The sequence below is a fragment of the Convolutriloba macropyga genome, chromosome 13, assembly GCF_964194025.1.
Source record: "Convolutriloba macropyga chromosome 13, txConMacr16.3, whole genome shotgun sequence".
Classification (NCBI taxonomy): Eukaryota; Metazoa; Xenacoelomorpha; order Acoela; family Convolutidae; genus Convolutriloba; species Convolutriloba macropyga.
In genome coordinates this window covers 13,014,315-13,086,030 of record NC_134480.1, presented here as the reverse complement: position 1 = coordinate 13,086,030, position 71,716 = coordinate 13,014,315, and the positions used below count along the sequence as shown (strand labels likewise).

Here is a 71,716-nt window from a genome sequence, read left to right as displayed (position 1 = left end):
TTTGCGGCTTCAGCAATTTTGCATCAGATTCTTTAAGATGGTTTGCGGCACAACGTGTTGTTGATACAGAATATTCGACAAACCTATATGAGGATAACAAGAAGCTGGAAAAACTACCAAAAATCAGTCGAAACTCAATTTAAATAAAATTTACTGACATAAAGCGCTTATTGAAGCACAATTCTTGAGCTGTAAATTACCTGTTATTGTGTCTTATTTCTGTAAATCTCAGTGATTGTGCAGCTTAACTAACTTTGTTTTGTTGAAAAGGAGAATTAATTTTGATATTCGCAATCTTTCTTTCATGTTGAATGGATATAGTTTGCTCAGACATTTGTTATGATCAGTTAAACAATGTTGTTTGAATGAAGAGATCGAGAACAAAAACTTCTTTTAACAAATCTGGTCAAATTTCTCTTTGCTGGAGACTTTGCCATAGGTATCATAACTCACTTGTTGTCGCAGTTACATCTTGCAAAATTTGCGTTTTCTATTGAGCGAACTGATGCGTATCATGGCATCAATTGCATCATGATTTTTGTTCCGTCCCCACTTTCAGTGGAGGAACTATATGCTGAACTGGGTTTTTTTTGTTTAGTCAGTTTCGGCCGATCGATATATTTATCATAGAGCGTTTTGAGTGGTACCACTTGAAGTTTTTTAGAGTCCATCCATTATCTGCTTTGATAAGTACTTGTGTTTTCTCACGTTGAGCGGACCAGAGGAATATCATTGTAGACGTCCATGTGGAGACATTGCTGACCTCGAATTCGCTGCTGAGTTTTATCACCTCATGGCGGCGTTCTATTATATCGACCGATATGAGGTCCGTTTTTGTCCAAAATCCAAGCATACACCAGTCATGACCGCTCATTCGGATTGAGGGTATTTGTTTACATTTAATGATAAATTGGGGGTCGTGGGAAAATCTGATTCCGTTACTTTCATCCCAGTAGGACCAATGAATGATATCGAATTGTCTGAAATCATATTTTTCCGCTTTTCCCTCGTTGTCGTGAATTGGTGGTGCGAAATAGGGCCAGAGAAAGTGCGTGTAAGAAGGGTAGTCAACAGATTTTAAGGTCAGTGCTGGTCGACCTAAGCCAAAGACGAATGCTTGCTTGTCTTTTGTCAAAATCAAAACTTCTGGAATTTGAGCTTTTTTTTGTTATGTATAGATTTTGTCAATCGGCAGCTTGAACTCTATCTGAGTAGCTCTTTCGGTCAGTATGACTTGCGCGAGGGAATTTTTTCTGACTTTTTCAGCTTTTAACAGACCCTCTCCAACAGAAATTTTAAACAGATGATAATCATCGTCACTGCATATATAATGCGTCGCGGTCTCGTATACCTTCTTAGTCGTAATATTTTGTATAATTGATGCTCCGAACTCTTTAAAATATGTTTGTACTTCCTCTGCTTTGCATGATTTGATTCCTGGTGCGTCATTTATCAACCCTGTGATTGGTTTCCGAGTTTTTGTAACCATCGCTTTCACTGATGAGAAATCTCTTACTAAATGTGCACTTGTGCATGAGAGTAGATTTCGCAATCGTTGTTGATGGTTAACTACCAGCCCAATTGCGTTAATTGTCTTCTGGTGTTCATCTTCTAACTGTTTTCCATTTCCATCCAAAGTTTTGATGCACAATTCTCTCAGCTTGTCTATTTCCTGTAAAACAGTTTCTCGGAGAGTGGCCTGGTCAATTGTATGTGTTTTAATTAAATCGTGAACGTTATCTTTCTTCCTTCTCAAAGGTTTTTCACAAGTCTCCATCTCGCCTAGCAATTGGAAAACGTCCTTCTTGACATCAGAAGCCCTCGTTTCCAGATCCTGAAATTGGTGCGAGCTATGACTCATGAGGCACTTTGAACAAAATGGAATGTCACATGTTTTGCAGTATTCGAGGATTGGTCTTTTGTGTTTATCGCAAACTAGTGGATCCTGTCTTTTTTCATTTTTAACTGGATGATTTAGCTTGATATGGCTGATAACGCATCCATCGCAAAGTAATTCGTTGGTGTCTGACTCTGAATTTTCCTCGTGGCTGTCGTGTCGCTGTCGGTCACATGTTTCGCAATAATACAGGTCATCTGTTTCGTCGTTACAAAGTGAACATAATTTAGCCTCCGGTTCAGAACTTTCGACTGAATTAATTTCGTGAACATCGCTCATTTCAATATGTATTTTTGGATTCAGATTTGTATGTTGAAGGATATAGTTTGCTCAGACATTTGTTATGATCAGTTAAACATTGTTGTTTGAATGAAGAGATCGAGAACAAAAACTTCTTTTAACAAATCTGGTCAAATTTCTCTTTGCTGTAGACTTTGCCATAGGTATTATAACTCACTTGTTCTCGCAGTTACATCTTGCAAAATTTGCGTTTTCTATTGAGCGAACTGATGCTTATCATGGCATCAATAGCATCATGATTTTTGTTCCGTCCCCACTTTCAGCGGGAGGAACTATATGCTCAACTGGGTTTTTTTGTTTAGTCAGTTTCGGCCGATCGATATATTTATCATAGAGCGTTTTGAGTGGTACCACTAGAAAGCTTGTCAATCGTCGAGTTTTGAATTAAGTTTTTTCGAACTTCGGAGTTATCGAGGTTTAAACTTTTTTTGTGAAATTTTGACAATTCAACAGGAATTATGTCTTGGGTTGCAAATAATATGAAGCCACTATGCTTTCAACGGAAAAGATTCCCACTTTCAATTAGGTCGACTTCAGGAATCCAAGATTAATAAGTTTATTTGTTATAGACAACATTTGGACAGTGATGCCGTTTCGTAGTACCCATTCTATCCCCTGTTATGGGTATCTGCTGTATCTGGAGGGGAGGCCAGAGGTGGCGTACACAGGAGACACCACCATATCCCTTTTCTACCTTCCAGAGAACCAAGACCTCCTCTACGTCAACCTACTCATCATTGAGGTGTCCGGCTGGGATCTGGACAATGATGCAGGTCTGACAGGAACCCAACTTTCTTTTATTTCAGGCAAAATGTCGATGTCAGACATATTTTATGCAATTTAACATTTTCTGTACTTTATATTTACGAAAGGTTATGCGCAAATAATCAACTCACAGCAAATATTTTCGTTAGTTGTTAGATGGCTTTTTAAAATCTGGTTACACGAATTGATCAAGATTGCTGATTGTATGGAATGTTTTTGTTAGAAGCAGTGACAACGTTTTGTTTAGTTATGATTTCTTGACGAATACACTTGTACTCAGCAATTGTTGCAAACCTTCAAATTTGTTTCATTCGGACTAAAAACTAACGCCACATTGTTACCGATCATTATTTTTTTAAAGTAAAAAGCTATCAATTGTTGGCGCTCGAAAACTGAATTGATTCTAAAGAATTTTTGTGCGTTATTTTTGTTGCTGTCGTCAGCTGACAGCTGAAAATCAACTGAAGAATAACTTGTTTTCCACTCTTGTTTTTCATCCTCTGCAATAAATTGTGATTAATTGTTCTTGAACGCAGTTCATAGCAATTATTGTAAACGTGTGTGTCTTTTTTATGCAAATTTTTCGCTTGACAATTTTGCGCTTTTCTTCTAGAACATTCTTTGACTTCTCAAGTGACTTTTTCACGCTTTCGTTCATCATTTGTGAGTGATCTCTAGTGCGCTGAAGTAAAGCTTGTTGCTAATATGAAATCGGTGCAACATAATAAAAGTAAGTGACTCGTAGCGCAGTGGTTAGTGAGGGTGGCCGTGGATCGGGAGGTCAGTGGTTTGCATCCGGGTGGGGTCGAGGTTTTTCGCACCCATAAAGAAAAATTGATATATACTAAAGACCATGAATTAAATTGCCTCGCCTGTCGTTCGAGAGCAATTCTTCCGACATTTGTCAGTTTATGTTTGGAATAGCGAACAATCCATATCCATTGTCGGCGTATGTTTGGTACCCAATCCAGGGTATCCTAAGCTCCTTAAAGTAAAGCCCTCTATCGGTGGCGAATTTTATCAATCTCTGGTACCGTTATGAATTGGTTGCAGTTCAGTAGTATAGCAACTCAAGAAAAAAAATTATCATTTTCGATTTTTAGATGCTGTCTTTTGTCAGCATCAAAAATTTGTGGTTATGTCACACATTCTGCACACACCATTTTGTGTTACATTTTTGGTTTTGCCTCTTCGCGTTTTTCTGCAACTTCAATTTATTTCTATAGTTATCTTTTGGCCAATCTGTCCGCCTGTTTTCAATTCTCACAGTTTCGAAAGTTCATGTTGTTTATTTGAAAATAAAGCCTGAAAAACTCGTCAACTGCTCAATGGGTCTTTTTCACTCCACAAATTTAATTTTCACCTATCTTTTCCAGATCTTCATTTCTTCTTCCCCGCTTACTTTTTAGAAATTAGGGATAAGTTGTGACAGACTTATCCTGTGAATCACAGATGACTTCGCCACTATAATATAGCCGAAATAGAAAAATCAAAAGATGCTAGTAATTATTTACCAAAAGGCGAACATTATGCGGTAACAACTTTTTCGTTCTATGAGAGTCAGATTTCGGGTCTTTCCCATTATAGCCCCCCCCCCCAGCTTAGTGGTCAGATAACCTAAAGCCCCCCCCCCCAATCATGGTAATTATACCATAATGGGGGGCTATAATTTCATGGGGGGCTATAATGGGAAAGACCCCAGATTTCTACGAGAACGAGTTTTAGTAATTCCATTTATACATTGCTACAAAAAATCTACGTAACTACTTGTTCTTAGGTGTAGATCAAATTTTGCTCTATACCTTGCGGAAATAAATTGTGTTTCAAACTGGAGCCAACTAACACTGGCAATTGAAATTTAACGCATTTTGCTGACATTGGAAATGGACGAGGCGAACATCTAAAAAAGAAATAATTAATTTCTCCGGTGCTAATAATTAACAAAACATTAAATAAATATATTAATATAAGGGATCCGGAGGGGACAGGCAACGGGAAGAACTGTCCGCTTATTCCTGCAATTCAATCGAACCACTTAATAAATCAACATAGTAATTAAAATAAAAAAACGTTTTTTTGGGTAATGGGTTAAGTCTAGTTTTTCTGTTAAAGTATGATGCTATACTTTTTCATCATGCCAGAATCACCAGTCACTAGTAGTACTACACTCCCGCATTGCTTTTATCGTGCCAAAATTTTTTAATTTTTTTTTAAAGTTATAGGTTTTTGCTATTTTGCACTCAAAATTCATTTTTTTAAGCAAAAATAGCCAAATCTTGCGATCTTTTGGCGCTACAGGTGTTGTTTTTGGGGAACTTCAATAGCATGCAGGAAAAGGGTAATTAAATTTTCTAGCCTAAAAGCTGAAAATATTTTTCAGTAATTCTTGGGTAACGAGTAGATAAAAATCTTATAATTCATGATCAAATACGCTAATTTCATTTGTTGTATTTCCTGTTGAGCTCTCAAAAAAGCTTTTCCTGGCAGAGTCTCTTCTTAACATAATCGACATGCGAAACAAAAGACAATTACTATCCGAACGTATGCCAAGATATCTACACACTGGCTTAGAAGAAATTGAACAGCTATTAACAATATAACTATTTCCGGAAGCACTTTCACTATTTCATTTGCACAGTTTTCGTAATATTTAAACACAATTTATTGGAATTCAGCCAATTGCTGACTTCGTTTAAATCTGATTAAGTTTCATTCTGTGTAAGTCCTATGGAGCAAATATTCGTGTCATCAGCAACGAACCTAAATTTGATAGGTTTTTGTTTTCTTATGTTTTAAATCTCTTTGCCTGGCCATTTTGGATTTTAAGCTTCGAAGCTATTAAGGTTTTCATAGGTGCAAATTCGTTTGTTATCTCCAGTAAAGAAATTTTGAGTAGCTTGAACGATTTTCGCACACTTTGCAAAGCCAAAATATGAGGCTTATCAAACTCATGATTTAAACCCTTGGTCTAAATTGATGTCAAACACTTGAAACATAACAAAGAAAACACTACAAAAAGTATTCAGTCGTTTTTTTTTGCGAGGAAGGCAATGAATAAGATGTAGGTAATATAGTTTCTGATCTTTACAGAAATGTCAACTTTTGCGAGCACCGTGCACAAACTCAAGACGGCAACGGCCAAGTTTTGTGCTTAATGTTGATCATGAATAAACATATTTTTTGGAAAATTACCACTTGAAAAGCGTCTACTGCTGCACAAAAGTGTACAAATAGAAGTACCGTTTCCTCTTCACAATGTATTGGTCATTTTATTGTATTGATGTTTTTTGATGTTTTGACATTGTATTGATGTTTTGAACGTTTTCACTTGTTTCGCTGCAAAGTTGGGATTGAGAAAACAACTTATTGCAATTGATACCTTCGTTATACTAAAGAAGCCAAGGGACCAATATTGAAAGCTTTGGCGAAACAAAAGGCAATTACTATCCGAACGTATGCCAAGATATCTACACATAGGCTTATAAGAAATTGAGCAGCTATTTACAAAATAACTATTTCCGGAAGCACTATTTCAATATTTCATTTGCGTAGTTTTCGCAGTATTTAAACACAATTTATTGGAATTCAGCCAATTGCTGACTTCGTTTAAATCTGATTGCGTTTCATTCTGTGTAAGTCCTATGGAGCAAATATTCGTGTCATCAGCAGCGAACCTAATTTTGCTAGCTTTGCAACTTGAAGGAGGATCGATTTTATAGATAATAATTAACAGTGGACCCAAGCTTCACCATAAGATTCTAATTTTTGATCTCTTGTGTCAAATACCTTTTTGAGGTCCAAAAAAACTTACGGTTGAGTCGTTTTTATTCGTTCGTATTTCTTCGGTTAGATGAATTGGAGTATCAATGGTACTATGTTTTTTCCGGAAAACAATCTGTCTGTTTGTGAATAAATTGAACTTCTCAAACTTTTAAAAATTTTGCTCCAGATTATTAATAAAGATATTGGTCTATAATTGTTTTAATCAGTCTTATCATCTTCCGTATGAAGAAGTAAAATTTTTGCTTTTTTATAATTCACCTGGGATTTTTCCCTTCTTGATTAATATATTGATTAAATACGTCAACAATTGCGCTAAAATTTGATTTGTCGTTTTCACTAACGCATTGCAACCTTCATCGTCCCAGCTGATGTTTTATTATCCAGGCTATTTATGATCTTAGTTACCTTTCTTTTATCACAGACTTTGTATTATAGTTTCTACCTGTTTTAAACGATGATGAGGAATCTTGTCTGCTACATTTTTTCCTATACCTGTAAAGAATTTTTTGAAACAATTAGCAACATTTTTTGTTTTTTTTTTACTTTTCGATTAAAGCTGAAGCAGTGTTTTGTCTTCGAATAGTTTTCTCTCTTCAATCTTCGAGCAGTTTATATGCCTGTCTTAAGTCTCCAACGCATTTACAAAAAATTTTCTGAAAGATTGCTTTTTAGATTTTTTGATGAGTAAATCTAACTTATTCCTAGGTTTCCTAAGATTGTCCAAGCAACAGAGTTTTTCTGGTGGTTTTCATTTGCGATGGGCGTCAATTTTTTGTTTTCTTATGTTTTTAATCTCGTTGCCTGGCCATTTTAGATTTTTAAGCTTCGATGCTATTAAGGTTTTCATAGGTGCAAATTCGTTTGTTATCTCGAGTAAAGAATTTTTGAATAGCTTGAACGATTTTTGCACACTTTGCAAAATCAAAATATGAGGCTTACACATAGGCTTATAAGAAATTGAACAGCTGTTGACAAAATAACTTTTTCCGGAAGCACTATTTCAATTGCACAGTTTTCGCAGTATTTTAACACAATTTATTGGAATTCAGCCAATTGCTGACTTCGTTTAAATCTGATTAAGTTTCATTCTGTGTAAGTCCTATGGAGCAAATATTCGTCTCATCAGCAACTAACCTAATTTTGCTAGGTTTTGTTTTCTTATGTTTTAAATCTCGTTGCCTGACCATTTTGGATTTTAAGTTTCGAAGCTATTAAGGTTTTCATAGGTGCAAATTCGTTTGTTGTCTCCAGTAAAGAAATATTGAGTAGCTTGAACGATTTTCGCACACTTTGCAAAGCCAAAATATGAGGCTTATCAAACTCTTGATTTAAACCCTTGGTCTAAATTGATATCAATCACTTGAAACATAACAAAGAAAACACTACAAAAAGTATTCAGTCGTTTTTTTGTGAGGAAGGTAATGAATAAGATGTAGATAATATGGTTTCTGATCTTTACAGAATTGTCAACTTTTGCGACCTCCGTGCACAAACTCATGACTGCAACGGCCCAGTTTTGTGGTTATTGTTGATCATGAATAAACATATTTTTTGGAAATTACCACTTGAAAAGCGTCTACTGCTGCACAAAAATGTACAAATAGAAGTACCGTTTTCTCTTCACAATGTATTGGTCTTTTTATTGTATTGATGTTTTTTGATGTTTTGACATTGTATTCATGTTTTGAACGTTTTCACTTGTTTCGCTGCAAAGTTGGGATTGAGAAAACAACTTATTGCAATTGATACCTTCGTTATACTAAAGAAGCCAAGGGACCAATATTGAAAGCTTTGGCGAAACAAAAGGCAATTACTATCCGAACGTATGCCAAGATATCTACACATAGGCTTATAAGAAATTGAACAGCTATTAACAAAATAACTATTTCCGGAAGCACTTTCATTTGCACAGTTTTCGCAGTATTTAAACATAATTTATTGGAATTCAGCCAATTGCTGACTTCGTTTAAATCTGATTGCGTTTCATTCTGTGTAAGTCCTATGGAGCAAATATTCGTGTCATCAGCAGCGAACCTAATTTTGCTAGCTTTGCAACTTGAAGGAGGATCGATTTTATAGATAATAATTAACAGTGGACCCAAGCTTCATCATAAGATTCTAATTTTTCACCTATTGTGTCGAATGCCTTTTTGAGGTCCAAAAAATTTACGGTTGATTCGTTTTTATTCGTTCGTATTTCTTCGGTTAGATGAATTGGAGTATCAATGGTACTATGTTTTTTCCGGAAAACAAACTGTCTGTTTGTGAATAAATTGAACTTCTCAAACTATTAAAAATTTTGCTCCAGATTATTAATAAAGACATTGGTCTATAATTGTTTTAATCAGTTTTATCATCTTCCGTATGAAGAAGTAAAATTTTTGCTTTTTTATAATTCACCTGGGATTTTTCCCTCTTGAATAATATATTGATTAAATACGTCAACAATTGCGCTAAAATTTGATTTGTCGTTTTCACTAACGCATTGCAACCTTCATCGTCCCAGCTGATGTTTTATTATCCAGACTATTTATGATCTCAGTTACCTTATTTTTATCACAGACTTTGTATTATAGTTTCTACCTGTTTTAAACAATGATGAGGAATCTTAATTCAGCTATTTCAAAAATCATACTTTGAAAACTCTTATAATTCCAAATCTTTAGCTCGTGAGGATTTTCTTGAACTGTGAATAGGTTTTTTAAATGTGAGTCTGAGTTTATTTAGTATTTACTTTAAATTACATTAGGATTTATAGATATAAATAGGAGTTGACTTGCTGCCCCCGAGTTGACTGACTACCCTTTTAGGGGAGGGGCTTTCTTTGAATTGGGGCTTTCCGCTCTCAACAGTACGTGGTCTATTCTTGCACACCTTATACCAAGTCTCTATCTGCTTTTTTCCAACAGTTTCCTTTTTTAGATGTGGAAACAACACACAAGAGTGGCCATATCCACATTCGAGATATTGTGGAGAACAAAGAGATATTCGAAAGCATCAAGAATATTGTGGCTTTTCACGTGCAACCAAAATATTCTGCTGAATTCATTCAGTCTATCGTGGAACGACTGCCTGAGGGTGTGAAAGAGAAGTTCTATGTGTGTATGAGTGCCCTCAATAATTTCTATGGCAATTGAGATGAGACCTATGTCTTCTTATATTATGCGTTTTATTGCTATTGTTATATGTGAAATTTAGCCTAATTGATCTGTATTGATTTTCGGTCTGTCTATCAGAATTATCTGAATTTGTATAATGTTGGAGAAATATAAGTAATATGTAATACTTTTTTGAGAGAAGTTTCAGAATTGGTTTCCGGTTGGTTGTTAATACCTGTTTTCTTACCCCATATTGTTTATCACCAGTTTTTTTCAAACATCTAGCATTTACACCGATTTTAATCCTTTCATATACTAGGCACTATATACATTAAAGATTGAGAATAAAGAGGGTACATGTAAAAAACTTGGGTGAAAAGTTTGCGGGGTTAAATGAATCGGTAAAAAAGTAGAACCCGAAAATTATCCCATATGTTTATTACGTTCGCTTCCGAGAAATGTTCTAGCTGAGTCGAAATAAAGTGCAAGAAAATGAAGTTCACAGATTTTGTTTATTTTATTTATTTATTGTTTTTTCTGCAGTGGTTTTGTCCGTATTGTTTATATTCAACAAAAAGGCTCGGTGAAGTAGCTGTAAACATGAAGTACCAACTTCTGAGCTGCAAACTATCAGACCGAAGAAGGATCAGTTTATAGTTTAAATTTTTGTCGTGGTCGATAACACGGGTCAAAGAATTCAATAAGTTGAATTTTAAATTAAATTTTGATCTGAAAATATACAAAAATTAGCCTGTATTTATAGTGGTTATCTATGCGAAAATATACAGAGAAAATTTAGATTAGCTAAAAATATTTTACATGATTGGCATGTGAATAGATCTTAACTCCGAATCCCGGAGGTGACTTTCTATTTTCATCAACATTTCATGAGAATCATATATGGCTTGGGTACAATCGAGTTCATTAGTTGGAGGTCAGTGGATGTTAGAATCAGGTTTCTGTTGGTGGGAGAATTTACTTCTGACATATGATTGATAGGTCAATAAGATAATGATAGCGCCAAAACAAAATTAGAATTGAGTTTAGTTTTGTAGCCATTACTTATCGACACAGCAATAAAGTTCGTCAGGTAAGTTCTTCTTTCGTTCTTTGAAACTTTAATAAAACTTCTAAGTTTCTTGATGTTTCATTGAAACCATCACATCCTCCCTCCTTTTTTAAGCAAGTTTGTGGGTATAGGTTCTCCAAATCTGTCAGGTTGTTTTCTGTTCCTGGTTGATGTTCGTGAAGGCTCTGAGGTTTCGGGTTGTTGGTGCTCTGCAGATGATGTGGCTGCAGAAGCTTCATCTTGATGTGAAGGTCCCACATCTGTGTTCTGAGGTTGTAGTTCTGATTGAGATATGGTCTCCTCCACTGCTGGCTCAGTTTTCACATTGTCCTCGTCTAGTCTCGCAATTTGGTTGTCGCTCACTAGAATAGTCCGTGCTGAGTTTTCAGGCTGTATGAAAGATGTGTTCAAGCCCTTCCTGATGATGAAGGTAGCAGGAACTGTATTTGTCTTTTCGTTGGCCTTGAATAGAATGGGTTCGCACAAGTCGAAATCTGCTATTGATGGTAGTCTCACTCTGCGTCCCAACAGGAGTTCAACTGGAGTTTTGCTCCTCGTCTTTGAAGTGTTGCGATGTGTCATCAGTGCCCTTTGCAGGAATGCTCCAAATGACACATTAAGGTTGGGACTCCACGCTTGAAGTGCCCGCTTCACTGTCTGAACTGCTCGTTCAGCTAGTCCATTAGCTCTTGGATGATAGACGGGTGATTCTATTTTCTTAATTCCCAGTGATTCACACCACTGTTTAAGGTCACCACTTACAAATTCAGGACCATTATCAGAAACTAGAGTTTTTGGTATTCCGAATCTTGCAAAGATTTGACTAAGATATATTTTAACTGTTTCTGATGTTCTATTTCCCGCGGGGAAGGCTTCTATCCAACCAGAACCCGCGTCAACAATTACTAATATATTGCCTTGGTCCTTAACATAACCCCAGTCCATGTGGAGCCGTTCCCAAACGTCGGCTTCTGGCCACGTAGAGACTGTTTTTCCCAGGCTAGGCCTGTTCAATTGACAATTCTTACATTTAATAACAAAGTGTTGAACGTCTTGGTTAATGCCAGGCCACCAAGCTATCATTCTGACTGATGCCTCAGTTGCATTCTTTCCGGGATGTGTCTCATGCGCTTTTGCCAAAACCAAGTGTCGTAGTTTGGGTGGAATGAAAGGAACAACACCTCTGAAGATGATTCCATTATGTAAAGTAAGTGCATCTTTCTGTTGTTCGAATCCTTTTTCCGCTTCTGAACATTGTTTCCAATTGCCGCTTTTGATTCGTTTCATTATGTCCTGGAAGAGTCTGTTTGTTCCAAGTTCAGTTTTGATTTCTGCTTGGGTCACCAAATCACTCTGAGCGAAGTAGATGTTATTGATTGCGAAGCACACTCGATCGTTGTCGGATTCGTCTTCGTCAAAATCCATTCTGCTCAAAGCATCTGCATGGGGTATCTGTTCCCCTGGTGTGTACTTCAACTCATAGTCGAAGCCCATTAGAGCTATTGCCCATCTTGTGATTCTCGCTGATGCTGTCTTCGGGATCTCCTCGTCTGGTGCAAAGAGATATTTGAGTGGTTTGTGGTCAGTCTGTAGGGTAAATCGTCTTCCAAGAAGGAATTGCTTCAATCTTGTGACCACAAAGACAATTGCCAGTGCTTCCCGCTCTATGTTCGAGTAGTTTTGCTCCGCTGGAGTCAATTTTCTTGATACATATATGACTGGATGTCCTTCTTGCGAAAGAACCCCGCCAATGGCTTTTTCAGAGGCGTCAGTAGTAACTGTTGCTTCTTTTTGTAGACTATATGGCTGTACTAGTGGGTTAGCACATAATTCATTTTTTATGTCTTCAAAGGCTTTTTGTTGCATTTTGCCCCATGAGAAATCGCTATTTCTCATGTTATTTAAGGGTAGCATTTTTGTTGCAAAATCAGGGATCATTCTTCCGTAAAAATTAGCTAGCCCAACAAACGATTCGAGTTGTTTATTGTTAGTTGGTGCTTTTGCATTTTTTATTTTTTCAACATGTTTGGGATCTGGTGCTATTCCCTCCTTTGAAATGGAGTATCCCAAAAAGCTAACGCTATCGACTGGTTTTGAGTTAGATTTTTTCTCATTAATAGTAAAGTGTTTCTCACGTAGTCGACTCTTGACTGCAAGCATTCTCTTGTCGAACTGCTCCTTGGTAGTTCCATACACCAATACATCGTCTTGAAAGATCACAACACCTTTGATTCCTTTGAGTGTTGATTCTATGCAATTCTGGAAGATTGAAGAAGAGTTTTTCAATCCCTGAGGTAGTCGGCACATCTTGAACAGTCCCTGAGATGTGTTGATTGTGCATATATCTTTTGCTTCTTCGTCAAGTTCAATTTGATAGTAGGCATCTGAGAGGTCAATTTTGCCAAAGTATGAGGCCCCATGTAGGTTATGGAAGATCGTTTCCATGTCTTGTATTGGGTAGTCCTCATCCATGACCTTTCCATTGATGTGCACTTTCAAGTCCACGCAAAGTCTCAGTTCTCCACTCTTCTTTCTCTGCCACACCACTGGAGATGCATTAGTGACTCCTCCTGGCTGTACCGGTTCAAGGATGCCTTGTCTGACCATTTGTTCCAGCTTCTCTGTGACCTTGTCTTGAAGAGGTAGAGGTATTTTTCTGGCTTTGCAGAACATTGGCTGTGTTCCTGGCATCAACTTCACATGAGCTTTGTAACCCTTCACAGCAGGTAGGTGCTCGGCTGTTATGTTGTTCACGACGTGCTTGGGTAGAAGGTCTCTACCAAGTAGTCCAAATTCTTTATCAGACTGCACAACTGCAAGTTGTTTTTGAGTGAGCCTGCTTCCGTTCCACTCAACGTCACAAGTAAGTGATCCCAGAAGCGTTAATTGATGACCATCATAAGCTTCGAGATGTCTTATCTTACCATCCAACTGAGGTTTACCAAGCTCAGTCCATATTTTTGATGATATCACTGTGCTATCTGCACCTGTGTCTACCTGCATTTTTACTTTGCAGTTATTTATTGAGATGTATTCCCAGGTCACAGACATGCTAAAGATTTGTTCTTTAGTATAAAACATTCCCATCTCCGATGCTGGAGATGCTTGCTCTGAAGAAACATTTTCTTCTTCGCAAAAGTTATTCTGTTTATTGTACTTACCTGAATTTGGTTGGGGTTTGCTTCTACACATTTTTGAGAAGTGTCCCACCTTTTCACAGGTGTTGCATTTCTTACTTAGCGCTGGACAAGGTCTACTAGAGTGTGGCTTACCTCCACACCTAGTGCACATGTTGTTGCTTTTATTAGTCGTAATTTTTTCATTTGGTTTTCGAAAAGTCTTTTTGAAGTTGAACTCAACTTCTTCTTTCACCGTAAAGGGCTTATTACCTGATGAAGAACTTGCAAAAGCCATTGCTTGACTTCTGAACTGTAAACTCTCGGTCATTTCAGTAACCGACATTGCTGGTTTTGCTTTAATACCATCTAGTAGTCTAAGTTTTGCTTCAGGGTCCCTCAAACCTGAGATAAACTTTATTTTTACCAACTCTTCTTCGGGGTTGGCCGCTGTTTTCAATTTTTCGAAGTCACAATAGCGTGCTTCTTCTCTAAGACGTGCTAGGAAGTCGTCGTCTGACTCCCCTACACCTTGGATTACGGACAGAAATTTAGCCCTTTCTGCCGTTACTACTCTCTCTTCAGGAGAAATATAATTTTGAATCGCCAATCTGATGTCTTTATACGGTGTGTCTATCAAATTCCTAGGACTCATTAAGCTCCTAAGTTTAATAATTGCATCTTGCCCGCACATACTAAGAAAGAGATTGGTTACCTGTAGGTCCTGTACAGTACCATCGGTGCTGACCTTGTCCTCTTTCTTCTCTGCGCGACATTTCGCCACAAAAGACATAATCCACGCAGTAGCTGATTCTGCATTCTGTAGATCCAAAATTTGTCTGTCTGTAGCTGGTCTGGACACCATTGTCGTGGTCGATAACACGGGTCAAAGAATTCAATAAGTTGAATTTTAAATTAAATTTTGATCTGAAAATATACAAAAATTAGCCTGTATTTATAGTGGTTATCTATGCGAAAATATACAGAGAAAATTTAGATTAGCTAAAAATATTTTACATGATTGGCATGTGAATAGATCTTAACTCCGAATCCCGGAGGTGACTTTCTATTTTCATCAACATTTCATGAGAATCATATATGGCTTGGGTACAATCGAGTTCATTAGTTGGAGGTCAGTGGATGTTAGAATCAGGTTTCTGTTGGTGGGAGAATTTACTTCTGACATATGATTGATAGGTCAATAAGATAATGATAGCGCCAAAACAAAATTAGAATTGAGTTTAGTTTTGTAGCCATTACTTATCGACACAGCAATAAAGTTCGTCAGGTAAGTTCTTCTTTCGTTCTTTGAAACTTTAATAAAACTTCTAAGTTTCTTGATGTTTCATTGAAAGCATGCGATTTTGTTCTAGAACATTTTCCAGATTTCATTTTTCGAGTGATTTTTTCACTCTTGATTTCTTGATTTTAGCGTAACCTTGTTAGGCTATATTGGAGAGGACCCCTAAGTTGCTCTAATTCATAAATTTAAGCCTGTTGCGAATGTGATTGTAATACACAGGACATTCCAAGGTCCCGATAGCGGAAATGTTGAAGTTTCAGTAGCATGCGTGAGGTTGCAAGTGCGAACCACTCCTTAGTCAAAAAATGTTTGCACACGTAAAATTTTACGTAGACTACCCCTCCTAATTAAATTGACCGCCTGACGTTCGAAAACAATTTGTCCGACGTTAGTGGGTTTATATTTGTTCTCAGCCATCATTTCGCACTCAGTCCTTAATTTTTCATTAATTAATTATAATGCATTTTGAGATCATTTAACAGTCCAGAAAGCAAATGAGCTAAACGTATATAATAAATGATAAACGAAATTATTGAAAACAGTTAACTAAATCTCTGTATTTTTTCGAAAGTTAAAACTGTAATAATCTTAGAAAATTGACACGGAAAAAGTCTTTGCGATCAGAAGCTTCCTGATTATTAAACGACTGGGATTAAAAAAGGTATAACTTGAATTATTTTCTGTTGCATTTCGTGGTGTTCATTTGGTTGGAAATCTCCGAACTCATTACCTTTAGAAATTTTTGTCAAAAGGATAGTGAAAAATTTTAGAAACCACATACGTCGAAAAATGGCTTTCAAAATTGAACATTTGAATGGATTTTGAATAGAAAAATAATATCAATTTTCGTTGCTTCATTGATTGATTCTTATGGTTCTGCGCATAGCGTTTTTTATTACAAAAAGCTGTCTTTTACTGATAAATTAAATTCCTGCACGAACTTGAAAGAAGAAATCGGAGCTAAAAGCCCAAGCTATTTTGTCCTGCACTTTGCACCAAAACTGCGTGCCTTAAAACACTTTTGTGGCCATCAGATGGAGATCAATTGATAGTTTTGACGAGTTCGTTTCGAGCTGCATTTCTTTAACAAGGTTATTATCAGATACTCAACGCAACTATTCATGCTCTTTTAAATTTTATGCCGACATCGCCACTGCAATTGGTTTCTAATGGCTCTCGAACGATGTTTGAAATAATTTTTGGAGTCGTACGTGTCCTATCAATGCAAAGTTTTTGCCTGACCGTTTGAGACAGGAATTCATTATGTCAAGGGTTTCTTGGTTTTGGGAGATAAGGACGCCGCCGCCCAATTTTACCCCCCCGTCCCCTTTCCCTTCTTGTAATTTGCAGCTGTTTGTAACCAAAGCCAACACCTGCTTTTTCTTCGAGTGTTCCTCCGACCACAGTCTTGAAATATCTAATCCCTGAATTAGATATTTCACGCTTGGCGGGATTTTTGATGATATCACTCATTTTTTCATGAATGCCTAATATTGTTCGGCCAGTATTGAATGATGAAAAAGTGCAATTTCACAATATTGATCGTTCCTTCTTGAAGGTGCTGGGAATGATTATTTTTTTTGACGGAGTGGAACCACAAAATGAAAAGGTTACATTAAGGTCACTCACTCAGTCTATAATTTAATTACATGTTGATTTGTGATATCAGAACATTGAATTAACTGAAATGTAATTGCTAAATGCTAAAAATTTGAAATAAATTTAGAAATTTAGGAAATACTGCTATTTAAATTAAACATCAATTATTTGGGCTTCCTTGATGACTTCTTCAACTTTTTTGTTCTCCTTATCGTCTTTTTTCTGCTCCTGGTCGGTATCATTCTGTTTATCGATAATTTCGTTGTCGTTTGTATCTAAATCTGTACTGTGTATGTTTGATGTTTTCATGCCTTCTAATTGTTCTAATAAAGGTGCATGACTTTCTACCTCCTTGTTCAAATTATCCTTCATACTTGCTAATAACTTCATTTCATCTTCGGTAATTACTTCGGACAGGTTTAAATACACATTTGGACTCGTAAGTTGCTCGGTTATTTCAACGACGTGTTTTTCGGTGTAAATTCCGAGAAAGGAGTAAAGTCGGCAGAAATATAGAATGTAGTTGAAAAATGATATGCAGCTTTTGACCAAATCGCCCAGAGAACTTTTAGCTTTTATAGGCATGCTTTCATTAAAGCACTCAAGCAGGTATCGAATCTGTTTAAACGTCTCTGTTTTGTTCAAAATATCAACACTAGTGCTTAGTTCGTTCATTTTGCATAGGGTTATTAAGACGTACAGGCTATCCCAGTAATTGCTTTCCTTACGTTCTAAACAGTCTTGAAACAGGGAAAATGTCAGCGCTTTTACAGAAGGGTCGTCGAAGACCTCAGCGTGACTCTTTAAAGATAGTCTATCTTCTTCTGATATTATACTGTAGGAATCCATGTTACAGCTACTTTCGAAAACTGTGCTTTTTACAATACGCGTATGCTGCTGAGACTTTTTCTTCGACTTCTTTTTCTGATTCGGGTTCAAGTTGCTATCTGATAGATTTGCCTCGAATAAATTGTGGGTTTCCATGGCAACCGATGTTGATGATTTCTTGTGAGGTTCCGGGGTGTCATTTCCAAGGTTACCGATGAAAACTGATGTCCGAGTTGTGATTTTGTGGAATATGCTTTTTCGTTTTTCCAGGTGAGCGGTGGGCGATGGTGTTGGGGAAGCGGATTTGCTGGAATTTTGCGGTGGAACATCGAGCCTGATATCGAGAGCAGATCGCTTGGCTGCTTTTGGTGACTTCAGATCCTAAAATATGCAATATAAAAAAAGACTAATCGTTCCGACCCTCTTGAGGGGGGAGGAACTATTTACTCAAATGGGTTTTTTTTGTTCAGTCAATTTTGGCCGATCGATATATTCACCGTAGAGAGTTCAGACTGGTATCATTAGAAAGCTTGTCCAGCGTAGAATATCGAAGTAAAAAGATTATTTCGATTTTTGTTTTTTACAGGGAGTTATCGAGGTTTAAACTTTTGAGAAAATAGATTGAATTCCGTTCATTTTATTCACATTTTGCGGAATTTTCGCCAATTTTCCACTAAAATTTCGCCAATTTTGCTAAAATTTGTTAAAATTTTATAAGAAAGTGTTTATTGATTTTATTGTTAAGGACAAAAAAATATTCTCGGCTGTTTTTATTTAATTTTGTCAAAAATTCTGTCTAAATATTTCAAAGTTCAGAGTTCTTCATCAAAAACAGCACGAAATAAGTTTCTTTAGTCCACTTTGAATAAATTTGCAGGAAGTACACACCCAAACACCACTAACACAATCTTTGTAGACTCAAAAGGGGCTATTTCTACTTTGACTTCCGTCGCGAGTGCTCCGTAACTTTAGTCGTTGATTATCAAAAACGCGGCATCAATTTTTGATTTTTTAACCAACAGAATATCTATATCTGTAACACTCGAAAAAATTAGTTTTCTTAATGGACGAACAGCATTAGCAGGGCTAGTTTTGGACTAATCTTGGTTTGTTACGATCCAAAAATAATTGGGATTGTAATCAGGGATTGTAATTGGGGTTGTAAAAAAATCGATCTTTTTTATATTTATTAAATAAAAGAAAATTTTTTACAATACGCGTATGCTGTTGAGACTTTTTCTTCGATTTCTTTCTCTGATTCGGGTTCAAGTTGCTATCTGATAGATTTGCCTCGAATAAATTGTGGGTTTCCATGGCAACCGATGTTGATGATTTCTTGTGAGGTTCCGGGGTGTCATTTCCAAGGTTACGTTCCAAAAATAATTGGGATTGTAATCAGGGATTAAGATTGGGGTTGTAAAAAAATCGATCTTTATTATATTAATTAAATAAAAGAAAATTTTGAATCAAAGCTCACTATTGATAGGTACAATTGACTTCCTAAATAGCTCCAAATTAGTTTGTCTAATTCATTACTCGATAGCTTATGGTCGTTTTGACTTAAAATTATTTGGTTTTTTAAATAAATAATGGCTTATTGAATTTTGCCTCCATTTTTATCTTAATTTGGTCAACTTGTAGATTAGTGTCAGCAATGAAAGAATGCTTCTTCTTTCTGCTGCATTCCAGTCCAATCTTTGTTGAGGTTTTACGCCTTAAGTTATGGTTTTCTTGCTTTGGTACTACTAGATTTACAATTTTCTTTTATTTTTAGGTATTTGCCCATTTTTAACTTTTCCTAAATTTGTCACTTTATCACGCTATTGACAGTTCATATATCACATTATTGGCGTTCAAAATAGAGCACAGTTGATATTTTTATTGTCCTTAAAGATATAGATTTAGGTTTTAACGGCTTCGACACTACTTTCTCCAAGATTTTAATTGAATTTTTAACTTTTTACTTTGTCTTTTTAGTCGTATGAAATTTTATGTACAAGGACACGGTTTCATTGGACTTTCATGGAAAAATAGATGAGCCGATATTCTGATATTAGTAGATAGCTGATTGCTTTCATGACTTTGAAAACAATTTTTTTCCAAAATAGAAAAACGCGTTTTAACTTCACAATTTTGATTCTTTGGTTTTCTGTTTGTTAACTAGTCTCGTTCTACAGGCCAAATATGACATTATTGTTGCCCAGGAAAGCTGCCAAAAGGGATTGGGGGAGCAGCTGGGTGGGCATTTCAGGTTTGAGGTTTTGAAGGTACTCTATTCAAACACAGTTAAGCCCCGGTTGAAGGAATTAATGGCGCTGTTTTTGTCGACACATATGATGAAAGTGATGCATCAAGTTTTTTGGATGTTTTATTGTTTTTGTTTGTTCAATTGTTTCAACTGGGAAAATCGAATATTAAATTAATATTGAACTACAATTAAATTTTCTTAAAAAATTTTATATATGATTTATTGAATATGATTAAATATAAAATAAGTGAACAATATTGAATATCTCCGGGTCCTCTCCTTCGATTTTTTGTTTTTTTTTCAGTGTCTTTCAAGGAAAATTTCTCAGTATCGACATTTTTTAACGATTAGTTTTGTAATACTTTTCTCTTATTTCAGATCTTGAAAAAGTCTTACAATGCTTTTTACCATTTTTCATGTAGATGTTATTATCCAGTAATTAAGAAAAGAACAAGTCATCGTCAATCTTTCATGATGTTTTGAATGAAGAAACAACCTGTGAACGTTTTTGTTGTTCTTTTGCCTGAATTTTATTCGCTGCCATTAATTGAAATACTCTTTTGTTGCGATTAATTATTGTTTAAAAGTTCTTATTCGCCCTCCTTTTAATTACTTAAAATTTTGAAAAACTTTGCTCAACTGAATCACATCCCAACAACAAGCCCAAATACTATTATTTCAGAGCATCATTACGTATACAGATTCTAGTCTATACCATCCAGCATGTAATTTGCTCCGCCTTCTATTTTATATTTTCCTTTTAGGCTGTTTCCAGTTTCGATCTTTTTGTTGACAAAACTTTGGGGACTGTTTTCAACTGAAATGTTACTACCTGCTTTTATATTCTCACCATTTCTCTCTGTTTTTGTAAGTTTATCATTACCCCGCTGTGACAGTTTTTTAAATCAAAAATTGTTGTTTTTGGTGGTGCCATAAAATGATAAAATCAAACCTCTTCGTTTCCACTGTGACAATGGAGTGTCAAATCACACAGACTAGCATTAGTGTACGCTCTCGGCTTCATAATTGTGCAATCATCATTGCAATCTTTGTGATGAATCACATCCTCACACATCAGGTACAATCTCCTTGCTTTCTCACTAATCCCAATTCCATCGTTCTTAAGCATATCTGTAATATCATCCATCTTCTGTCGTCTTATTAGCTGGTTCTTGGACAGAATCCGAGGTGCGAATACAAAACTGTGTCTGTCTTGCAAACTTCGTTGCCCGACTGAAAGTCGTTTCTGAGCCGGGTTTATTTTGGGTTTGAACTGGTTGTCGTCGTCGTCATCAACACTTTCGTCGTCCTCTCGTGAATTTTCTCGGATCTGGAATGAAGAATCAAATAATGACATGCGACTACTCGTCCGCTCTTTGCTACCCAGAGCCGAGAAGTAATGGTTTGTTTGCCATGCGGTAGGACTCGAAGAAGCTAAGCTACGCCGACGCCGGAACTGGTCGGGCGTGAGGAACGAATTGCGCCGTTCGGTTCTGAGCGTCTCCTCAGATTTTTCGTGCATTGGTAAGTTATTATGCGATGGTAAAAATGGTAATGTATGCGAAGAAAATGCAGAGCTTATACTAGTGCTAAACCTTCTGACTTTATTGCTGGGTTTACTTTTGTTATTTGATTTGTCTACTTTCAACTGTTTGAGATCCATTTTTGATGGATTTTCGGGTTCTAATTAGAATTTATTAGGTTAGCTGAGGTATGCGTATTATAAATGCGAGGTAGTGGTGATTATGCATGCAAAATTGAACGTAATGAGATATCGCAATTTGTAATAGGGTTTATGTTGACATTAAACAGAAACGATTTCTTGTGACGATAAGATAAAACAATAGACGATGTCAAAGGCAATCAGCGAATAGAGAACCCGATTGTAGAAAGGGCGCATCGATAAAGGTAACGAAAAGATCTTTGAAGGTGAATGGATTTGCGGGTAGCGAAACAAATCAGGTCTTCTTCATTAGTTTGGCCGCCTTTTAAGGAATAATAGTTGACTAAATGTTACCGATTTTGCAATAAAGCTTACTTTGAAAACAGTAAATTTGATCAAAGCTGCAAGGAGGTTACCGTTTTCATTTATGATAATTTGGCGCGCTCTTTATATCGTAAAAAGGAGTATTTTGTGTCTTTTGTTTGAGATTTTCAGTCGGTAAAGTGTTTTTCAAGAGCGGTAAGTTTAGATGATTAAGAGCGAATTGTTATTGAGACTAATATACCTTAAAAGTCTTTGTTTTCTGGTCGAATGAAAATGCGATGGATTTACAACGTCTGTTTTTTTGGTTGCTTTTGAACTTGGTTAACTTGGTTTATAAAAATTCAAAAAGATCATCCATTTATGCAAAAGAGAGAAAGAGAAGAGGTAAATGGGGCCCTTTGTTCACTCGAGGTGAATTATTTTCAAGTCCAATTCAGGTGGTAATGGGTTGCCTCTTTTGCTTTTGATGTCGTGACCTCTATGCTCGTAAAGTATTTTTGGGAGCAAAATAAATGGTTTTCGAAGGGTTAATCGCTTTAAATTCAGCACTTTTCTGAAGATTTTAACAATTTTACTAAACCGAATCGGTCTCAATAGTTTGTAATTTGCGTCGTAATTTTAATGATATTTTTGGGCGGGGTTATATTGGGTGTTACTTATGGCAGAGCTTAAAATATTTTTTAAGAAACACGTTAACATCTATTGGCAGCTTTGAAATAACGCTAAAAACGAAGTTAAGTTTCTGACTTTTGAAAACATTGTAGACAATTAAAAAAAAACTAGAAAATTTATGATGTCAGAATTGATTGATAACTTCCTTATTTAAGCGAATTCAAATGTTGCGAATTACAGACTGTGGCGCAACTATTAGTAATATTTGTGAAAACTTGAATAATGACAGCAGTTCCTAAAACATAATCAGTTAAGAAGTTATTTCAGATATGATGTAGAGTGAAGGTTATTATTGACAGGTGGGCTTAATTGTTCTGTGAGTAACTCGGGTAAACATAAGATTACTAAAACGGGCTACTGTTCTAAACCTCGAAAGAAGTGAACTAAAAGTCAAGTTAAACAGAAGAGTTAAATAAATATAAGTAAGAATAGTTTCTTGACGGTTTCTGTAACAGGCCATTTTGACATTTGCGAAATGTATTTTTTAAAGAACCCAGCTTTTAATGGCTAATTAATTCTCATTTTAAAAATAAAATTTCCGCTGCTTAAAATTCATGATTTAGTGTTTTTTAGAAGAGCTGAGAATTTTTATAGTTGTTTTTTATTTTCTGAGAAAATATAATTAGTTCGTGATCAAATTGCTTATCGGAAGAAAATATGCGCGTTTTGCACTTATTTATGGTCGATGAAAAAGCGAAACAAAAATCAATCTTTTTGCGTATTTGATATTTCTTTGAAGGCGTCTTTTTTGCGCTCGAATGGCATAAATTGCCGTATTTCAATATAGTCGCCACAAAATCTCAAACTTATTTCCGCTTCGGGAGGTAAGTCAATCAAGGAAAAGAGGGAAACTATATTAACAATATTTTCAGCCGTCTTTTGTTCCAATATGCCCAACTGTTTATCAATTTTTACGTCACGAACTGTTCATCATTTTGATTGACACAAACTGCATTTAATTAAGTTTCACTTTTTTTGTTCACTAATAAGTGGATTTTTATTTCCTGTTTAAAAAGCAGTTTTGCGTGAATAAACAAATATAAGAGTGATGTTAAAAAAGTTCATAACGTTGTTTTAAAACTGATGCTTAAATGGAAAGACAAGTGGGATGGAAAAATGAAAAGTTAATAATCACAGACGCATAACTTGAAACATCGCTGAATCTATAAATGTTGTTTTATAGCTTAATATTTCAATAAGCTTTTAAATCGTCTAAACCGGATACTGGATATATATTACAATATTTTAAATTTTTGCTGCTTGCTTCGGGTAAAAAAAATCAAATTTATTCGTAATGCTAACTAGTCATAAAGAGACAAAATAAAAGAAGGTTCTTTTTTATAAACCGCTCTGTAGTACGTCAATTTTGACAGATACGCAATTTATCATAAAAAATTTGATACTTTCCGCTCGGGCCAATTTGCATTGACGTAATCAGTTTAATACTGCTCAGATCAAAAAGCGAACAATATTGCTTAAATTAGAAATAGTTTAGAGCGGCAAGTGGAGCGTGTAAAAGTATGTTAAAAATAGCAGATAATTAAACCGACTTTACCTCAAGTTGAAAATGGAATTGAGAAAGCTCTTGGGAAATTGCGGTGTTGTTGTTATTTGATAAATTTAACAAATGTTTTTCAGTGCACTCGATCATTCTTAGAATTGAACATGAACAGTTAGTTATGACTGCTATTTTTATCTATTTTCTGATAATTATAACTGGCATTTGTTGAACTGAAATTAGAATTTGTGTTTAGCTCAAAATTGGTTCATACAGGTCGTTAATGCTTTGTACATGATGACGTAATTGGAAACTGCTTCCATAAAATTTTAGCTTCTTACTAACTAAAAGTACGTTTTAAAGTCTGCAACTTCTGCATTTCAGAGCAACATGCTTGAGGTGAAAAAGCACGTTTTAGGTAATTCGTAAGTGCATGTTTAGGGGGATATTGAATACTATGTTATTTTAATAGTTGTAAAAGAAATCAGTCTTTTAGAATTGGACTGAAATCTGATTAGGTTGATTAATCAAAGTAATTTAAGTGCGCTGCAAGATGGAAACTTTTTGATTTTTTGGGTAGCAAAACCTAGAGACTCGGTTTTACCCTACCATGAGTTTAATTTGTTGGTTTTGTTGTGATCTATTTTTATAGAATTACAATGACACAAATAGAATTATTTGTGGCGTGATAGCCGAGAGGTAAGGTGTGTGATTCACACGCCAATGATTGAGAGTTCAATCTCCTGCCTCCGTGAAGCTGTCTGTGTAAGGATGAGCTATTACTTAACCATAGCGTCAGGTTGACCATAGCCTGACCAATGTTGGCTGCAATGATGGTACCACGTGAAAGTTTCAGACGCAAAAAAGTGGCCATAGTCACCAAAAAAGAGAGCAATGATGCTCATAATAAGAACAGTCTGAAATGTGGGGAATAATAAGAAAGGGCAGCTGAGAACAGGCTACTGTAGCCCTAATGCTGTTCCTGTAGCCCTAATGCAACGCTGTAAATTTGTAAGTTGCAAAGGGGTAAGTGCAAAAAAAATCCCAGTTAATTTTGATCCGCTATCTTACAAACTATTCAGAAGCCCCTGTGCCGAAACTCTGCTCCAATGATTTCATTTAGACTAGTTTTAACGGGGATGGGTCACAAATTAAATTAAATTAACAATTTCTAGAGCATTGCGAACGGCAATGCAGACGAGGAGGCCAAACGAGAACCATTGCACTCTTCGAATGACACCCAGGTTACTATGCATTATCCTCGAGATACAAAATAATTTTAAGATAACAAAAAAGGAAAATACAGAATTAGACTGTGTTATCTTAAATGGTAATATTATTATGAAATAAGTTTAATATATAACACCTTCTTTATTATCACAACGTATGGGGTTTGTTTGCAGTGCGTTACAATCCAGGTGGCTGCTTCATATACCTTTGAAGAAATTTGCAAAAATTGTACAAACCAAATGATGAAAGTTGTGACAAAATTGAAACTTTTTACAAGTCTGATCTATACTTTCCAAAACCAAAAAAGGGTTCCTCCCGCCATATAACTACAACGGGCATCCACATACTATATGAATGTATCGTATTGATCGGGAGGTGTCATCGTCTCAAGTTTGTCAAGTTTTTTGTTCTACCCTACAAACTGATCTGGGATATGTTAGGAGCAACAACCCTAAATTACAAAAAGCTAATTTTGAAGTCGGAGAACGAATTTCAGCGCAAATGGAATATTACATGACAAACCAAATGATGAAAGAATACGTAACTTGTGTAGAGGCACATTTTTATGTGTTATATAGTGTCAAAACGTTTTTAAAAAAATTGACAGATTTTTTTTAGAGAATTTACTGAAATTACCGAATCTCACAAATACTTGAAACGAGTTATATCTCAGATACGTATATGTCATTATTGAAGACGAGATGAAAAGCTAAGAAGAATTTATTTCGAATATAAATAGAAATATTTTGAGTGCGAAAACATGCCACTAGTTAATTTTAATTGATAGGGGAACGGCTTTGCCAATTCTTCAGGACAAAGTTGACTGTTTTCTGGCTCTGCTTTACCTAAAATTGGCTAATTTTGTGCCTGAATTTTTAACAAATGATCATACCGAACAGTCTAACAACCCTTGACGTTGGAAATGAAGTGAAATCATTACCGTACCTGGGTTAAGACAAAAGCAAATCAGCAAAGTTGGTGTAAGTTAATTAAAGTTTGTATAAAATTGAACGAAGCTTGTGCAAAATAAGTATAATTTTCAGAAAACACCAAATTTTGATGTTTGCAAATTTTAAAAATCTCCATGTAATTTTATTATGATGTTTTGCTCCTAATATGTTGTGAGTTGGTCATTGTTAATCGACTTTAGTAAAATTTCTGATATTACAAGATTCATGCTATTGAAAGATTTCTTGCATCATCTGATAAATTTGATATTTATGATTTAGTATTACCTCGGAAGTTTAAGTTGTCGCTCTCATTTAGATCAGTTCTGGTTGATATGCTGCTTTCGTCTTATTTCGATAAGATTTTTTCTTTCACTATTAAAAAATATTTCGAGCAATCTGGTGCTCTGATTTTTTTGAAAACAAAACTAGTTTCAACTCTGAAGCTCTGATTCTGTGCAATAATCATTCTATTTCTCAGTTTTCGCAAGTGAATATGCACGCATATTGAACAGGCTTACGGATTTAAAATTAGAAGGATTCTTGGGACTTGAAATTTTGAAACCTAGACTTGCAAAAAGACTAATTTCGAATTGAAAATAAGGTAGGTTATCATAACTATGCTCATCTACACATTTGGTCAACAGCTTTTCTTAGTATCAGCAGTGCATTTCGTTTCTCATGTGAATTAGTTCTCTCCCTCGCTCTCTCTCTCATGCAATTTGTTCTCGTTCTCCCTACTGTATTCAGGTGATTGGGGTAATGATAAACATTGGATTTTCTGGATTTAGACAACAACTGAAGTTCTCAGACCTTCATCTGGTAAAAACTCAATGATCAATAATAGTTGTAATCAAGTATCTTAAAATTTCTGCTTTCCTTTAGTGAACTCGTAGTTTCTCTAATGTTCAGTGCTAAGAGTATTTCATGTTGCGGGATAGAAGCAGTGCAGCTGAACCGCGAATGATAACTGCTGAGAGTGACTATGCCAGCCTGTCCAGAGTAATGTAAAATTCCTCCGGTGGATAGCTTTTGCTGTGTGTAACAGTGGCTATTCGTTTTTGAGAAATTAAAGACGAAGCGCCTCACACTTGAGCCTCAGACAAAGCGCCTCCGACTGTCAATGGCATGAACCTAATAACAAGCTGAGAACATATTTGCTCATCCACTCTTTAATTGCGATAATCAGCTGCTTCAATGATTTAAGCTGACTTCTCAGATCCACATTGGTTATTTTTTGAGCGCAGAGATGGGGTTCCTGTAACAAAAAGGGCTGCACAACGGTTTGACGTTCATGATGGCAGAAATTGTCAACCGGTGCCAATTTTAATCAGCAATGAGGTTTTGTTTTTCCGCTAGTAGAGCTATCGCCACTGCTGGTTGAAAATTCTTTGGTGTCTTGCAATGGCCTCACGTCCACGGAAGTTCAAAATAGACTCTTTTTCTCATATGCCGGTACGCTAGCTGTAAATTCCATAAGATTAGGAGTCAAATGCAGATCTAGAGCAGGTATGGGAGCTGCAATTAATCATGAGCCTGATTGGGAAAAATATGTGACGCAAGTCTAGCTTTTTCTTCCTAATGGTTTCTGGTCTTCTTGCAAGTCCAAATATTTTTTGAGATCAAGCTTTCTCGGATTTTCTTCTGATTAAATGATAATAACCCAATAAAGTAAAGCTCTTTGGTTGATTCTCATGTGATTTTTTTCCAAATCGCTTGACGACAGGATCGGTCACAAGTAAGCAGCTTTGTTTTGATGGTCAGATTGTCTGACTCCTGAACCTGACAGACATATTGGGATACATTCCTGCTGCCGAGCGTGGTTGGAAGTTACTTTTCGAGAAATTGATCCAAAATCTCTTTTGTAGTAACCAAAAAGTTTCACTATGGCAGTAACCGGCATTTCAAAGCTATCGCCCCATATGTGCCTCATCTCATCATCAGTGGATGGCCAATATGTGCGCATTTGCAACTTCACAGTTGCCGTTTCTTCAAAAGAGGCCCCTTTCAGGCCCGTCATTGATGTTTGGAACAATTTATTTAGTCTGATTCTGTCCTGTCAACAGAGCATTCATTTGCGTGCGAGGTATGTTGTGAGTTTGGTTGTTGTGTTGATTTTTTAAAATCACCGGCCGAAGCGACAAAGTGAATAGTAATGGACCCAAAGCATAGGCTTATCGAACACCCGATTCAATCCGCGCAGTGTTGTGGTGGTAAGTTAGGGGTAAGTGCTGACAGTAACCAAAAATTATGAATGCTGCTATGCCAGGAGTATATTTCTCGACAGCCGACAAAAGAATTTGGTCTCCTGGTTATTTTTTTCTGAAACTTTTGTTTACTGTCAAAAGACGCATATGAATATCTGCTACTGTTTTACTTGAAACGTACCGTTTTTATATGAGTAAAATGACTTTTCTCATTCTCCTGAAATTCTTATCTTTACAAGTCTTAACGCCAAAGTGAATTGTTTGAATAGGCACCAATAAGAAAATACCAAGACTTTCGGACGGCTATGTTTTTAAAAATTCAGCTAAATTGTTTCGAACCTCACATTTTTCAAATTTTTTTAATCCTATGCACAGTTGCCCGTTTGGTTTTTTTCCGATGATGAGTTAGAATAGACTCAAAATAGTGATTTTTACGCTAAATATCAGGCGATGTTATTTTCGTGAAAACAATTGTGTATTCTGGCACAACTTTTTCTTAAATAGTTTAAATGGTTTTAAAAATAGCTTTACAAAAAATAAATTTTAGTTTCTACGCAGAAAATTGTTCCAGGGAACACAATTGGGCTTTGTTTTTTTTGTTTTATGGCGCTGAAGGAACTTCTTCAGTAAATTCACTGTGAACGAAGTGAATGAAAACTTGTAATGTTAAAAATTCATAACAATAAGCTTGTAAATGAATTTGATTGAGCAAAGATTTGTGCGCGCAGTAAACATTTTTAAGAACTTAATGCTGCAAATAACCATGAATTAACTACAACTTGACTAGTCTGTATTTTTCAAAAGGTTTGACTATTTGTCTGAGATCTTCTGCGTGACTGTCAAAAGAAGTCTGTCCTTTCCATGCGTGATTCTTGTAAAATGCAATCTGTTGGAATTGATGAATGGAAGCACTCGTGTACTTTGATTAAATCCGCAACTAGATTAATAATCTTTTTGGTTTATTTTTAAACCAGTACATTTTTAACTCGAGGGTTCAAGTTTGCCAATCAGAAATGTGTTCATTGAGAACGGAAAATAAGGGTGATTATGTTCAGTAACATATAAAGGTTTACTAGTAAAACCGTTCACCATTTTACTTATATACTAAAATTTTGACGGTTCTTTTTTAATATAATGGCAAAGAATTATTGAAGATCGTAGTTATTACAGTTTTCGCTTTTCAACCGTTTCATTTTTCTCTAATATTTCAAGCCATATTCTGAACGGATATGCAGTAGTGCAAAAACGAATTGGTTGAAGCCCTAATTAGACATAGCAAGCCTTCTCTTTCCTTCAGGTTCTGCTCAAGAGATAAAAAGGTACAATGGGGGAACTTATTTCCCCCAATTTTTTTCATTCATGCAGGGTATAATTAGGCTAATAAGTTAAAGTGTTTTCAGTTGTAAAGTGGAATCAAAATGTTTTGTTATTAATTGTATCACGTGACCTTCTGGTTTTAGCAGAAAAAATGCTCGTCGTTTGTATGGTTCTTTCCATCAATTTGACTAAATTATTTTGCTTCAAAAAATGGCTGTCTGTCGTTTGATGGTTGAACCTAATAGGGAAGCGTACAAAAAGATCCGTTTTGTTTTCAAGTTTTCCATCAAAATTATTAAATGCTCGCTCCCCTTAAAAATTTGCGTTGAAATTCGTAATTGTTGAAATAAAATTGACAACCAGCTTCATGGAGCTACAAAAGGCTTTTACTTTTTTTTACGTTGCGTAGACAAGAAGTGAAAATTTGACTGAAGAAAAAAGTTGCCTCGCATATTTATTCCCCCATTTCTGAAAAAAAAAGAATTATTGTAACAATAAATGAGGCAATGGAAATAAATGGCGGATGAATGTACTAGAAACTGAAATTTTTGACGTCTTAATAGGTTTGAGATAGTGCCTGTGTGTTATTATTTATTCATAAAGTACTCCCTGGGATAGTTTCCTCCTGCGAGGGAGCTGCAAGTTCTAGGCCGGTAATTGGGAAACGTTTTTCTAAATTCACAAATATAAAAAATTTAATGAGATATGGTTATGAATACACTGCTAGGGTTTTTGTCTGGTAATCGCCTCAAATAACATGCTATGCAATTTATCCTTTGGAGATGTCTGCTTAAAGGAAGAATGATTTGATGTCAATTAGTGACAGACGTAACAGACACCCCCCATTGCGTTCACGTCTTTCATAGAAATGGGCGATTTTAAATGTGATCGAGAAAAAAATACCCAACGCTTAATTATTAAGCAAAGATATTGTCTAAATGTATGAAGCTTCTTGTTCGTCGGTTATTCTGCACATATAAGTGAAATCTTGCAGCCCGAGGGTTAAAATTTACCAGTTGCAAATTGCACAAATTGTTTTGATTTTTAAGGTTCTTGATGTTATATGTTGGTTATAAATTTACAGATAAGTCACCCCTTTTTTAATCCTGTGTGGATAACCCAAAGTACAGTTTTTGTTTGAAAATGAAGTTTGGCAATGTTAGCGGTCGAAAACTAAATTGATGCCTTCTTAGTAGATGAATAATTTATGCAGAATTGATGGTTTTCATTCTATAGGACATGATGCTGTTGGTTAGTAACGAGACGAATGCATTATATTATCATTTTATTTAACCTTGATCATTTCATAACCTCATAGCCTCAGTATATTTGCTGTTGATGATCAAAATTTCAGAGCTAAATTAAAAATTATCAATGGAAATGAAATCTGAGCAGAGACGGTTATATATATTATTAAGACTAAGACAATAATTATTTATAATATTTGTACCTGTACGACTGTTATGAACATAGAAATGTAATACCCCCACTACCCCCTCTCTGTTTTGTAGTCTAGACCCGATCGACAGTAAACAAACAAAGCTTACCTTGTTCTGTAATATCTTCTTTGTGCTTCACATAATCAATAACAAACGTAAATTGCCACCAGGTCCATGCGATGTCTCAAAGGAACTAAATCTATTTGTACATCGTCTCTGACCTTCAAAAATACTCAACAACTTCGATCTCTAATGTCAAATGGATAAAAATGGTTTATTTTTAAGTCTTTTTGGTAATTTCTCTTGGGCTTAAGATTAAGTTTACGCGTCAGATTGTAGGAAAGATGAAGGCAGAAATTGATTAATTGTGACATGTAGGTCTGTGCATATTACGGAAGTAGGTCTTTTAGGCTCCATCGATAGTATGACGCTGGAACGGTCTGAGATCAACTTGAAAAAAGTAAATTTTACCACCAATTTTAGATATATTTCATGCGTGTACATGTGAATTACGCAACGTAAATACAAAGTGCACCATAGTACAATAGGACTTTAGCTGAATTTCGATATGCGGTGTAAGTTTTTTTTTATATTTCACTCCGTATATTGCTGAATGAATAAAAATGTCTGTATATATTACGGTGGTTGAGGATTTGTATGGAGCTAAAGAATCAATTACTGTTCATTGTTCCTCCTAGCAATTTATCCCTGTACTCCGCTGGGAAAAATGATTCCTACCACAAGGAATATTAAGCAAGTCAAACTGCGATATTTGAAAGATGCAAGTCGCGTTTCTATCCGTTATTGAAGTTTGTATCTTGCTAATGAGAAGTAAATCACCACTAGCTGTTTTATGCCGCTTAGTGTCTCAAAATGTCAGAATGGTCGATAATTTGATGTTTATTCGTTTAATAGGTCAAACTTTTGTTACCAATATTGTTTTGCAGACTTGTAACTCTATGCAAACTTTTGAGCTGAATAGTTATAAAATTGAACTAAGTTGGAAATAATTTGAATGCTTTTCATAACTCATTAAACGGATAAATTATAACATATAACTGAGTAAAATTTTAATTGATTGTGATCTTATGAACGTGCTTGATATTTCTGAAGTAGAAAAAAACTAATTCATTCGAACAAAAAATCTAATTTGTGGTAATTAGTATATTGTGATTTAAAATATTCTGGTACGCACGTTTACTTTTAATGTACATAGTTTTTGTGGGTGAATATAGGTATCGATACCCAGCCATTCTATTTCTACACCCATTAAGCGTTTTAATTTTTGCTTTTTCGCTGCTGTATTTTTTTTCGTAGTACCTGCTGTAATACCTTTTTGACGAGGTATGCGATTATATTACATTATTTGCTCTGACCTAATTGTTTTAACTTTTGCTTTCGTAGTAATAGAGCTTATAAGTTTTGATTCCGAAATAATTGAACTTTTTGTTCGGCTATTTTTAGAGATCAAGACTTGCGTAACCGGCCCTTTGTAACATTTACGATGTCCGAGATAGAGTGTGATTCTATCGGTGAAGTGACTCGTTAGATTGCTTGTTTTATGTATAAAAACAAGGTGTTCAAAAATTAAGCGTTACCGACTCAAAATTTTGGGCCAGTTTGACTATTCGGGCTATTTGGACAATAAATAAAAACTTTCCGTTCAAATTTTTTGACACTTTACTGGTGTTTCGGTAGATGGTTTAAAGATAAGTACGAGCAAAGTTTGAAGCAATTATTGTAAACGTGTATTTGTCTTTCTTATGCAAAATTTTTGCTTGAACGTTTTGTTCTAGAACATTCTATCGATTTCAATTCTCGGGTGACTTTTTCACCCTTGACTTTTCGATTTTTGTGTGAACTAAATTGCTATCCTTCAAATATCAATTCTAATACTAAAACAAAAGCGATTGTAAGATTAGTTAACACAAGGAGCTGCTAGCCGGGTAGTTAAAGTGTATTTCTCCGTGGTTAGGGGTTTGCACCCTTCCTTGGTCTCAAGTTTTGCTCACATAAAAATATTACCTTTCTTCTGTACCCTCTGAATTAATTGGCCCCGCTTGTCGTTCAAGAGCACTTTGTCCGACTTTAGTCGGTTTGTTTTTTGCGCCCATTCAAGTCACACTTTTGGTAGTTTTTCTGTTTTTGGTCTATTTGCTGTTTTTGATCTATTGAGAGACCAGAAATATGTCGCCTTAGCCATCCATAGCCAAACATTTGTTAGTTTTTGACAAAGAGGCTCTAAACTAAGAAAACTACTAAATATAAGAAATCCATGTTCTTATATTTAGGTTTTTGCCATTTGCACAGACAAAATCTTGTATAACAGACGAATTAAGTACTTTGTAGCAGATTGTGTAAATAAGTTCAAAACGAGAAAATCTTGTTAAACTCTGGTTTTGTATTCATACGTCAACTGGACAAGCCTTATTTGACAACTTTACGACTTTGAGTTTTTGTTGTCGCAGTGCTATTCTTTGGCGTTGTTAAAACTTCAAAAATGATGTTTGCTGTTATAAAATGAACATAGTTTCATTATAATGCGATATGAAAAGAACTGGTTTGCTTCTTGATTTTTTTATTTTGATATTTTTATGAGCTGAGTAGATTTAGTCGGTTAGTGCGATCACTTTCAGTTGTCAAACTTTAATGAAGTTTCGCTTCATGTTTCGCACAAGTTGGGCATTCTAATGATGTCTTTTCTGGCTTATTTGCTGTTTTGTTTTGTAATTTTATTGGTTTCTTCAACCATATGTTTTCAGCAGTTCCTAATTTTTTAGCGGATACTTAACTGCAAAATGACTTTTTTGACTTTTTTCGTAATTTACTAAAGCAAAAAACAATAATGTGCACTAAATTGATGAACGAAATTGTATACTGCAGCAGTTTTTTGTTGCGACTTTTTGTGCTCTCGGTATAAAATATGTTTTCCTCATTGCTTCATGATTATCTGTTTTTTTTAAAAAAAAAGATATGCCATAAATCATTTTGAAACTGTTACTTGCCTTGGAAATACGTTTTTTCATCGCTGTTCAATTTTCAGTGATCAACTTTCAGGTTTTTGATAAAGTTACATTTTGTTTTCAATCATGTAAATTTTGTTTTGGCAAACTTGTATCTTTCAAGTATGTTTGAGTAATCGAAGAATTTTGAAAATATATTCTTTTCAGAGATGCCTCAAGATCATTTTTGTTGCAGTTTTTTGGGAAATGTGAGCTAAATTTAGCTGCTAATCAAATAAATCAAAGAAGATGATCTAGCTGCAAATCAATGTTCTCCAAAGGTTGTGCGTTTGAATGATATTTATATGATAAAGTCACCAACTCTTTTTGCGTTTTTTCTTTCGATGAATGAAGCAGCGCATGTATGATCTTATCTAAACTTCGGTGCAAAATTTTTGTCTACGAGAAACATTTCGGTATATTGACATGAAGAATTAAATAATTGAACTTCAGGGGATTTCAAATTGTCTTATTTTTTCGTCAAATCAAGTGATCTTATTTATTTCTACACGGCTTAGCTTCGATTTCAGTGTTATTTTTTAACGTACCTCTAAGCAGATTTGATGAGGAGATTAGTAAATAAGACAGGAAAAGTAAGGAGATAAATAAGGTTGTTTCCGTCTTGTCAATGTGGGGGCATTTTAGCTGATTCTTTTGGTTTATTTTTATATTCTCTTTGGAAACTTGAACTGAATAATGTTTCAATTTTTCTTCGCATTTATTGACATGTTTTGTTTCAAAATTCTGTAAATAATAAGGTTAGATCAGAACAAAGAGTCGAAGATCAGTCTTGTGCGTCAAAAACTAAAATTTGAGACTGATAATTTCCAAATCTGCGCTGAATTGTTTTAATTGTCCGATTTTGTGAGTCATGGGACAAATGGAATGCGAATATTGCCGACTAAAATTTCGAAAAATTCGAGCTTTGCTCATAACTTATGCATAACTTAAGAATAACAAAACCGACGAATTCGCCTCAAAGTTTGGGCGAGGTCTGAACACATTGCACGTATGGGAGTTATTATGTAACAGTTTGATATACTATGTACTGAATGAAGTGACGAAACAATTGATCAAACAAGGCTTGATTGTACTTCAATCGAATTATAAAATCGGCATGCTTTGCATTAGTAATCTAGCAAGCAAAGTATTGCAATTTGTTTTAGAACGTAGATCTTGTTGTTGCTGTTGTTGTCATTATGATACAAATTATGTTCTGTGATTGTTGAGAAGTTTCATTGTGATCGTTTCTCTCTTTAGAGAGCAAAGCTTTGTGTATGAATATTTTAAATTTATCGGTAAAGGAATTAACAAGTGATTTTTTGATTTCCTAGTTTCATATCAAGTTTCCGCTAACGTTATGATGGAAAATTGAAAAGACGGCGCTTTAATATCCCATACGTCTGTTTTGTGATGTTTCAGTCATATTTGGGGTAATGGTAACATTTTTCTCAAGACTTTTGTTTCACATTCTGCAATATTCACATTCCATTTCTCTCATGACTCGTCAGATCAGACATTTCAAATAATTCAGGTCTGATTTGAAATATTCTGTCGAAACTATAGATGTTTAATAGCCGCACAGCGATAGCTGAGGCTATTATTGGCCTTCTCTTGGTTTTTTTTTTATTTCGTCGTCATGATTTTTGTTACGACCATATGACGTCACAGCCATTTTTTGTTCATTCGTTCATGCAATTTCAACTGAATTGCATGTGTGACGTCATTTTTTGCTCTTAGTGGAGCGAGTTTTTTTGTTCATGCGCGTGATTAAATTTTTGGTCACACTTGACTTACCTCACTCTCAAAAATGACTTCCTCACTTTGAAATTGACTTTTATTCACTTTAATTCAAAGAGATAAGGTCGAATGGGTGTGTATCACTCTAAATGAAGGTTATTCGAGATCAGCTAATAGAGGCAGCAATAACTTATACAGATTTTTAATCAAAATATAACAGATCAGCCTTCAATGAAAAGACGAATTTTTTTTGGTCTGTCTTTTTTACTGTTTTTTTAGACTGCCGATCTATGAATCTATTGCGGCTATTTTCTGGCAATCTGCCAGCTATGTTTTTATTGACAATCTATATTCGGCTATAGAAAGTATCTATGATAGTTTGATACGATTTGTTGCTTTTTACGAGAAAAGTTTGCTTGACTAATATTTGAATAGCAACATGAGGTAATTAATACTTTATATTTAATACGTTATTTTTGGTTTTATTTGACTGAAAATTCTAGACAGATGAAGTTTTTAATTGCTCTTGAACGCAGTTCATAGCAATTATTGTAAACGTCTGTGTCTTTTTTTAATGCAAAATTTTCGCTTGACGGTTTTGACTTTTCGAGTGACTTTTACGCCCTTGACTTTTTGCATTTCGCGTGATCTAAAATTCTCTCGCAATCACAATTTCAGGCAGCTGAACTCAATTGGCGGCAATTTAATACTAAAAGTCAAATAAAAAGTGCGCCGAAACTGGTGTCATTTTTTTTTTACTTTAAATCTTAATAGTGGTATATGTTAACCTCTAATATGGTTATTTGAAGCCCACTATAGAACTTCTTAGTCCCATTTAGGCTACCCCTCCCCCCCGACTGAAGCAGGCTGCAATTGATTAGAGTTCCCACTAGTCGTTCAAGAGCAATTCTTCCGACGTTTAGCCGATTATGTTTTTTAATGCTTCCGATTTAAATTGTATGCATTTCTAGTCACAACTGTCATTGGTCCACATTATATTTTTGAATTCATCACATTTGATTTATGCTTTCGTATGTGTTTAATCATTTTAGCAGAATCTTCAATTATTAGCAGAATTTTTCTACGACCTAGCTCTGTCAGCTTTAAATTGGTTAGACGCCGTTTTCTGTCTTTTGACAAATAGTTAAAAAAATGTTTTATGTACTTTTTTCAAATAGCAAATGTGCAACAATAAGTTTTCCCTTTGTTTTCCTGATGTTTGTTTCATATTTTGAACTAAGATCTATAATCGGTATATTTATATCTAACGACACCTGAGTAAAATTTTTGACATTCTTTCTGCCACAATTTCTAAAAGAAGCGACTGTTTTCGTAATTGCTGCTTCGAAATTACTATAAATTTTAAATTGGATTTAGATCGAGACTATTTGGTAACCATTCCAATATCTCCCGCTCCTTATCTTCAGAAAAATTTATGACAATCTTTGATATATGCGCAGGAGCTTCATATTGTTGAAAAAATAAGGTTTTGATAATGTTATTTTCTTTGCAATTTTTCAAACTTTTCGAGGCAATTTTTCTGGTTGGAATTTCTAACAAGCATTTAACGCCCATCTGATTGTATTGTATCCCAAATCATAGTTGATCGCTTGTCTCTACTCGAGTTTCTTGTGCTTATTGTCAAAAAATCTCATTCTATTTTTTCGAAGAACTCACACAATTCCTGTACTGGAGATCACCCGAGACTGTTAATATTGTTATCGTTCGTATGGATGCCTTGTACCAGATCTGGATTTAAGTCTGAGCTGCTTTTGTTTTCTCTTCATTAAAATTGGACATTTGGAATTGCAACAGCGTTGCAAACAGCAGAATAAAAATTTGGCCTAAAGATCTTTTTAATGTTAAGCGGAGAAAACACAAATCAAACCTCGTTTAAAACTTCAAAAATTCACGCTTCACACAAACCAACGTTTTGAACAAAAATAACGCTTACAGAGCACGAATAGAGCACCTGGTAACATAGTATATATTATTGAGCTATCTACGACTCATTCAGAAATTTAACTTTGACGCATGAAAAGGTTGCATGGAAAACGAAAACCAAAACATATGTTTGCTGTTTTGTCAATATATAATTTCTGATTTAAACGGTTTTTTTGCCCTACTAGCAAATATACTTATAAAAGTGTTCGAGAAAGGCTGTGCAAAATATGAGAGAGGATAAGTTCAGGATTTTTAATGCGCTCTGGCTTTGTACAAATGACTGTTTGACCCTCCAATCTTCATAGTTTCTGCGGTTTTGAATAATTCTTTTGATTGCGTTTACAAAATTGCCAGACAGATTTATTCGAGAATTAAAATATACCTCATCTATGACAGCAAAAAAAAACAAACCGTACGCTATTTTATCATTTGTAGCGCCTTTTTCTATTGTTTGTAGTCCCAATGAAAATGTGTGGCAGCCGCACTTTGAATGTGAACGGATCGAGCAATTAAAAAGGTTTCGTCTTTTGGACCTTAAAAACTATCCTTGAGCATTTAGAAAAAGTAGTTAATCCTTTTTAGTGTTTCTAGTGTTTAGCTCTAAGTTCCTTTTGATCTCACAGGTGGGATGATCTCAAATTCGCTGGCAGATTTTTTCAGAAGATGGTTCCGCTAAAATTCTGTTTGATGCGGAAAAGATTTCAAAAAGTGAAAGTTGACCAGTGTTTTTGGTGTTTTTGTCACTGTAATTGAAGAGCTATAAGAACTTAATTACAAAAATTTTGCTTTAAGGGTAATACCTTTGAGGTTAAATCCTTACCTGAACTGAGGGTGCTGGACTAAGTTTCCGTTCCGCCAAAAGAGATTTGGATCTCTGTTTCATCATCGCTTTCGATTCCATACTGACGACTTGATAGTATGAAGTAACTTATTTCTAATCCAAACTCAATTTAATAATTTTACTGCCACTAGTACTAGTAGACCACTCTCCGCGGTGAAATGGTCAAAACTCTCAAATTGGTTTGTATGCTGAAGGTATATTAATCTAACGGAGATGTATGTGTTGCTATAGAAAAGGGGGGTTCAATCACCAATTGTCGGTAGGCTCTTGTGGTTATTGGAGATGTTTAATTTAATATTTGCTGATGGATGCTCTAACAATAACTGGGGTGAATTTCCATTCTTTTCCAGCCACTGATGCGACCAAGTACCAAGGGGTCGCTATGTTTGCTAATTGATTGTATTGTGTATGTGTATGTATCTATATATGGATATACACGCACGTGTTAGGGTAACTCGAAATCCAATTTGAACAGAATTGAAAAACACTAAGACTATTTCACGTAGCTGCTACTAGAATATTTAATCAACTAGAACACATCGCTGGATATAATTTTGTTCTTTCTATATGTCTATGTCTCGCTATCTTCGCAAAGTGAAATGCGTATTTAAAAATGTGTGTTGCAGTGACATTTGCAAAAAAAGTGCGTAGTAGTCGTTTGATCAAAGCATTTGTCGATTTTTTATTTGATTTCAAGTCTGCAACTTTTTTGGTGCACTTTGTAAAGTGTGTCACATACTTGTGTGTACTCCAAGTGACCTTGGCAGTGCGCTGATTTTACCAAGAGATAACATTTTGTAAGTCGTGCGTTTAATTTCACTTCTGTACGGGAGGGATTTAAATACGGGAATAGAAATCCAATATTCCGCGCTGCGAATTTCCTGCAATTGGATGTAGGAAAATGCGTATCTTTTTAGCAAACGCTTTAAAATTTTTTTCTTCTTGAACAGCTGAGAAAATTAGAAAATCACATTAAGTGTCATTACAGCAAACACTTGATATTACTTACTCTTCTCAGAAAATAAACTCTTGTCAATCAATTTTATCAAGACCTGCCGCAAAAACCGTATCACTAAAGACATCATTATAATAAATAGGTAGCGCAATTTTTTTCTTCCACAAAATTCCTTCCCCTAAAAAGGTAGCCGTTCAGCTCCTCCTATGTATTAGTACAAAAATTGATTGTAGTCAGCATCACAAACAAAAGTGAAGCAAAATTAAGAATTTCAAAGATGTGGCTCATTGTCGACAACGAATGCAAGGAGGAGTGAGTGGTTAGTTGTTGCGAGTTAGATATCCATATCTAAGCATACTTCCCTCAGTTTTCCAGGTAACTTCCAAGTGGATTTCCAAGTAGCTTCAGATTGAAAAAAAAACTTTGCAATTATTTTTCAGTCCCATATTTTTATTCAATTTAGATTGCCAGTGATTTTTTGCTGTAAGTGTTTTGATTTGATTTGATTTCTAATTTCCTCTAAGGGAGGGTGTAAAAAAGTTTACTCCACGAAAAATAACTCTCAGTCTGATTCTAACTGGAATAAAACTCGGAAATAAAACACGGAAAATTCCACGGATATGAACAGCAAACCTTTGCACGCTTCGGTCGTGATAGTTTGTTCGTTTGTAATACTTTCATGTCAGTTCCCACAGGCTGCTACGGTATGACCATAGCCCGTGAGGCATGATAAATGCGCTAAATACGCAGCTCTCTAACAGTCAGGTTGTTTTTTTCATAGAGTTTCTCGCCGAACCCGTCGGACAGCCACCGGGATTTTGACTTAATTTCAATTGCTTTGCTTAATTTTTTGTTCCGACCCAACTCAGTGTTGGGAGAACAATATGCTCCACTGTTTATTCGACCACTCAAATTTGGTAGATTGATATACTTATTGTACCCCTTTGTATCCTTCTGCAGAGTTGTGAGTGTATCTTAACAGAGCCCATTAAGGTTAGAATAAGTAACAAGAGTTTTTTTGTCAAATTTCGTCTTTTTCCAGGAATTATCGTGATTGAAGTTTTTGTGAACATTGGCCGATTCCCACTATTTTTGTTTACTTTTTGAACCTCTGCTGAAAATTTGTTTTATTTTGCTAAAGAAATTACTATGTGCTCATTGACAATAATGCGTTCATTTTTTAAATGATACAGTACGGTTGAATCTTTTCGTTCTTTTTTTTGCAAAAATTTGACCGGGTTTTCCGTCGAGTTACCTTTTTGTAAGCAGCGGTGTGCTGATGTATCTTCTCCAGAAAAAGACGGTTATCTTGTAAGTCTCTTGCAATTTCTTACAAGGTAAACGTCTTCTTCATAAGACGGTTATCTTGTAAGAGTCTTGCTAAATAACCGTCTTAAGAAAGATCTTGCAAGATAACCGTTGAAATTGGACGAGGGTATTTTGTTTTTTCTTGGAATTTAGAATTTCTCGAGTTGAAAATAATCTGGATTTTCTTTCAAGTAGTTATTTTCATGGAAAATTTACAACCTTACATTACAATCTGAATGAGAAACAATTACCCACGTTTCCGTTATTTAAAAAGTTACTTTTTTGGTTCTCACTTTCTGCTGTTATGAAGCTGTAATTTTCCACTTCAACTCAGCCTGATCTTCAGCATGATCATTTTGAGTTTTTTTCTGCAAGTTTCCGCTGTTAATTTTGCAGTTTTCAGATTTTCTAATGAAATTACGACCGTAATTAGTGACCCAAATATTTCTGCAATCTAATCTGCATTTTTATCAAAAATTTTTAAACCAGCAGAGTTGTGAAGGTCGTATTTAATCGAAGTTGAAAAGATAGAAAACATACTTGCTTTTCCCCATATCCATTGTTACCAGTCAACTGGATTGATGTAAATTGACGGATTCAATAATTGAGGTTATCGTTAGGCTGAGGTAATGTTTAAAAAGTCAGTAAGTTAAGATATTTCCAATACGGTTAAATAAAATTTGTCGTCTTTTTCATCGAATTAACTCTTCAATCTTGTAATTTCTTTCGGGCCAATAATTTTGTCAGTTGCCAATTTGGCGCTCGTAAATATTGAATGCTTTTTTATCTTGACAGTTTTAATTTAAAGTCGAATTCGAACTTGTGATTGTCTTGAATTATTGCAATACATTGCCAATATGAGTTAAGTGAATTGAAAAGCAGAATGAATTTTTCCCAAAAAGTGAATTTTTGCTCAAAGTGTTCATTAGTTGGCTGTAGAAGGAATGCGAGGCTTTTTTAGTTGTTTTAGTTGGAATTTGGTTGTTTGTTAATTGGAAAAAGTGGGAGTGAGCATTGTGGGCGAGGATAATTTGGTTACCTTTTTCAGAGATGTGTAGTTTTCCTACTGGTAATGAAAGTAAAAAGTATTTCTACTAATTCAAGTCGACATCTTATATATAAACATTGTGTGTGGGTGGGTGATTCTTTAAGGGTGACTAATGGACAGGTAGATTGGTGTGAAATAAAGTGGCTGATGAATCTGGTGAATAAATTATCGGTGAAAAGTTACGAGGAGGCTTATGGTGTGAGGAACTGGAGAAGTTGTTGAACAAATACTAAATACTAGTTTTCACTTTAGAGGTCAAAATCGTGCCTGGCACTTTTTTCAATTGTATTCATGTCGGTTGCTTTTACTGGGGGAAAGGATTTGTATTGTAGTGTGGTATCTCATCATTTTTATTGAAACTTATCATACTTCAAGGTCAATCGATCAGGAGGGGGGGGGGGGGGGGGGGTTGGTTGGTGGATTTTTTATGTCAAATCTGGCATATTTTTAATGAAGGAGAGGTGATGATGAGGAGGGAGGGCGGGGAAAATGGGGTTATGGGTGGGAAGCTTAATCGTATTCTGGGCCAGGTAGGCTGGGCTTCGACTTCAGATAGATAGAAGAGATGGTCAAAAGGTTTAAATAATATGATGGGACAAGAAATCATTGATCAAGGGTTCCAATTAACTAGTTTATTGATGTTAAGAAGAAAGAAAGAACGCTCATAGCCCCAGGGTAAGGCTCTGTGATCAAAATGTAGAGCTAATATCGTATTGAAGCTGAAATGACTTACTAATTGTCGCGTCACTTTGCGAGAAAAATTTTGAAAAAGTAGAAATAATTTGCTTACAATTGTTCTCAATTTCCTTCAAATTTATATAGGTGCAATTTTTGTTGGGAAAGAGAGAGCTTTTCAATTTCCATGCTAACAGTATTGGATAAATCTATGCTCTTTTTAGCGTCTTGAAAAATCAACTTATCGATTTCTTACCCCCAAATATCAAATACACCATAAAGTGTAAACAAACAAACAGGAGTGTTATAAATCGTGAAAATTGCCAGGGCTCAATTTGGGGCTTTTTTAGAATCAAGGCTATATTTCATCACAATCCGGAGAGTGACCTGATGCAAATGAAGTGAGTGTGAGCTTGATTGTAGTTTGAAGTGGGCTAAATCAAGTGTGCATTCAACAACTGACAGCCTAATGACAATTTGCCTCCGTTAGGGTCCTCTGAGGGAGAGCTGGCTGAAAATGGGGAAGCTTGAGGGGGGGGGGGGTATTCTGGTATCGTGAATTGTGTGATGGGTTTATAGTATTTCTTATGTGGTTAAAGTGGGTATAGATGAAAAGTTGGAGAGCGGCGGCTTGTCCATGTTTATATCTGGCTAATGAGGTCGCAACGCCCTTCATCAGACAAATATGTAGAATAAACACTTGGTATTGAGAGCTTGACATCAATAAAATGACACTGGCATCTGTCCTTTGGAAAAAACTAGCATTTGCACTTGGAAAGGCATTTCAAATCTATTTACCCGATAGTTGGAAAAAAGTTTTAATGTATAGACTGCATTGACGTTTTGGAAGATATTTTATAGTTTTGGTCATTTCTTTTTAGCGGTATGTTAGCTTTTTTATACACGAAATGAGTTGCAGAGTTAATTTGCCTTAACAACCTACGTTAACAACCAATTGGTTTTGAAATTCTGATCCATTTTATATTGTCTTTTGTCAGTGGAAACTTGCATCAATATTTGAAGAATTCTATTCAATATCGGGACTATAGGGAAACATTCAGCATTGAGATTTTTTGTGATTTTTTATTAGACGTTAGAGATGAGGAAGCATTAATACCTAATTATGATTATAATTTCTTATCGTATTTGCAAAGAAGGTGTTGTAAATTTCGTAAAATGGATGATCACAGGAAATATCATTGAAGACGCGAAAATGGAAATTTGGAAATGTTTCAATTTTCTGACAGATTCCGGTAGCATGGTTCAACGTTTGTATTCATTCAAATCTCATAATTCTTTCTAAATATGTTCTTTCTATATTCTTATTTGTAAATTATATGAAATTTTTTAGGAAGTGTTTTTAATTCTGAGCAAAGGAGAATGATTTGCTTGTTTGAGGCTAAGGTTTACTTTGTTACATTTAAACTTCTGCTAGCTATGAACAGTAAACTTCAAGCAGCCAGTCGACAAAAAAGCGTGGAACCAAAATGCGTGGGAATATATGTCCGTTTTGACACTTGTGAAGTACCTGGACTGCAGAATTTAATTGAAGCTGAGTAAGTTGAAAACGTGCTGTTCTGAAAGCACCGTTGAATGTAATTGTTTCGACCCACTTTAGCGGGGGGGGACTGCATACTCAAATGGGCAGTCAATTTTGGCCGATTGAGGTTTTGTGAACATTCGACCGAATTACGATGCTATCGTTCCTTCCAATTTTCCGTAATTTTTGTCCCATTTTTCGTCAATTTTGCTAAAATATGTTAAAATTTATAACGGTACTATTATTCGTGTAATCCTTGAAGATAGTGAGGTTTGCTGAAATGTTCCATCCGAGTTTTCTGGCTAGAATTCATGCTAGTTTCAAAATTTATGACTTCCATCAAAAACGAGACCGAATATGCTATTTAGCCCATTTTCTTTAAATTTGCTGGACGTCGACAACTAAATGCATTTTTTTATTTTCGATATACTGAAAAATTTTGTTTAAAAATTGACCTATTTCGCAACCATTTGAACAATTAAAATTTTTCCTAGACGCGCAGCAATATCAGAGCTGATCTTGATCTCCCCATGGATCATTACAATAAAAATTTTTTGATTGTATTTTGGCGCGGCCTTTCAAAATGTTCCCGCATTTGTTGTTTTTTATGTTAACTACTGACAAGAATTTCAAATTAGGGCTCATTGTGGTTTCAGAGTTAAGCTCATAGTTGTTGTGGCTGGCAAATATTTTTGTATAAAATTTTATGGCATTCTTATGTTTTGCTTACAATTGTTATACTTTTTGTAGTCCAATCAAAGACTTAGTCTCCAAATCAAAGACATAATTGAGACCTATAAGTGGACCGAGACATTGTTTTCAGTTGATATCTAATGTCTCTTATGACTTCAAAAGATATTTGTTTTAAGAAAATGTCGGTGAGTTTTTGAACTTTGCCACCACTTTACCTTATTTGTCTCAACTTGTGTAGTCTCAGTAGAAATAGGCCAAAACTCATTTCATTTCCTGAGAGCTCTAAATTAATTTTTGTATCGGTGTTATATTTAACTTGTGGTTTCTTGATTTTGATAATACGAGTTTTCAGAATAATTTTTTTTGATTTTTGATAAAAATTGGACATTTTATAGGTTTTTGTCAAGTTATCACGTTATTGTCAGGTTCAATTGAAGGAATGCAGTGTTGGAAGAAGGCACAAAAATGAAAATGGCATAATTGAATATCCTAATTGTTTTTGCTGAATAGATTATTCTTCTATGGACCGAGACACAGTTTTCTCTCAAGTTTGATTTTTTTTGAACTTATACTTTTGTTCGTCTTTTTTGATATATTGCGACATATACCTGACAAAGATGGGTCTCAATAGCTTTCTCAAAAGTATAAATTAACCTTTTCAACAATTACAGTTGGTACTAATTGTTTTAATGAATTTCAAATGAAATTTTAAAAACAGCTGGTCTCTTTTTTTCTACCATTTCTGTCATCATTTAACTCAACTTCATTGATAAGAGATCTCGACCACTTTTCTCATACAAACATTTTTTGATATGAATCGCTTACTGTTGACATGTTTGCCTAAATCTTTTGTCGGATGGCTTCGACCATATAATTTTATAAGAAATTTTTCTATACTTATCAGTATTTCGGGTTCTTTCATTGTCATATCTACGTAGTCCTTCTATAAAGAAGACTCGCTGATGTTCAGATGAGAAGCAATTGCTGATTTACAGTTCTTGCAGATAACATATTATAACTATAGTGCCTTCAACTCTGTGATGTCGTAAAAATTTGAAGTTTTGTCTTCTTCCTCTATTTGTAGTTATTTGGTAGTCTTGTGACTTAGTGTGATTATTAACAGGCGCAATTGACTTCCGGAGGTGTTGCAATTTAATACATCCCTTCTGGTTGAAAGCTTAAGTCTCTATGACTTTCAAAAATATTTGTTCTCAAAAACATTTGTTCTTCTGAGTTCCGCCATTTTTTAAAATCGTTTTTCAGTCGATTTTTGGCTTTGTCAGGCCACAGCTGGTTTCAGTGAGCTATAATTTAATCTTTATAATAGTTTTAGTTTCAATTGCTATTTTTTGTCGACTTGTTACTCAATCGTATTGAGGACAGTACCCATATCTTTTCTAATGAAGTATAGGATGATTTGTTTTGATCAGGTTTTATCTGATCCAAGTTTGATTATGTTATTTTTTTCTAAATATAGATATCGAGTTTTGGGCGTAATTAATGTTTGTTATTTAATTTTATTAGTTCTTTGTAGGAGTTTTTGACAAGTTTCATCGGCCCTCTAACGTAGCTTTATTTTTTTTCCATTAGTGATTTGTTGACCGATATGTATGTTTTTGAAAGTTTTCTATCTCTTACTCATTTGGTAGCCAAGTCAAGAATGTAGACGAGCTGGGTCGGAATATTGTGCAAACGCACATTACTGAGCCTCCTTGTTGTATCTCCAGCTAAAGATATGTTAAAATGGAGAAGTTGACGAGCAGCCAACCATGTTCTTTTTTGATTATTTTTAAAGAGTTAAAGAGATTCTCAAGTTTTATTAATTTTGTATCTGATAGACAAAAGGAAATTTCAGAACGTTAAAAAAGAGTTTTTGTCCAACAGTGATTTCTAATTTAGTAGGTAATCTTGGTCAGAAAAAATATTTGTTTTAAGCTGAAGACACAAATCGAAACCATAGATTTCGGTTGTTTTTTTTGTTTGGTCATTTTGTTAAGGACCCTAGCAAATCTAGAGCAAACTCGATATCTCTCAACATCGTCTTAAATGAGCAATCTTTATATTCAGTCCCATAAAGTTGCAACGGTATCGAACATTTCAAAGGTCAAATTTGAAAGCTTCAGAGATCAGCATTTCGTTGTTCATTTGCATGCCAAAAGTTTTTCGAACGTTTGCTTGCGTTGTAGCGTTATGGGGCTTACTATACCGGAGGGATTGCAAAAAATTATGAACTGCTGTCCAATGTACCGAAACGGCTCTTTTCGGGCGTGAAAAGGAATTGAAACAGGGAAAGATATTTTGCTTTCTTAGTCGTTAAACGTTTTGCAACTCTAGACGAGAAATTTTCAGAAATTTTTAGGGTGTGCAAACAGTAATGGATAGGAAATTAGTGAAAAAAGTGAAAAAAAGAAGGCATAACTTGTTTTCGTCAAACATAACTGAAAGAGAGTAAACATTATTCAGCTGAATTTGTTTTGTTCCCGATTACAATCAAAGTTCATTATCTGAAAGTTATCGGAAAAGTTCAGGTAATAAAATTAAGTATAGGGTTGATAAGAGTAACCATTGATAGACACAATTCGCCTTTATAAGAAAGAAATACCTTTTCCTGTGGAGTGTAATAATTAAAATGACAACCTAATTGAAGACTGTGTCGGGTTTTAAGTCTCACCGTGATGGTTTGGGACACAATAATTTTTGTAGTCTGGTAAAATTGCAAATTTAAGCTGAGGGATTGGAATTAATGACTATTGCAATAATTAAATCCATTGCATGTTTTGCTACCTGAACAGGTCAAAATCGAAACTGTTGGTTACAGATAGTGTTGATTGATAACGCCATGCTTCCGCTGGTCCGCATTGGGAAGGGTGATAGGTCGTTATCTGTCTTGAGTCTTAGCTTTAAGTTTCAATTAGTTTGGTTCCTCATGTTTTGTTTCAGGTTACACAATTCAAGCAAGAGTATCATTTCTGGTTTTACAACATTTCATCATCATGACTTTTCGTTACAACTTTTGGAAAACAAATCAACTTACAAAAGGCGGTAAAACACAATAAACGTAAGAAGTTAATCTCTAGCATTAACATCCTCCGGGCCCACATTCCTCCGGGCCCACAAAACCTAACCCTAACCTGGTTGTGGGTTTGGGGTAGACATGCATAAGTTTTACAGCTGGTCTGTTTAATTTGCCTAAAGCGGTCTTAACCTCGCATGACCTAGCTATGTTGTCGGGGCCGGTGAAAGTCCGTGTGACTCGTCCCAGCGGCCAGATTCCTCTTGGTGTAAACTCTTCAAGAAGCCAGACAACATCATCCACTTCCAAAGCTGCTTCACAAGACGTCCACTTCTGTCGTTTGTTCAGCGAAGGAACATACTCGGTTAGCAGCCTCTTCCAAATCTGCTGAAGTCTCTGCTTCACCTGCGTCCACGCCGAACACTTCAAGGTAAGTGTCTCGTTGAAAACGGCTCCAGGAACATTGCAGAAGGGACTTCCAAGCAAGAAGTGGTTTGGTGTAAGTGGGTTGTCGTCTTCGTGGTTGCTTCTCACGTGAGTGAGTGGACGCGAGTTGACAAGACACTCGGCTTCACTGACGATCGTGGCAAAGACATCTGGGGTGAGTTTTGCGGAGCCGAGGTTCAAAAGAAGAGCTCGTTTAACACACTGAACGAGTCTAAATGATAACGCCATGCTTCCGCTGGTCCGCATTGGGAAGGGTGATAGGTCGTTATCTGTCTTGAGTCTTAGCTTTAAGTTTCAATTAGTTTAGTTGCTCATGTTTTGTTTCAGGTTACACAATTCAAGCAAGAGTATCATTTCCGGTTTTACAACATTTCATCATCATGACTTTTCGTTACAACTTTTGGAAAACAAATCAACTTACAAAAGGCGGTAAAACACAATAAACGTAAGAAGTTAATCTCTAGCATTAACATCCTCCGGGCCCACATTCCTCCGGGCCCACAAAACCTAACCCTAACCTGGTTGTGGGTTTGGGGTAGACATGCATAAGCTTTACAGCTGGTCTATTTAATTTGCCTAAAGCGGTCTTAACCTCGCATGACCTAGCTATGTTGTCGGGGCCGGTGAAAGTCCGTGTGACTCGTCCCAGCGGCCAGATTCCTCTTGGTGTAAACTCTTCAAGAAGCCAGACAACATCATCCACTTCCAAAGCTGCTTCACAAGACGTCCACTTCTGTCGTTTGTTCAGCGAAGGAACATACTCGGTTAGCAGCCTCTTCCAAATCTGCTGAAGTCTCTGCTTCACCTGCGTCCACGCCGAACACTTCAAGGTAAGTGTCTCGTTGAAAACGGCTCCAGGAACATTGCAGAAGGGCCTTCCAAGCAAGAAGTGGTTTTGTGTAAGTGGGTTGTCGTCTTCGTGGTTGCTTCTCACGTGAGTGAGTGGACGCGAGTTGACAAGACACTCGGCTTCACTGACGATCGTGGCAAAGACATCTGGGGTGAGTTTTGCGGAGCCGAGGTTCAAAAGAAGAGCTCGTTTAACACACTGAACGAGTCTCTCCCACACCCCACCAAAGTGAGGAGCAGAAGGAGGGTTGAGTTTCCATTCGAAAGACTGGTTCAGTAGCTGATCTTTGATGTAGTCGTGGACCAACATCAGTGGTCTTCTTCTGATCTGCTTTCTCGCTCCCAGGAAATTGGATCCGTTGTCTGACAGGAACAAGCGCGGTTGGCCGCGTTGAGCGATGAAGCGTCGGATTGCTGTCAAACACTTGTCTGTGCTGAGATCCTCTGCAACTTCCAGGTGAATTGCTCTTGTAACGAAGCAAGTGAATAAGCAGATGTAGGTCTTCACTTCTGAATCTCGATGAACGACGGCAAACGGTCCAAGGTAGTCCACGCCGACATTGGTGAAGATGACTGGTGACTGAGTTTCCTGGAAACGAATGTCTGGCAGGTCTGCCATCGGTGGCTGTAGTCCCTGTGCTCGGAAGCGGCGACAGTCGAAACATTTGAAGGCCAAACTTCTCAAGAAAGCTCTGATTCCGAGAATGTGGCATCTCTGTTGTATGTAGTTGCGGGTGTATTCAACTCCAATGTGCATACAAATTTCGTGGCATTTCTGTATGTAGAGTTGAGTGCTGTGCTCTTTAGAGTCCAGGATGATGGGGTGCTTGGCGTCAAAAGGTAGCGAGCTTCGCTTTGTTCTGCCACCAACGCGAAGAAGTCCACTTTCAAAAAAAGGGGACAAACAGAGCAGACGATCTTTCTTTGACAAAGGCCTGTGTTGTTTCATGTCTTTGATGGCGTCTTTGAAGGACTTCTCTTGCGATTTTCTGAAGAGATAAATTCGGGCTTCGTTAATGTCGTCGAGTTCTAGTTTGCCTCTTTGTTTCGATCTGAGATTCTTTATGAACCTAATGACAACAGCCATAGAGCGCATTAACTTCGTCCATTTTGAGAATCTGCTGACGTCGATAATACATTCATCGTTCGATGTTTCCATTGTGACGTTTGTCTCCTCCTTGTTACCCAAGGAGTTCTTCCAATGGCTTTCGGGATCACTTAAGAAAGCTGGAGGTGTTAACCAGAACACATTGATATCACAGGCTGGTATTCCTCGGGAGACATGGTCTGCGGGGTTGAGTTTTCCGCTGATATGCTGCCACTTGGAGACGTCTGTGTTGTTGCGGATCTCTTGTACTCTGTTTGCAATAAAAGTTTTCAATTTGTCTTTGCTTTTAATCCAGGCAAGGACAGCTTCACTGTCGCTCCAAAAGTGTCTTGAGACAACTGGTATTGTTAGCTGCTTGGAAACAAATTGCATTAGTCTGCATCCTAATACGGCTGCTTGCAACTCAAGTTTCGGGATACTGATTTGCTTTAGTGGCGCGACTTTAGCTCTAGCTATAACAAACCCAGTTGAAATGGTGTTAGCTGATTGAGATCTGATGTATATGACTGCTCCATAAGCCAGCTGTGAGGCATCACAGAAGCAATGTAACTGGTTTATCGGAGACGGCTCGATCGGAGAAACAAAACATCGCGGCATTGATATTTCTGGCACATTTAGATATTGTTCTATCCATGTTTTTATTGCTTTCTGTTTCTCGTCTGACAGGAGATCATCCCATGCAAGTCCTTCTTTCCAAGTATCCTGCAAGATGATTTTTAGTGTAATCAATAATGGGGCAATGATTCCTAATGGATCGAACAAGCAGGCAATTAGAGAAAGGAGCTTTCTGGGTCTGTAGTCCGTTTTGTCTTCCTGAACTTTGGCAAGCTTCTGGTGGAAGACAGTATCATTAACTGTATTCCACATTACGCCTAAGACACGATGTTTGTCTTTTTCACTGTCACAATGTTCTTTGGGTATTTTGCTTAGACATTGAACAGAGTTTGAGACAAACTTAGTTAGACTAAAACCTCCTTTAGAGAGTGTTTGTCGCAAGTCTTGAACTGCAGTTTCAGCTTTCTGTTCATTGACGAACGAATGTACAAAGTCATCCATGTGGAAACTGTTGAATATTAGATCTTTTGTAGCGGTGTTTCCGAAGTCTTTCGCTGTTTCTTGGAGGACAAATATTGCTGTAGTTGGTGAACATCTGGCTCCAAAGATGAATCGCGTATACTGGAACTGCTGTACGGAGTTGTTTGAAGGCCAAAGAAAACGGAGACATGACTGATCTTCTGTTCGTATGCAAATTTGCATAAACATGGCCTCTATGTCTGCCATTACTGCAACAGAATTCTGGCCAAAGCGAAGTAGTAAGCCGACCAGGTTGTTGAGAAGGTCGGGGCCTGACAGAAGGTTTTTATTTAGCGACTGCTTCTTAAAAACAGATGCGGCGTTTGCAACACGCCTGACTTTCCCAGGTTTGTTGGGGTTGGTGACGGGGTGATGGGGAAGGTACCAAATCTTCTCTGGTGCTGGATTTGAGAAAGTTACTGGTTTGACATAACCCTTCTCTAAATCTGTGTCCAAAGTTTTCTCATACAACTGTTTCAACTCAATATCTTTGTTGAGTCGGCGCTGAAGGCTGTCAAGTTGTGCTTTGGCAACCGGATAGTTGTTTTCTAATTTACTGTCCTGTTTCCAAAATAAACCAATTTCATATCTGTCTCCGATATGATGGATTGTATCTTGTAATATTTGAACTGCTCTTTTACTGTCTGTTGAAGTATCTGCAGTTTCTTCAAACTCGGTTCCTGTATTCTCTATTTTCCAGAAACTGGTCACACATTCACTGAGATGTCTTTCAGTATCAACAGTTAAATTTGTAAGTGCGTGGTCGAAGGCTCTATAACTATGGGATAAGAAGTTTGTTTCCTGTTGGATTGGCTTACTTTTTTGTTTAATTGGGCCAGTAATTGTCCAACCGAGAAGATTGCGTAAAGCAAAGGGGCTTCCTGAGGGTCCTTGAAGGAACTCGCGTTCCAAAATGTATTGGGTAGCGTCAACACCTAAAAGTATCTGTATCTTGTTGTCACTAAGATTAGGAAAATGTATGTGTTGAAGGTGAGGGTAGGACGCGCACGCTTCGTTCAAATCGTTCACAGGCGCATCGTTGAAAGTCCAATTATTCACGGCATGAACGTAGTTTAAACGGAAGAGTGGTTGACCGCTATTGAACTTTCCAATGTCCAAGCGAACAAGATTTGCATGCAAGACGGATTCGTCAAATGCGTGCGATACATTCAGATCGAATTCTGAAGTCTTTGGAGCCCGTACCTTGTCGGCAGTGGTGTTGAGGACGTATGAAATGGTACTACCATTGTCCAGAATGGCATAACAATTATGTCTTCTATTATCATTTCCGAATAGGGTGACAGGTATTACCTGTAGTTGATTCCTCGTTTTTGATGGGAAACCAGGATTGTAAACCTGAGTTGGAATGTCACTGTTTTTGTCTTGTTGATCTAGTGGTTCACACATTGGCAGATCAATTGCTGTCATGTTTGTCGATTCGGGTGCTTTTTGTCTGTCTGTGTGGAGAAGGCTATGATGTTTGCCATTGCAATGTCGGCATAGAACTTTTGACGAGCAGTTTTTGGCGGCGTGACTGGAGCTCAGGCAATTGAAACACAGAGAGTTCTTCTTTGCTTCGCTATTGCGTCTGCTGACATCGAGACTGAGAAACTGTGGACACTTGCCAATGTAGTGATCTTGTTGATCAAGCGGGCATTTTGTTCTGCTCCTATTTGCTGTTGCATTTCTCATAGGCTGCTTTGAACCAGAGAAAGAGGAGCTTCCGTTTGTGTTGTTGCTACTGTTAGCCGTCCATTGCTGAGGCTTTGCACTACCGATGTTCTTATTTGCTGTATTATTGTGTTCAAAACTTTTATTGCTGGGGAATGAACTTTTACTTCCTGGAAAATTCTGTGTCCAATTTGAACGATTTTGGTTCTTATTCCGATTGTTGAAGGAACTTGAACCCTGTGATTGGTTCTGTTGACCTGAATGGTTGTTAGTGTTTGATGAAAATGTGTCTTGTAATTGTTCGAAGGCTCTGGATTGCCGATCCATCCAATCGGAAAGCTCTGTGAGACCTGGATTTGTCCAGTCGTTGTCAACAACATGTTCGGTCCACTTCAACATGATTGTGTTTGGTAGCTTATCTCGGGCTATCCTGAGCAAGTACGTCGCATTTAGGTCGGCACTGAAGCCATGTGAGGCAAACGTCTGAACAACTTTTCTTAACAGCGAAGCGAAAGCTATCAAAGCTGCGTGGTCATTCATAGCCGGTCTTTGGAAAGCTTCCAGTTCTTTTGTTAAGGCACCGACAACGTTTTGCGGGTTTCCAAAGCGTCTGTTGAGCTCTTGAAGGGCGGAAGAGTAAAAATTTGGGTTGCAAAGAAATCCGGAGATGCAATCCTTTGCCGGTCCAGTGACTAAACTTTGCAAATAGCTCATTCGTTCAGTGTCAGTGATGTCTTCGTTGTTGTGGATAGTTGAAGAAAACATGCTGCTCCATTCATTCCACTTGAGTGGGTCTCCATCGAACTTCTGAATTCGGATGTCCGGCAGCTTTACTGAGCGGTGAATGTTCCGTTGACGATATGGGTTGGAGTTTTGATTACCGAAGCTTTGGCTGCTTGGGTAAACAGGTCCACGAGGGGTTACATTTGAGGGCTCAAAGCTACCGTTTGCTAAGTTTGACCAACTGTTTGTGCAATATGCCTGAAATGGGCCGGAATGGCTTGGCGTTTGGAAACGATTGCCGAAAGAAATTGGAACAGGTGTCCTATGATAAGGTACATTTTCAATTAGGCCGGTGTTATTAATGGGCCTGGGAGGGGCGAAAGTATTTTCAGCCGGAGGAAATGTTCCAATAAAAACTGGCAGTTGAATATTTGAAGCTGTAGACAATTGTGGGAACGCACAAGTTGCGTCAATAGAGCTCTGTGAAACAATTGCTGGATTCACAATTGGTGCTATTGCTTGAAGGTGCTGATGTTGATTGCTTGCTACGTTGTCAGAGTCTGTTTGTTCGAGTGCTGATGGCTGGAGACTATTCTGTACATCAGAACTGATGACTCTATTGGAGTTTTCTTGCAAAATTCCCATGGCAGACTGCACTTGTCTATGAATAGTAATCGGGTTGGATGTTGATTGCTGGTCTGCCAAATCATTGATTTGTTGTTGCTGTCGTGTATCTCGCATACTTTGAACAACTCCCGGAGACTCAGGTGCAGAGGGAACAGGTTTTCGATTACTGCGTGATGAAGAGGCGCTGCTTGGACGCGTTGAAGTGTTTCGGAATGAACGTTCATGCTTCTTTACAGTTTGTGCAACTTCAACTTTTAGCTTTGTCAAGCATGCTGCATCGTTGAGGGAGTCTTCCGCGTCCACATTTTCCGACTGTGTAAGCTGGTCGACAAGTTCGTCTAGTTGTGACATGGTTCTCTTGAATTCATCATGTGTTACTGACACAACTTCGGGTTCCAAACCTGAGTGTATTTGATATTCTATTTCCTGTTTGAGCTCTTTGACAATGTTTAATTTTCGGTGAAACAATCTAACTGTTCCAACAATTGATGGCTTTCGACCTCCCATTTTCTTTGTTGGTCTAACTTTCTGAACTTCAGAGGTATATTGAAAGGTCAAGTGGGGTGAATATAGGTCCCTTGAAGGACACAACGAGTGATTTTTGGACGTTCCAGAGGAAACTTAGATGTGAAGTGGGGTAATCTTTTGACTTTTTAGAGGTCAATTAAAGTTCAAGTGGAGTAACCTTTCGACCTTTTAGAGGCCACTTATAGGTCAAATGGGTTGACTGTTTGACCTTTTAGAGGTCAAGTGCGGTGATTGTTTGACCTTTTAGAGGTCACTTAGAGGTCAAGGGGGTTGACTGTTTTACCTTTTAGCGGTCACTTAGAGGTCAAGTGGGTTGACTGTTTGACCTTTTAGAGGTCAAGTAGGGTGGCTATTTGACCTTTTAGAGGTCACTTAGAGGTCAATTGGGTTGACTGTTTGACCTTTTAGAGGTCACTTAGAGGTCAAGTGGGTTGACTGTTTGACCTTTAGAGGTCAAGTAGGGTGGCTGTTTGACCTTTTAGAGGTCACTTAGAGGTCAATTGGGTTGACTGTTTGACCCTTTAGAGGTCACTTAGAGGTCAAGTGGGTTGACTGTTTGACCTTTTAGCGGTCACTTAGAGGTCAAGTGGGTTGACTGTTTGACCTTTTAGAGGTCAAGTAGGGTGGCTGTTTGACCTTTTAGAGGTCACTTAGAGGTCAATTGGGTTGACTGTTTGACCTTTTGGAGGTCACTTAGAGGTCAATTGGGTTGACTGTTTGACATTTTAGAGGTCACTTAGAGGTCAAGTGGGTTGACTGTTTGACCTTTTAGTGGTCACTTAGAGGTCAAGTGGTTGACTGTTTGACCTTTTAGCGGTCACTTAGAGGTGAAGTGGGTTGACTGTTTGACCTTTTAGAGGTCAAGTAGGGTGGCTGTTTGACCTTTTAGAGGTCACTTAGAGGTCAATTGGGTTGACTGTTTGACCCTTTAGAGGTCAGGTGGGGTGACTATTTGTAGGTCACTTGGGGGGTCCGTGGGGGACAATGGTTGACTTCTGTAGGTCACTTGGGGGGTCCCTGGAGGGCAGTGGGTGACTTTTTTAGGTCACTTGGGGGGTCCCTGGAGGACAATGGGTGACTTTTGTAGGTCAATTGGGGGGTCCGTGGGGGACAATGGTTGACTTTTCAGGTCACTTGGGGGGTCCTGGGGGGACAATGGGTGACTTTTGTAGGTCACTTGGGGGGTCCCTGGGGAACAATGGGTGACTTTTGTAGGTCACTTGGGGGGTCCGTTGGGGACAATGGTTGACTTTTCAGGTCACTTGGGGGGTCCCTGGAGGACAGTGGGTGACTTTTGTAGGTCTCTTGGGGGTCCCAGGAGGATAATGGGTGACTTTTGTAGGTCAATTGGGGGGTCCGTGCAGGACGGTGGGTGACTTTTGTAGGTCACTTGGGGGGTCCCTGGAGGATAATGGGTGACTTTTGTAGGTCACTTGGGGGGTTCCTGGGGGACAATGGGTGACTTTTGTAGGTCACTTGGGGGGTCCCTGGAGGATAAAGGGTGACTTTTGTAGGTCAATTGGGGGGTCCGTGGGGGACAATGGGTGACTTTTCAGGTCACTTGGGGGGTCCCAGGAGGACAATGGATGACTTTTGTAGGTCACTTGGGGGGTCCCTGGGGGACAATGGGTGACTTTTGTAGGTCAATTGGGGGGTCCGTGGGGGACAATGGGTGACTTTTCAGGTCACTTGGGGGGTCCCAGGAGGACAATGGATGACTTTTGTAGGTCTCTTGGGGGTCCCTGGGGGACAATGGGTGACTTTTGTAGGTCACTTGGGGGGTCCCTGGGGAACAATGGATGACTTTTGTAGGTCGCTTGGGGGGTCCCTGGGGGACAATGGGTGACTTTTGTAGGTCACTTGGGGGGTCCGTGGGGGACAATGGGTGACTTTTCTGGTCACTTGGGGGGTCCTGGGGGGACAATGGGTGACTTTTGTAGGTCACTTCCTGGGGAACAATGGGTGACTTTTGTAGGTCACTTGGGGGGTCCGTTGGGGACAATGGTTGACTTTTCAGGTCACTTGGGGGGTCACTGAAGGACAGATGCACTGCAAGCTGGTTCTGCTGGCAGAAATTTGGAGGCTGTTGGTTGCAGCTACTGATGACTCAGGTTGGCCAGAGTGGTCTGGCTGGCTGTTGGAGGGCAGTAGTGGGACTCTACTGCAAGCTGGTTCTGCTGGCAGAACACTGGAGGCGGTTGGGTGCAGCTGCTGATGACTCAGGTTGGCCTGAGTGGGCTGGCTGACTGATGGAGGGCAGTAGTGAGAGTCCACTGCAAGCTGGTTCTGCTGGCAGAACACTGGAGGCTGTTTGGTGCAGCTGCTGATAACTCAGGTTGGCCTGAATGGGCTGGCTGGCTGTTGGAGGGCAGTAGTGGGACTCTACTGCAAGCTGGTTCTGCTGGCAGAACACTGGAGGCGGTGGGGTGCAGCTGCTGATGACTCAGGTTGGCCTGAGTGGGCTGGCTGACTGATGGAGGGCAGTAGTGAGAGTCCACTGCAAGCTGGTTCTGCTGGCAGAACACTGGAGGCGGTTGGGTGCAGCTGCTGATGACTCAGGTTGGCCTGAGTGGGCTGGCTGACTGATGGAGGGCAGTAGTGAGAGTCTACTGCAAGCTGGTTCTGCTGGCAGAACACTGGAGGCGGTTGGGTGCAGCTGCTGATGACTCAGGTTGGCCTGAGTGGGCTGGCTGGCTGTTGGAGGGCAGTAGTGGGACTCTACTGCAAGCTGGTTCTGCTGGCAGAACACTGGAGGCGGTTGGGTGCTGCTGCTGATGACTCAGGTTGGCCTGAGTGGGCTGGCTGACTGATGGAGGGCAGTAGTGAGAGTCTACTGCAAGCTGGTTCTGCTGGCAGAACACTGGAGGCTGTTTGGTGCAGCTGCTGATGACTCAGGTTGGCCTGAATGGGCTGGCTGGCTGTTGGAGGGCAGTAGTGGGACTCTACTGCAAGCTGGTTCTGCTGGCAGAACACTGGAGGCGGTTGGGTGCAGCTGCTGATGACTCAGGTTGGCCTGAGTGGGCTGGCTGACTGTTGGAGGGCAGTAGTGGGACTCTACTGCAAGCTGGTTCTGCTGGCAGAACACTGGAGGCGGTTGGGTGCAGCTGCTGATGACTCAGGTTGGCCTGAGTGGGCTGGCTGACTGATGGAGGGCAGTAGTGAGAGTCCACTGCAAGCTGGTTCTGCTGGCAGAACACTGGAGGCGGTTGGGTGCAGCTGCTGATGACTCAGGTTGGCCTGAGTGGGCTGGCTGACTGATGGAGGGCAGTAGTGAGAGTCTACTGCAAGCTGGTTCTGCTGGCAGAACACTGGAGGCTGTTTGGTGCAGCTGCTGATAACTCAGGTTGGCCTGAATGGGCTGGCTGGCTGTTGGAGGGCAGTAGTGGGACTCTACTGCAAGCTGGTTCTGCTAGCAGAACACTGGAGGCGGTTGGGTGCAGCTGCTGTTGACTCAGGTTGGCCTGAGTGGGCTGGCGACATCCTCGTTGTCTTGCTTGATGATGAAATCTTTGTAAAGTGTTTCACCGGACCCGTATCTTGTTACTAACCAATTTTGAAAATGTTCAACAAAAACTAACCAAGAAAAGCTGCTTCGCGTGGTTGTTTAAATATTATTTTTCGAACTGTTGCTACTAAACAATTTTTTTTTGAAATCTTTTGTTCAAAATTAACCAAGAAAAGCTACTTCGCGCGGTTGTTTATTTTATTTAGGAAAAGTTAACAACAGGACTCAAATACCTCAGAACAATAGGACTAATATAAGTCTTTTCGGTTTTTAGCTTATTTCAAATAATTGAAATGACAAAACTTAGATAGCTCCTTATCCCTTGTGGTTGGGGAACTTAGGACCCGAAGGACAACGAAGTCTACTATATCTAATCACTGAGATTGCAAAAAAATCTTATCTGGTTTACAGCCCTCAGTATTTGAAGGTGGTCATCTCCATTCTGCCATCTCTTTTGTCCATCTCAATGGATGTCCATCTCAGTCCATCTCAATGTCTCAATGTAGCACATACCACTCAAAATAACTTAAGCAAGAGGTCCTGGGTTCGCTCACTGAGTTCCCAGGAGCGCCAAAATGATAACGCCATGCTTCCGCTGGTCCGCATTGGGAAGGGTGATAGGTCGTTATCTGTCTTGAGTCTTAGCTTTAAGTTTCAATTAGTTTGGTTGCTCATGTTTTGTTTCAGGTTACACAATTCAAGCAAGAGTATCATTTCCGGTTTTACAACATTTCATCATCATGACTTTTCGTTACAACTTTTGGAAAACAAATCAACTTACAAAAGGCGGTAAAACACAATAAACGTAAGAAGTTAATCTCTAGCATTAACATTGATGGAGTCAGAAATTTTGTTGTGGTTGTTTATTCAGATCAATTTGGCCCTAAATTGTAAGATCAGCAGGAGTATGCTGTCAGTTTCCTTTACTATTTTTTAGGTACTCAAAAGGTGTACTTCACGAAAATACTTTTCAATTACTTGTTTTTTTTAAATAAAACACAATTGCTGAGCTCGAATTCATACTCAAAAAGTAAAATTTTGTTTTTGAAATTCGTTAAATGGTTCATATTTGTACTGATATGTGGTCGATTTATTTCAATGGTAATTTGGAACGTGATTGATGATTGAATCTGATGCTGTTTTTACACTTCTTTCTTGCTGCCTACTTTTATCTCTTCAATTCTCAACTCAAAATTGAATAGAGTTGTTTTCTTTTGTGTCTGCATCTGTGTTGGTTTAAAAGGGCAAAAAAGTTTTTAAGGACAAACTATATTTTTGACAATTTTTTGTCCAAAGAAAAATTGTTTCAAGAGTGAAAGCAATGGTTTGCTTCGAATGACGTAATTTACTTCTAATCTTTTTTTGCTTTTCAAAATTCTTAGTATGATAAACACTGTGCTGAACTATTGATGGTTCATTATTTTTTAGAACATATTTGCTAATACATTTTGTTGATAAGACGACAAAGTTTTTAATTATTATTAAGTATCATTTTGTTGGTTTTGGTACATGAATCCTTTTCTTCACTGTAAGTTTTTCTCAAATTTAGTTGTTTCTCAGCTGATGATCCGATATAACTTTCTCGGCTTCTGTGCAGATTTTTTGCGTAAAAAATTTCAATTGATTAGCTTTTTAGTCAAAGCATCAGTGTCGAATATCTATTTCAATAAGTTCTTATTTTTTATATCAATCAGCTTTTAAACTGTAGCATCTAACTTCATATGACCTCAAAACAACACATTTTAGGCTGTTTTGCCACGATAACTCTGCCCAGAGCGTTGTCTATAGTATTTCAGCTGTGCAGGTAGCTGTTGCCGTTAAGAAAAAAGTTGAAAAAAGTGTCTACGAAGATTCTCAATTTTCTTTAAAATTTTATTAAAACAAGGAGAGTTGTTAATGTGCGATCTCACATAAGGTTCCGACCCCGCTCATCCACAATTTTGGCATAATTGTCTACCAAATGAGGAACAGATAGAAAAACCCAAGTATTTCTTAAAAAAATTGGTGTATGAACGGAAAGATAGTCTCCAATGCAAACAACTCAGTGACGTAAAAAAATGATGCATTAGATTGATGAAATATGCCAATATTAAGAAAGCGAGTCAAGAGGAACAGCAAAAACAAACAACAACAACAACAACAAACAGTAATTACATCAAAAACTTTGTCAGTTTTAAAAAACAAAACCTAATAACGAAGACAAAATAGCGTCAGATAAAACTGAAACTAAACAAAATTACTTGTAATTCACTTGAAGAGATTTGGGACCAGTCCATAATAAGGCTTGGTAGCAATAAGACAATTAGAACAAAAACAGTAAAGTTGATAATTTTGCTTATTTTTTTAAAACAATTACTTTCCAATCAATGAGAACCATTAATAATCAACTATAATATCCCTTAGGTTTACGACTAACAATGCTTCTATGGAAGGGATTTAGGAACTGTCGGTAATCAATATTTTTTGAGGTTACAAAAGAAAGAGACAACCAAAAAAAAAATGAATAAAAACTTGCCAGAAAACGCTTTCGAGGCCGTAAAGCCATACTTTGGTCCTCAAAATATTTTTGATTGCTCCTTTTCTGAACACCGAGAATGTATTATGAGACCTTTCAATAATGAAACTAGGTAAAAAGTAAGCAAAAAGAAAAAAAAGAAGGCAAAATTAATAATACTCATTTTTTTCGAAAAAAACTTATATCCAAAGTCTTGAAAGCCATTAATTACAAAAAAATAATCAAATTTCGTTTATTCTTCCAAAGGAAGCCCTTGAGATTTGCATTTTGTTCAGAATATGTCTTATGTCTACAAAAAGGTCGTCAAATATGACAAAAATCAAAAATTAATTTACTTTTTTTGTGAAAAACCCGTTTCGAAGCCAGTAAAGTCATAACGAATCCTTTAAAAACTCGAGATGTTAAGACACCAATCCCTTTTGACACCTCTGCTGAAACTAATAATGTCATATTTGGCCTGTAATAAACGAGACTAGGTAACAAACAGACAATAAAAGGAACAAAATTGCAAATTTAAAAAGTTGTTTTTGTTTTGTTTTGGAGAACAAGTGTTTTCAAAGTCATGAAAGCCATCAGCTCAGACCATTGATTCATCTGTTCTTTCTTTAAAAACAAATGAAACAGTGTGATTGTACAGGAAATTTCAAACGACTGAAAAGACAAAGTAAAAACGACAGTTAAAGACAAAATTATAAAATTCATTTAAATTTTTGAGAACTCTGTGTCGAAGTAATTAAAACCATAATCTTTGTTTTTACGGATTTTAATGGTATCAATCGTGCCCTATTTTGGAACGCCAACAATGTGATATGTGAACAGTCAATAACGTGATAATGTGACAAAACTAGAAAACGTGAAATATGGGCAATTATCTAAAATTTTTTTTTTAAAATGTGAAATCTAGTAGTATCAAAGCCAGAAAACCATAACAGAAATTATATTTTAAATAAGTAGAAAAATGATTTCTTTTTTCTTTGCTGACACTAAGCTACAAGTAGACAAAATTAAAAAAAAATTTTGCAAAATTTAATAAGCCTTTATTTATTTAAAAGTCAAGTATTTTTAAAAGTCAAAACGACCAGAAGCTTTCAAGTAAAAAGCCAAATGCTATAACTTGGGGCTGCTTAGGAAGGCAGCTGGATTCATCGCTACTGAGCTTTGATTTGAAATGCTCTCTTCTTTAATTAATAGAAATAAGATCGACTAACTTAATTTAAAAAAGGCCGAGTGATTACAATCCGAATTATTTTCGGTTAAGCAACACTTTCGTACAACAATTTAACAAATTTTAGCAAAATTGATGAAATTTTAGTCAAAAATTCAGGAAAAACTTAATAAAATCAACGGAATTCACTCTATTTTCTCAAAAGTTTAAACCTTGATATTTTCCTGCAGAAAAAAAACGAAAATTAAAAAATCTTTTTGGTTCCATATTCTACGCTGGACGAGCTTTCTAATGATACCAGTCTCTACTCTCTACGATGAATATATCGATCGGCCAAAATTGTCTGAACAAAAAACCCTCTGATTCAGTCAATTCTTGATTTTTTTCAGTTGTTTCGTAGTAGTTTGAGAATGTTTTAAAATTTTTTAGACAGTCCAGATCAGTCTTATATACATATACTCTGCTAGCAGCAGTAAGTGCTGATTTTTTTTTGAAGGCTTCTTCCAGAAATTTTTTCTACTGTTTTTCGGTTTTGCAATTTTTTGTCAGGCGTTGGAAAACTTATAAGTTGGTCACTACTGTTTTTGCTTGAAACTTTATAAAAGTGGTAATTGTTTTTTAATGTCAATGAACTTTTCAGCTCACACGTGAATTACTTAATCATAGAAGGAAAATGTTGGCGGTTTTGTTGTCTGGTTATCATTTTTTTCTAAAATAACGGAATCAAAGAGCAAATAACACTGCAGATTTTAACAAATACTGATATCCACTGTTGAATTGTGTGTATCTTGTAAAAAATATATAGGCGCATTCTCGGCCATGCTCAGTATCTTAAGAGGCTTCTCGTTTCATTGTTTGTTTTTTCTCTTCAACTGCTGAACTGACATTGTATGGAAAGATTTGAGAAATTGTGGAGGAGCAATCTTTATTTGCTAAACCGAATATTTTCGCAGTACTCCATACAAAGGTTTATAAATTACTGTTTTAAGCGGTTCAAAGCATGCTGGAATCACGGAAAAATCAACTTACAAAAGGCGGTAAAACACAATAAACGTAAGAAGTTAATCTCTAGCATTAACATTGATGGAGTCAGAAATTTTGTTGTGGTTGTTTATTCAGATCAATTTGGCCCTAAATTGTAAGATCAGCAGGAGTATGCTGTCAGTTTCCTTTACTATTTTTTAGGTACTCAAAAGGTGTACTTCACGAAAATACTTTTCAATTACTTGTTTTTTTTAAATAAAACACAATTGCTGAGCTCGAATTCATACTCAAAAAGTAAAATTTTGTTTTTGAAATTCGTTAAATGGTTCATATTTGTACTGATATGTGGTCGATTTATTTCAATGGTAATTTGGAACGTGATTGATGATTGAATCTGATGCTGTTTTTACACTTCTTTCTTGCTGCCTACTTTTATCTCTTCAATTCTCAACTCAAAATTGAATAGAGTTGTTTTCTTTTGTGTCTGCATCTGTGTTGGTTTAAAAGGGCAAAAAAGTTTTTAAGGACAAACTATATTTTTGACAATTTTTTGTCCAAAGAAAAATTGTTTCAAGAGTGAAAGCAATGGTTTGCTTCGAATGACGTAATTTACTTCTAATCTTTTTTTGCTTTTCAAAATTCTTAGTATGATAAACACTGTGCTGAACTATTGATGGTTCATTATTTTTTAGAACATATTTGCTAATACATTTTGTTGATAAGACGACAAAGTTTTTAATTATTATTAAGTATCATTTTGTTGGTTTTGGTACATGAATCCTTTTCTTCACTGTAAGTTTTTCTCAAATTTAGTTGTTTCTCAGCTGATGATCCGATATAACTTTCTCGGCTTCTGTGCAGATTTTTTGCGTAAAAAATTTCAATTGATTAGCTTTTTAGTCAAAGCATCAGTGTCGAATATCTATTTCAATAAGTTCTTATTTTTTATATCAATCAGCTTTTAAACTGTAGCATCTAACTTCATATGACCTCAAAACAACACATTTTAGGCTGTTTTGCCACGATAACTCTGCCCAGAGCGTTGTCTATAGTATTTCAGCTGTGCAGGTAGCTGTTGCCGTTAAGAAAAAAGTTGAAAAAAGTGTCTACGAAGATTCTCAATTTTCTTTAAAATTTTATTAAAACAAGGAGAGTTGTTAATGTGCGATCTCACATAAGGTTCCGACCCCGCTCATCCACAATTTTGGCATAATTGTCTACCAAATGAGGAACAGATAGAAAAACCCAAGTATTTCTTAAAAAAATTGGTGTATGAACGGAAAGATAGTCTCCAATGCAAACAACTCAGTGACGTAAAAAAATGATGCATTAGATTGATGAAATATGCCAATATTAAGAAAGCGAGTCAAGAGGAACAGCAAAAACAAACAACAACAACAACAACAAACAGTAATTACATCAAAAACTTTGTCAGTTTTAAAAAACAAAACCTAATAACGAAGACAAAATAGCGTCAGATAAAACTGAAACTAAACAAAATTACTTGTAATTCACTTGAAGAGATTTGGGACCAGTCCATAATAAGGCTTGGTAGCAATAAGACAATTAGAACAAAAACAGTAAAGTTGATAATTTTGCTTATTTTTTTAAAACAATTACTTTCCAATCAATGAGAACCATTAATAATCAACTATAATATCCCTTAGGTTTACGACTAACAATGCTTCTATGGAAGGGATTTAGGAACTGTCGGTAATCAATATTTTTTGAGGTTACAAAAGAAAGAGACAACCAAAAAAAAAATGAATAAAAACTTGCCAGAAAACGCTTTCGAGGCCGTAAAGCCATACTTTGGTCCTCAAAATATTTTTGATTGCTCCTTTTCTGAACACCGTGAATGTATTATGAGACCTTTCAATAATGAAACTAGGTAAAAAGTAAGCAAAAAGAAAAAAAAGAAGGCAAAATTAATAATACTCATTTTTTTCGAAAAAAACTTATATCCAAAGTCTTGAAAGCCATTAATTACAAAAAAATAATCAAATTTCGTTTATTCTTCCAAAGGAAGCCCTTGAGATTTGCATTTTGTTCAGAATATGTCTTATGTCTACAAAAAGGTCGTCAAATATGACAAAAATCAAAAATTAATTTACTTTTTTTGTGAAAAACCCGTTTCGAAGCCAGTAAAGTCATAACGAATCCTTTAAAAACTCGAGATGTTAAGACACCAATCCCTTTTGACACCTCTGCTGAAACTAATAATGTCATATTTGGCCTGTAATAAACGAGACTAGGTAACAAACAGACAATAAAAGGAACAAAATTGCAAATTTAAAAAGTTGTTTTTGTTTTGTTTTGGAGAACAAGTGTTTTCAAAGTCATGAAAGCCATCAGCTCAGACCATTGATTCATCTGTTCTTTCTTTAAAAACAAATGAAACAGTGTGATTGTACAGGAAATTTCAAACGACTGAAAAGACAAAGTAAAAACGACAGTTAAAGACAAAATTATAAAATTCATTTAAATTTTTGAGAACTCTGTGTCGAAGTAATTAAAACCATAATCTTTGTTTTTACGGATTTTAATGGTATCAATCGTGCCCTATTTTGGAACGCCAACAATGTGATATGTGAACAGTCAATAACGTGATAATGTGACAAAACTAGAAAACGTGAAATATGGGCAATTATCTAAAATTTTTTTTTTAAAATGTGAAATCTAGTAGTATCAAAGCCAGAAAACCATAACAGAAATTATATTTTAAATAAGTAGAAAAATGATTTCTTTTTTCTTTGCTGACACTAAGCTACAAGTAGACAAAATTAAAAAAAAATTTTGCAAAATTTAATAAGCCTTTATTTATTTAAAAGTCAAGTATTTTTAAAAGTCAAAACGACCAGAAGCTTTCAAGTAAAAAGCCAAATGCTATAACTTGGGGCTGCTTAGGAAGGCAGCTGGATTCATCGCTACTGAGCTTTGATTTGAAATGCTCTCTTCTTTAATTAATAGAAATAAGATCGACTAACTTAATTTAAAAAAGGCCGAGTGATTACAATCCGAATTATTTTCGGTTAAGCAACACTTTCGTACAACAATTTAACAAATTTTAGCAAAATTGATGAAATTTTAGTCAAAAATTCAGGAAAAACTTAATAAAATCAACGGAATTCACTCTATTTTCTCAAAAGTTTAAACCTTGATATTTTCCTGCAGAAAAAAAACGAAAATTAAAAAATCTTTTTGGTTCCATATTCTACGCTGGACGAGCTTTCTAATGATACCAGTCTCTACTCTCTACGATGAATATATCGATCGGCCAAAATTGTCTGAACAAAAAACCCTCTGATTCAGTCAATTCTTGATTTTTTTCAGTTGTTTCGTAGTAGTTTGAGAATGTTTTAAAATTTTTTAGACAGTCCAGATCAGTCTTATATACATATACTCTGCTAGCAGCAGTAAGTGCTGATTTTTTTTTGAAGGCTTCTTCCAGAAATTTTTTCTACTGTTTTTCGGTTTTGCAATTTTTTGTCAGGCGTTGGAAAACTTATAAGTTGGTCACTACTGTTTTTGCTTGAAACTTTATAAAAGTGGTAATTGTTTTTTAATGTCAATGAACTTTTCAGCTCACACGTGAATTACTTAATCATAGAAGGAAAATGTTGGCGGTTTTGTTGTCTGGTTATCATTTTTTTCTAAAATAACGGAATCAAAGAGCAAATAACACTGCAGATTTTAACAAATACTGATATCCACTGTTGAATTGTGTGTATCTTGTAAAAAATATATAGGCGCATTCTCGGCCATGCTCAGTATCTTAAGAGGCTTCTCGTTTCATTGTTTGTTTTTTCTCTTCAACTGCTGAACTGACATTGTATGGAAAGATTTGAGAAATTGTGGAGGAGCAATCTTTATTTGCTAAACCGAATATTTTCGCAGTACTCCATACAAAGGTTTATAAATTACTGTTTTAAGCGGTTCAAAGCATGCTGGAATCACGGAAAAATTTCTTCAGTTGCCACCTATGACATGAAGGCAATAAGAGAATGGATGAAGATTTGTTTAATACCTTGCTGGACAAGTCTTCAACGTTTTGCAGATGTCGACAGTCAGGATAATTGCTTATCGTCATGTCGACAGTTAGTATAAACGAAAATAAGTTTGTTTTGCTAAAGTGTAAAACTTTGCGAACTTAGTCACTGACTTTGTAAGTTAATAGTCACTTATTAATCACTGACTTAATTAATTGTCGCTTTTTATCAGCGTTTATTGCTTCACCTTGCTATCGTGACTTCGACAATTTTGTTTGCGTAGTCCTTGCTACTTCGACTTATCAGTAAATCAAATAAATTGTAATTTTTCTGAAGCTCGGATGTGGACACATTCTCTGTCTCAGAAAGGAGAGGATTAAAATTTCCGGGGAACATTTTTTTTCTTAGCCGAAAAATCTCCCATCACGTCATCCAACGGATTATAAATTACTATTTTGACGCTTGATATCTGTTAAGTCCCGAAGAAAAACTCGAGCGCCGTAGGTTAGAGAGGTGAGAGAGTTTGAAATGTCCAATATTAATAGTTTATGTGGCTCCGCTTAATAAACCCCAAACTTTTCCGAAAAAAATGCTCTTTTTTTGTCAATTTTGCATATCGTTTTAATTAATAGTGATAGCGTTTTAACTTCTTAGATTCGACGAAATTTTTGCTGCCTTGAATATATATTCCTCAATATTCTTTAATACTGTTGGAAATTTTTTGGCTTCTTTTAAATTTGGGATCTTTGTTTTGCTTAATTTTTGTCAGATATTAAATGACATCGTGTTTCAAAACACATTGACCAAGATAAAAGTTGACAGAGAATGGCATCGTTTATAAATTTTATACTTCACGTACGTAATGACGAACTGATTATCTGCCACAATATTTTCTTGTTCCTTGTTCCACAAGTTTTTTCTTATGAAGTCTATAATACTCGGCTTGTGGATCTATTCTGTTTTGCAGCCCCCCCCCCCCCCCCCCCCAGCTTAGTGGGCTTAATATTTTGTATACCCCCAGGCGCACGTGCCATTTTTTTACATGGTAACGTGCTATATAACAACATATAATTTGTAACTGGGGTCGTGAAAGAACACTTGGGGGGAACAGATAGATCCTGGTTTGTTTTTGAACTAATCATTAATTACGAAAAGCTTTTGCCAATAGTCCCGAATTGAAACTTTTGCAGATTTGTTATTGCGTTTTTTGCCGGCTTTGTTGATTTTGGCCTTGAATTTACAGTTGAATAGTGCGAAGAATTAAATTTTAATCAAATTTCCAGTGTGCGATTAAAGTTATCTCAATAATCAGTCAATGATTAGACTGTCGAGTTTTTTTAGGAACGCCTAAAGTGGTTTGCGAAGATTTAAAACGAGGCTACTGTCAAATTGTTTTCATGAACTCCATCTTTGTGTTGTTTTAGCTCGAAAATCAATTATTACATCAATTGGTCGGAACCTGTTATTTATCAAGTTTTTAGGTTACCATTCTGGCTTTTTTGGCTGACCGATAGTGTTTATTGAGAGATATAAAAGGATATCATTGCAAATCTTCTGCAAAACAAATTATTGCGATGAATAGCAAGCTCGGTAAGTTCTTTTAATTCTTAACATGTTCATTTTTAATTTTATGAAGTTGTTCAGGAGAAGCTACGTTTATTAATCATGTTTTTTTTCCTCAAAAATATTTATCAATATTTTTCTCAAAAAGGAGGTGACTACATTATAGTGATGCATATTTGACATTCTATTTGGAGCTTTTACCTGACCAGCTGGTGAAATAAGGGCTGCGCAATCGATGTCTTAAAAAATTTTTAGTTTAGTTTTCAGCTTCAAACTTCTGTTATCCGTTCTACAGGTGTTGCAATCTGTTTCAAACTATTGTCCTCTAATTCTTCTATTTGGAATTGAGAAGGACGTTCTTTATACGCAGACAGTCAATGTGTTCGTTATTAATTGACATGGGCTTTTGCATCAATTGAGGGCGTAGTTTTGAAATCTGAATTTCAGGTATCGCTTTTAATTACAAGTTCAATTCTTAATCAGCCGTTGATTAAACTACTCTGTTTGAACAACCTGAAGCGCTCTTATTACGTTTTGTGTTCATGATTCGATAATTTTGCAATGACGAATTGTTCACACGGACTTTTTTTCAATTCAATATTAATTCTATCTAACAGTACCAACTATCTAACTTTCGCCGCCTTGTATCATGTTTTAGTTTGATCTCAACCGTTCTTTTCAGAGTTGACTGCTCTTTAAATGTAACCGGCTCGTGCTGGTTGAAATTATCTGGATGATTCATGGACTGTAACGAGATTGCATTTGACGTGCCTGCACTTACCAAAGCCGCCTTATCTTCTCAACTTTTATCAGGGATCTCTTCATAAACTATCCAGCTTTTCCTAACTTTCAATTTATTCAGCTCCTATTCCATTCCTTAGTCAAACCTTAGTGATAACAGCAAAAATTAGCTACTGCGGCTTGTACTTAATTTATGTAATTAACTACGGTACATACTACTAAATGCAAAAAACTGCTACTGGGGGTTATATTCACTTTATATAATTGTTCCGACCCCTCTTGATGGGAGGGGAGGAACTATATACTCAACTGGTTTTTTTTTGTTCAGTCAATTTTGGCCGATCGATATATTCATCGTAGAGAGTTGAGACTGGTATCATTAGAAAGCTTGTCCAGCGTAGAATATGGAAATAAAAAGTTTTTTTTGATTTTCGCTTTTGACAGAGGTTTAAACTTTCGAGAAAATAGAGTGAATTCCGTTGATTTCATTCACCTTTTTTCGAAAATTTTGACTAAAATTTCTCAAATTTTGATAAAATTTAATGAATTTTTTCATGAAATTGCTGTTTCTTTTACGTTTAAAGACAAAATTCATTGTCGGCCATTTTCATTGAATTTTTTTTTTCACAAATAAGGGCTAAAAATTTCACATAATTCAGACTTTTTCATCAAAAACAGCACGAAATAAGTTTCTTTAGTCCACACTGATTAAATTTGCAGGAAGTGCACACCCGAAAACCACTAACACAATCTTTGTAGACTAAAAAGGTGGCTAATTCCACTTCAACTTCCGTTGAGAGTGCTCTGTAAATAAAATTTTGCCGTTTTTTTGCTAACTTTAATCGTTGATTATCAAAAACGCAGCATTTACTTTTGATTCTTTAACAAACAAAAAATCTACATCAATGACATTCCAAAAATAAAATATTCCAACTGGACAATCAACACTAGCAGGACTAGTTCTGTACCAATCTTGGACCGTTACAATCCAAGAATAATTCGGATTGTCATCAGTCGGTTTTTTTTAAAAAAAAAATCGATTTATATTTTTTATATTAATTAAATAACATTTCAAATCAAAGCTCACTAGTGATAGTTTCTATTGGCTTCCTAATTAGCTTGAAATTAATTTATCTAGTTGATGGCTTGAAAGCTTATGGTCGTTTTGACTTTTAAAATATTTGATTATTAAATAAAAAATAGCTTGTTGAAATTTGCCTCCCTTTTTCTCTTACTTTGGTCAACTAATAGCTTAGTGTCAGCAATCAAAGAGTGCTCCTTCTTTCTGCTGAATTCAAATTTAGTCTTTATTGCGGTTTTACGTCATTGAAATTATGGTGTTCTGGCTTTGATACTACTAGATTTCACAAACTCTTTTTATTTTTTAGGTATTTGCCCATTTTCCATGTTTTCTAATTTTGTCAAATTATCACGTTATTGTCAGTTCATACATCACATTTTTGGCGTTCAAAATAACGCACAATTGATAATATTTAAATCCTTGAAGATATAGATTGTGGTTCTTTACCGCTTCGACAATCCTTTCTCGAAGAATTTAATTGAATTTTTCAATTTTGTCTTTAACTGTCGTTTTTACTTTGTCTTTTTAGTCGTATTTAATTTCCTGTAAAATGACCCGGTTGGATTTGTTTTTCCTGGAAGAGTAGAAGAGCTGACGTTCTGATATTAGAAGATAGATAATGGCTTTCATGACTTTGAAAACAATTGTTTTCCAAAATGAAAAAAAAACATTTCAACTTTGCAATTTTGTTCCTTTTATTGTCTGTTTGTTGCCTGGTCTCGTTAATTAAAGGTTTAAGATGACATTTTTGTGTCAAGGGAAGGCCTCAAATAGGATTGGTGTCACAAAATCTATTGTTTTTTTAAAGAATTCGTTATGAATTTACTGGCTTCGACACTGGTTTTTCACAAAAAAAAGTAAATTAATTTTTGATTTTTGTCATATTTGACGTTCTTTTTGCAGACGTAAGACATGTTCTGGTTAATTGCAGGTCTCGAAGGCTTTCTTTGGAAGAATAAACGAACATATTCAATTTTTTTCATTTTGTAATTAATGGCTTTTATGTCTTTGGAAATAAATTTTTTTTCGATAAAAACAAGTTTTACATAATCTTGCTTTTTTCTTTTTGGTCTTATTGTTGACT

General features: G+C 36.4%; 4 protein-coding genes across 10 annotated transcripts in view; 2 read left to right on the top strand and 2 right to left on the bottom strand.

Moving 5' to 3' along the window:
• Nucleotides 1-10,028, top strand: part of LOC142351864 (uncharacterized) — a 56,817-nt gene extending 46,789 nt beyond the window's left edge. For both annotated transcript variants that reach the window (XM_075404102.1, XM_075404103.1), the window contains exons 4-5: nt 2,767-2,970; nt 9,668-10,028. In XM_075404102.1, coding sequence (XP_075260217.1) covers nt 2,767-2,970; nt 9,668-9,882 — 419 coding nt within the window. In that variant the 3' untranslated portion in view covers nt 9,883-10,028. The remainder of the gene's footprint in view (nt 1-2,766; nt 2,971-9,667) is intronic.
• Nucleotides 10,029-16,953: 6,925 nt separating this feature from the next.
• Nucleotides 16,954-42,474, bottom strand: LOC142351934 (uncharacterized). Of its 6 annotated transcripts, XM_075404203.1 has the most exons (4): nt 34,854-35,367; nt 31,412-31,524; nt 20,959-21,336; nt 16,957-18,139 (listed from the first exon to the last, which is right to left on the bottom strand). In XM_075404203.1, exons 3-4 carry the CDS (start codon nt 21,151-21,153, stop codon nt 17,084-17,086), a joined length of 1,251 nt encoding a protein of 416 aa, XP_075260318.1. In that variant the 5' UTR covers nt 21,154-21,336; nt 31,412-31,524; nt 34,854-35,367; the 3' UTR covers nt 16,957-17,083. The 6 variants fall into 6 exon arrangements, with proteins under 6 accessions (XP_075260315.1, XP_075260316.1, XP_075260318.1 ...); XM_075404201.1 differs by lacking the exons at nt 31,412-31,524; nt 34,854-35,367 and adding an exon at nt 38,810-39,395 and having other exon boundaries at nt 16,956-18,139; XM_075404205.1 differs by lacking the exons at nt 31,412-31,524; nt 34,854-35,367 and adding an exon at nt 41,634-42,474.
• A 5,654-nt stretch (nt 42,475-48,128) lies between these two features.
• Nucleotides 48,129-55,068, bottom strand: LOC142351628 (uncharacterized). The gene is made up of 2 exons (XM_075403766.1): nt 49,028-55,068; nt 48,129-48,720 (listed from the first exon to the last, which is right to left on the bottom strand). Exons 1-2 carry the CDS (start codon nt 55,066-55,068, stop codon nt 48,129-48,131), a joined length of 6,633 nt encoding a protein of 2,210 aa, XP_075259881.1.
• Nucleotides 55,069-69,259: 14,191 nt separating this feature from the next.
• Nucleotides 69,260-71,716, top strand: part of LOC142351627 (glutathione synthetase-like) — an 18,225-nt gene continuing 15,768 nt past the window's right edge. Inside the window, exon 1 of the mRNA XM_075403765.1 lies at nt 69,260-69,623. Within this exon, the coding sequence (XP_075259880.1) occupies nt 69,551-69,623 (73 nt within the window). The 5' untranslated portion in view covers nt 69,260-69,550. The remainder of the gene's footprint in view (nt 69,624-71,716) is intronic.

What these genes read in the sequence shown, in the direction of transcription:
- LOC142351934 (XM_075404200.1), bottom strand. Translation starts at nt 21,669, where the DNA reads ATGGATCTCAAACAGTTGAAAGTAGACAAATCAAATAACAAAAGTAAA. An exon ending in GTCACAGTGGAAACGAAGAG is followed by an intron (nt 18,140 to 20,958) that starts GTTTGATTTTAT and finishes TGCATATTTTAG; the next exon opens with GATCTGAAGTCACCAAAAGC.
- LOC142351628 (XM_075403766.1), bottom strand. Translation starts at nt 55,068, where the DNA reads ATGGGAGGTCGAAAGCCATCAATTGTTGGAACAGTTAGATTGTTTCAC. An exon ending in TACCCCAAACCCACAACCAG is followed by an intron (nt 48,721 to 49,027) that starts GTTAGGGTTAGG and finishes GTTATCATTTAG; the next exon opens with ACTCGTTCAGTGTGTTAAAC.